The sequence below is a fragment of the Dipteris shenzhenensis genome, chromosome 19, assembly GCF_047967505.1.
Source record: "Dipteris shenzhenensis isolate YYH24624 ecotype China chromosome 19, Dip_SZ_1.0, whole genome shotgun sequence".
In the NCBI taxonomy this organism is placed as follows: domain Eukaryota; kingdom Viridiplantae; phylum Streptophyta; class Polypodiopsida; order Gleicheniales; family Dipteridaceae; genus Dipteris; species Dipteris shenzhenensis.
In genome coordinates, this window is record NC_141614.1 from 6,060,657 (window position 1) to 6,127,685 (window position 67,029).

The 67,029-nt window shown below is 42.3% G+C and overlaps 1 pseudogene; it reads left to right on the forward strand.

Annotated features, from left to right (window-relative positions):
- Nucleotides 1-41,865: 41,865 nt before the first annotated feature.
- Nucleotides 41,866-43,579, forward strand: LOC147889981 (AAA-ATPase At4g25835 pseudogene; annotated as a pseudogene).
- Nucleotides 43,580-67,029: the final 23,450 nt, after the last annotated feature.

The window sequence follows — 67,029 nt, forward strand, 5'->3', positions numbered from 1 at the left end:
TCTCCCTTGACTCCACCAATGAGTACCTAGCTATGGGCTGACCTGTAAAGAGCAAAAACCCCTCTAATCCACAAATCTGAAAATCCAAAGCGAAGAAGGGTTCCCTCTAGAAAACCCCAATCTACCGTGTCATATGCTTTTTCGAAGTCCAGGAGTAGAATTGCCAGTCTATGGCCCTCATGCATAGCCCACTCAGAGGCCTCCCAAAATGAGAATATGTTACAAAAAATGCTTCTGCCATGGACAAAGATTGTCTGCGTGTCATGTTTAAGATCTGGCAGGATGGGCTGCAATCGCAAGCTGATGGCTTTCACCAAGATCTTATACAAAGTGCCCAGTAAGGTGATCGGTCTCCACTGAGACACTAAATTTCTGCAACCTCCTTTTGGGATAAGATGAATGAGACCCTCCGAGAGTGAGTCTGGCATCTCACCCGAGTCCCAAACGCCCTGTAGGGCTGAGGTGATGTAATCCCTAATTTGATCCCAAAAAATTAAAAAAAAAGAGGGTGTAAGTCCATCTAACCCTGGACAACTACCCTTATGAAGGGCAGTAAGAGCAGTCCTGAACTCTATGTTGGTGAAGCGTGCATCAAGTGAGGCTCTCATACCTCAATCCGCCAACATAGGAATATGTTGCCAAACAACCTATCTGGCATCATCTCTGACCTGTGAATCAGGATCTGCAATCAGAAGGAAGGCATACTAATCTGAAGCAATCTGCATGACGGCATCTGGATGTGTCTGAAGTACCCCGTCTGAGCCAACAAGCTGGGAAACACTCTCTCTACTATGTCTAGGGCCAAGAGTAGAGAAGAACTACTTGTTGACTCTACCTCCTATCTGCGTCCAAAAAGACTCTCTGGCGTGAAAGGCATACTCTACTCTCTGATCTAAAAGTGTCTGCTGATGAGCCCTTGCTGTAACAAGGTGCTCCTAAATCCAAGCATCTGTAGGCCATTTTTCCTCCTCTCTGGAGAGCTGCCAGCTACTGGTGAATGGCAATCTCTCACCTGCGAATCTCATCTCTCCTAATAGCAGCAATAGAATGATAAAAGCTACTAATATCAGTGAGGGCTATAGCCACATCTGACGGGGACAACTGCCCACCCTACAGGTGAGAAACCCAAATCCGTAGCACTGTCTCTGTGAGGCCCTCCTTTGCATAGAAGGCATCTAAAATCATGATACTAGCAGAGCGGCCTCTCGCTTGAGGCTCTGAAACCACCAAAACAACCGGAAAATGACCTGAAGTGGACACCGCAGCACTGATGCATATTGTCCCACCTCTGTCCAGTGCCCAATCATCCACATAAAATCTATCAATCCGTGCATGGATAGGCATCCATGCTCTCTTGTTCGACCAAGAAAACAAAAGAGACTGTGGCTGAGTGTGAAAAGCATCATCATACCAAACATCTCTGCCACTAAATTGAAAAAGGAAGGCATCCCATGCTGCTCTTTCAAGGGAGTGAATGCCACCTTCCCTACCCCCTCTTTTGTCTGAAGGCATCTCAACCATGTTAAAATCGCCCCCAATAATCCAAGAGTCTGCAAAATGGGACCAAGAGAGCAACTCCTTCCAAAGGAGGACACGATCCCCTCTCAAGTTTGGTGCATAAAGATTAAGAAAGCCAACCTTACGGCCACCAATCAGCAAAATAACCCACTGTGCTCTAGAGGGGACTATGACACCATGTCCAATGACCAAGGGGAGCATCGAAGAAGAAATAGAAATGCAAATGCCTCCCCTGATGCCCAAGGTAGGTGACCATAAAGTATGGCCATAAAGAAGCTTACCTGACTTGGCACAATTTCTACCATCCAGCTTATGCTCTTGGAGCATAAGGATATCAATGGGGCCACTTGAAACACCTGGATGGAGTTGGTTACAAATCAGCTGCCTACGGCGGTGATGAAGTATACCACTAAGGCCTTGAACATTCCAACTAATGATCCTCATCGACGGGAGGAGGAGGCCGGGTGAAATGCCCTACCCGACCTGGTGGTGGAGAAAATCCTCTCCTATGAAAGAGTCCTCCTGTCAAGCAGAGGGAAATCAACTGGTGAAAGAAACCCCACTCCAACAGAGGGGGAAGCCCTGTCCAAAGGAATCCCAATAACCGGCTCCCCCAAGGTAGAGGGTACAAACTCCTCTATCTCAAACTTTGTCAAATCTGCCAGTACTGCAAAGGAGTTCCTATAAGAGGGAACTGGCATAGGAGTGTGAAGAATCCCTGCACTCGAGGGAGTAGGCGAAATAACCCCCTTACCTCTAACAAGAGGTGAAGTGTGACTAACCGAGGGAGGAGGCTGCTCATGGAGACTGAGAGGCTGATCAAGAACATTAGTGATAGGCCCTGAAGAAATGGGTTGCCCCTCCTAATGAGCAAGTGAAGGGATTGGGGCAACCACATCTATGCCTAAAACAATTACAGGAATATCTCCTACCTGTAATTGAGAATGGTCCAAGGTGCCTCGTAGAGGTGGCAGAGTGTAAGCAACCCTCACAAGCATCCAACGGGGGATGATAGAAGCAGGACGTGCTGATCGTTCTTTGCGCACTGAAGAAGAGGGGCTAGGTCTAGGGGCTGGTCCCGAAGGTCCTAGGCGAGAAGGGGGGGCTCTGGTAGCGCATGTAGAAGAAGTAGGACGAGAAGCCAGAATAAACCATTTGGGCCTTTTCTTCTTTCTTGGGCAATCTCTGGCCAATTGCCCAAGGGTCCTGCAAATCCTACACTGATCCTGCCTCCCAGCAACCTCAACTCTCTGTCGAAAAAAGGAACCATCTGGTCATTGAAGCATAATGTGATGGGTAGGGGGATCGGGGGGTAGAGGAGCAAGGGGTAAGGAAGGAGGGGCAGCGGCGGGGTGGGAAGAGGTAGGGAAAGGACAGCGGGTGGGGTGGGTAGGGGAAGCGGGGTAGGGGGAGTAGGGGTAAGGAGGGAGGGGCAGCGGGGGGGTAGGGAGAGGCGAGGAAAGGCAATGGGGATAGGGAGGGAGAGGTAGCGGGGGGTAGGCAGGGAGGATAGGGGAGGGAGGGGTAGTGGGGGGTAAGCAGGGAGGATAGGAGAGGGAAGGAGGGAGAGGAGCAAGGAGAGGGCAGCAGGAGAGGGAGGGAGGGGAGCATGAGAGGGCAGCGGGAAAGGGAGGGAAGGGAGCGGGAGAGGGCAACGGGTGAGGAAGCAGCAGCTCGGGAGGAGGGGCTGGCAGGGAGAGGAGGAGGGAGGGGAAGGGAAGGGAGGGGAGGGAGGGGAGAGGGGTGCAGGACGGAGGGCAGCAGGGAGCAGCAAGACGGGGAGCTCAGCAGCTCAGCGAGATTTGAACACTTTTGAGGCTCTGTCTACTCCAAAAAGCGCTGCAGGAGAAGGAAAGAGGGGGAGACAGGAAGGAAAGAAGGAGATGGGAAGAGGAGGGGGTACAGGAGAGGACTGAGGCGGGGGAATAGGGAGCGGGGGAGAGGAGAGGGGGGTAGATGAGAGGGCTGAGGTAGAGGGTAGGGAGCAGGGGAGAGGAGAGGACTGAGGCGGGGGGTAGGGAGCAGGGTAGAAGAGAGGGGGGTAGAGGAGAGCGGGGTAGAGGAGAGGGAGGTACAGGCAGGGGGTAGGGAGTGGGATAGAGGAGAGGGGGGTAGAGACATGGGGGTAGAGGCAAGGGGTAGGGAGCAGATAGAGGAGAGTGGGGTAGAGGATGGGGTAGAGGGAGGGCTGAGGCAGAGGGAAGGGAGCAGGGTAGAGGGCGAGGTAAAGGGCAGGGTAGAGGATGAGGTAGGGAGCAGGGTAGAGGGCGGGGGTAGGGAGCGGCCGAGAGGCAGGGAAGGGGAGCAAGCTGAGAGGGGAGGGGGTGGGCTGAGAGAGAGAGGAGAGAAGGGGCAGTTGGCTGAGAGGGGAGGGGGCGGGCTGAGAGGAAGAGGAGGAGGAGGGAGCGAGGGGCTAAGAGAGAGGGGGCAGCAAGGGAGCGGGGAGGAGCAGCAACTCCACAAAAAATTCCTTGTCACAACTATTCACCGAAACTCACATTTTCCTTTTAAGGACTCTAGGATATCCTTTTGGAATTGAGTAAAACTCAATTCATTAACAGTTGGCATTCAGCTTAGAGAGTCTGCTATCACATTGAACTTCCCCTTCCGATATGTCAATTGGATATCAAACTCTTACATTATTTCAGCCCATCTATCTTTTCTTCCTTTAAGCTCTGGCTGATTGCAAATCCACTTAATGCTTTCTTGATAAAAAATGATCTCAAATTTGGCACCATACAAATTGTGCCTCCATTTCTTCAAAGCATAGAATATAGCATACAATTCCTTCTCATATGTCAAGTAATTCCGTTAGGCACGGTCTAGCTTTTTGCTTTCAAAAGCCACTGATCAATCCTTTTATAGAAGTACCACCCTAACAACAAAATCACTGGCATCTATTTCAACCACAAATGGTTCATTGGGATCCACTATCTTTAAGACATGAGCACATGCTATAGCCACTTTTAATTTTCTTTTGAGGTTCATCCCATATGAAGGTACTTCCCTTCTCCTTGAGCTGGTCCATCATCGAAACAGCAATCTTAGCATAATCTTGAATTAATCTTCTACAAAATCTAGACAAACATAAGAATGTCTGCAATTCTTGTAGGTTTGTAGGATGTGGCCATTCCAACCAAATGGTCCTTACCTTCTTGGGATCCATATGAATCTCTTCTTGGGATATAATATGTCCCAAGTACTTTACTTCTTTTGCAAAGAATTCACATTTGGATTCTTTTGCAAAAAGAGAATTATCTTTAAGCAATTGAAACATTTTCCTCAAATGTTCTAGATGCTTTTTTCTCATTTTACTATAGATGAGGATATCATCTAGGAATACTACATCAAATTTTCCTAAATATGGCTTCAAGACACTGTTCATAATTATCATAAAAGTTGCTGGAGCATTTGTTAAACCAAATGGCATAACTTTGAACTGAGAATGCCCATACATAGTACGAAATGATGTCTCAAGGACATTTTCTTCTCTAATTCGCACTTGCTGAAATCTTGATTTTAAGTCAATTTTAGTAAAATATTTTGCCCCTTGTACAGAGCTCATCAACGCGAGGCATAGGATACTTTCTTTTAATTGTGATTTTATTTAAGGCTCTGTAACCTATGCATAAATCCCTAGTGCCATCTTTTTTCTTAACCCTATGAATAAATGCCTAGTGCCATCTTTTTTCTTTACCAATAAAAGTGAAGACTTTCAACCTCATGTTCTTACATTTGACTAAGTCTATAGGATGGTTTACAAATAGGTGTAGCTCTAGGAATTATGTACATTTTATGATCTACAACTTGCTCGGGAGGTAAACCATCAGGCAAGTCGCTTGGAAAAACATCTTTAAATTCAATCATTAAATCCTTAAACGAAGATTCATACTTTTTAATCACATCTATAGAAAAATTATTCTTTTCAAATGTAGCAGAAATAAAATCACCAATAAAGGAAAGTTCACTAGGAAATGGAGTCAATTTTAGTCTAGTGTGTCCTATGGATGCCACGTGTCATATTGGGAGATATCCCATATACACTTTGGTATTCTAGTATCTAGTGTCTAGATTCTATGAGGGAGTAGTGTTATGTGTCACATCATAGGAGTCAACATCAAGCTTTCTCAATGTAAGTCTTTCATTAATTTAGTACTTTCATTTATCCTTTCAGTTCTTTCCATTTCCATTATCTGCAATCTTTGCTTTCCTCTTCCTACCCTACCTCCTCTCCCTACTCCTCTATGCTACAATAGATATACCTCACAATGTTGTTGTTGTAGAAGTCATTCCAATTCCGTCGAACAAATGAGGGGAGAGTTGGGTACATCATGTTCTCCCTGAATCTAGAAAAGACTATCATCTTTTTCAAACATAATGGAGTTATTTAAATAACTCCACTGCAAACTATGCCCAAGTCTATACAACCACTCTCGACCAAGCACAACATTTGTTCGATCGAGATGCATAATTTAAAAATCCAACCCATCCTGATAACCTTGGATATCCACCTCTACACCATGAATCATGGTGTTCCAAATCTTTTTATCATTGCCCTTTGCTAGAGAGACCCGATATTTATGGGCACTTAGACTCTTTGGCAATTTAATGTCTTAACTAACGAATAGTTTAAGGAATTATGTGTTGCGCTATCATCAACCATCACTCTTACTCTTTGCCTCTTAATTTTTCCATGCATCCTCATTAAATCATGAGGACCAAAGGTGGGCTGCCACATTGCCAACAATAGACAACACATGTGGGTGTTGTTTTCATGATAAACCTCTACTCAGTGTACTTTTCCATACCATTAAGCAGCAACACCTACACTACGTGTATTTATTTTTGTGGAGGTTTATTTGGGGATTTAGCACTCGCTTGCTTATTCTTAGGGCAGTTCCAAGCAGCATAGTTTTGGAAACATTTGAAGCAAAGATTCTCCTGCTTGGCCCTTTCATAATCTCTTTCTTTAACAGAGGATATTTTTATTTGTGAGGCTTCTTAGGTGATGCCTGAGAAGCCTCCTGAAGTGCCCCTTCCTTTCAAATTGGGAACTTTGTTTGTACTCTTTGGATTTCCCTGTCATGTCATTGTATATTTGGGCATATTTAATTGCTTCTTTGAAGGTCTTGGGAGAATTTCTTCTCACCTCACCCTTATAGGTGTCTTTCATACCTCTCACAAAACCCCTTATCTTTTGGAATTCTTCGATTCCTTTCAACTTAAGGACTGCCTCCCTATAGTTCACTATGTACTAGACTAAAGTGTTCTTACCCATGTTACAATTATACCAATCCTCCCACACTCTTTTTAGCTCATTTTCAAGTAAAAGTTCTTCTAAGAAGGCTTGTTCAAATTCAGCCCAATACATAGGGATCCTATCATTTTCTTGAGGCCATGTATAAGCCTTATTTCCAAGGCTTTCACAACTTGATGGTGCTCTTGAGTCTATAGAAGTCTTGCCATTTTTACAAGAACATATTTATCATGTCCTTGTTGCCTTGTTTCTCTTTCCCATTGAAAATTGGTAGTTTCAAGTCCTTAAGAACGTTAGAGGTTTCTTTAAGTCAAGAGGTGGCTCTCTAAACTTGATTTGGAGGAGTTGGTTATTGCGCCATAGGAGTTACGGATTGAGAATCAGATAACTTAGATATGGCTTCAGTTAGGGTTCTTAATGTATCATTTATCGTCCCTAACAACTTTTCTATGTTTTGTGTTCGAGTTTATAGTTTGATGAATTCTGAATATGGAATTTCATAATCATCGTAATCGACATACTCCATTTCCATACTATCCTCTTGAATTTCATTATGCGCTTCCTCATGTATTTCCTCTTTAACTATCGCTTTTGCTTTTCTAGCCCTTTCTTCTCTCTCCCTAATCATCTCCTCTTTTTTTGGACCCGTCATTTTAAAAATATGAATTTTCCTAAAAATATAAAGCAAAAAGTTTTATCGAAAGAAAGATATGATGGCCACTACCCTAATATTTGTTTGAGGCTTTGGATTCATCTTTGAAGTCAACATGCTTTTTCTTTAATTCTCAATCTCGCCTTTTGATTTCTTCTTTCTCTTTTCTCGATCTCAAACTTCCCAACACCATCTTTAATCCTCTTCTTTAAATTTGGCGAGGTAAGGATTTTGAAAAGGTGAGGGCTTTAAGTCTTGGAGAGAGGAATGGAGGAAAAGAAAAAGAGGCTTTAGAATCTTTGCAAAGAGAGGGGACTATAGGGGGTTTATTAAAAACTTGATGATGTGGCATTTTCACAAAGGTCATAGCCTTTGGTGACATGGCCTATCTTCTTCTCTGTGCAGATTGACGTCGTCGACTTCCAAATCAAGTCATGGGGCTTGATCGGTCGGCTCTTTCCCTGCAAATCATAACATCATTGGCTTCCTCTACAGATACGGTTCTTAGCTCCTTACTTCCTTTATACAGATCACCGGTCATCAAGGTTGCATCATCAAAATGGTTTCTTCAACATCGCGTGATTGGCTCATTAAAGAGCTATCAGAGAGACTATCTAGGGCCTTTAAATTGGGTTGTGGCTTCAGATAGAGGCGTCTTTCTTGGTAGCCTGTTGTAAGAAATCCCGTGATGACATCGCCCAGCTCTTCCTTAACTGCTAGTTATAGATGAAGATCGCAGCAACGTAAGGCGGATTTCTTTTTTTTTTTTTTCCCCCCCCCCAAGAAAGAGACTTCTATTAAGTAAGAGAAAAAACCCACGAGAGCAAGCTCAAAGCGGAATACATCATGAAATCATGAGGAGAAATAAAAAACCCCCTCAAAGTGAGGTGGAAAACAACCAAGGCTGAGGCTGAAAGTGCCACCTCAACCCTGTAGTAGTCTCAGAGAAGAAAGGAGAATCCTTCCATTCCCTGAAGAAAGAAGCCCTCCTAGATGAGGCTGCACGGGAGTCTCCCTGCATACCCGTACGGCCATACGGCCATCAAAGTATGTACGGTGTCTGTCCAAATACTAGCCAATGTGTGCGAGGGATGAACCTGAGTACCCTCCAAAGCCTCTGTGCATCTGGCTCTCCAGATATACCAGGATGCTATGCTCGCTAGAGTCTCCCAAGAAGTATCCACAGAGGCATGTATAGCTGTAAAAGGAAAGTGTGGTACCACATCCAATGAACAGGACTCAATCCGATGACATCGTACCAAAATGGCTCGAGAGGAGTCAAATCTCTCATAGAATACCTGAGGCCCTGTAAGAGAAAGCCAAGCCACTGAGCCCCACGTCATAAAAAATCCTGGCTACCCCCATCCAAATCATCCTCGCCTGTCTGCAATCCCATTAGAATTTCATGTGATGACGATCAAGTGATGACGATCAACTAGGGCCAAGAGCAGCAATTGCATTCACAACTCCTTTGCCAATGTCGAATAGAGACGCAAGAGGTAAAACAAAAGTAGCAAAGCTAGAGAAACAATGACTACGAGGTGGTGCATTATTATTTTTACTCTGAATTGCTTGCAGTTCGGCTACTGCCACTACTGCACTGATTCAATGCAATACTCCTTTTCGTTGCTTTTTCTTTTCCTCAAATTATATTGCTCTAGTTACTGCAACTGCAATGCACTTCTCAATTTGGTCTCTCCCTTCATGATTCATATAATTTCTAAGATTGGAATCCGTCATTCAAGTCACCTTTCGGCTCATATGCATCGATAAATTATTACGCAGCCAAGTCGTCGGGCCTTTTCTGGCATCAAATGATGAGTGGGAGGATAACCTATTGTACTGCTGTGCATACAATTCTTTGCTGGTAAGGACAGCTCTAATACAAATGAAACAACACTTCCACAAGATAATTCTCTAATAATAGAGGGCTTTTCTGCTATAATCTCCTAGCCACGAGCTCCTCAAGATAATTTCCAAACCTATGTGTGTGTGTGTGTGTGACACATCTCGTCCCAAAGATATCCCCATCTGTGTGTGAGGGAGAGATTTTTTCTCTCTTGCACCTAGGGGTCTCTCTAGAACTCTCTCCCTAGCCCAGTGCTTGCCAATTGGCCTCCCCTCGTGGTGCCATGTGTCCTCTAATGGACTCCTTCCATTAAGCCCCCTCTCAGGCTATCCTTTGCACCTCCTTGAAAATGCCTAGGCCTAGGGTGACCCTAGACCCAAGCCCTTGAGGCCCCTATCTATACAGGCACTGTCGAGCCATTCGGTTTCCCGCCTTGCCATAACTAAGCTATAGGCTCCCGTGACTATGGTTGACATAGCATAGACTCACCTTGTATTTCTCATGGGACTAAAGACAAGCAAGGATATCTGGAAAGGGATTTTAAGTTTATTGAGAACAAGGAAACAAAACAGGACCAAAAAAGCCTTCCCATCTACAGCAAGAGCCCCCTGTGGTCACCAATCAGCAGCAACCTGGTAAGGGGAAGGAGAAAGGGAAGGAGAAGATCAGCCAGCCTCCCCCTCATCCTTCACCCCACCCCCCCTCCCCTCCCCCCTCCTCCTCAGTCTCCCTACCCACCCCCCCTCCAGGATCCCCCCCAGCACCGTTGGTTTCAGCCCCCCTCTCTCCCTCGAGCATGATCCCGAGGGAACCCCCCCCTTCGCCTGTGCCACCTGCGGCCCCAAAGCCAGTACAAACCTCCCCCGGGCCTATCCCTCAGGGCCCAGCAGAGGGGAGAGGCCCTTCCCCACAGATGGCCAGCACCACTCCAGCTTGTTTGCAAGAAGCCAGCACCCCTCTCTCTGGTTCAAACTCCTCATCCTTGTCCCCACACCCAAGGGCTGCTCCTAGAGCTCTACCTTTGGAGTTTTACCGAGCAGGACCATGGGAGTATTTGGATGCAGTGGGTATTGGCTCCTTCCCTGCATGCCTAGACATCAGCATCTTCTTCCTCCGAAAGGGGGCGGAGGGTAAGGTGTCCGTCCTTGCCCCCCACGATGGTCCTAGCTATTCCTTCACTATCACCAGTGATGGGAATGAGCAATGGACGAATGAAAATGTTTGGGAGATGACAGTCCCAGGAGCAAGTGTAGGACTAGATCGGTAGCAGAGCAGCGGAGCTTCTTCAGCAGCAGTGGAAGGAGGGTGACGTTCATCTGAGATGGTGCCACAGCGCCAAACGATTCCGCCTTTTGGTCATTATTCAACCGCCTCTGGAGTGGGTCTACGCGGAAGGGCTCCACCCGTGGAGGACCTAAGAGGTAGCGGGCTTCTATAGTATTTCCCTGGCAGAGGCGTCGAGTTGGTTAGAGAGAGCTTACCACCATGGGATGAAGGGCCTCTCCCCTCTATTGAAGGTTTTAGAGGATGGGTCCGATGATCCGGCCTCTCCTTTGAAACCCTCACAGAAGCGCCTTCGTTTGCACATTGGACATCCTCCGACTGCCTCGACATCGACTACAAGCAGACAGCTGTTTGTGGCCCATCTCCCCTCTTCATGAGTATACGCATTATCGCTTGGAACGTCAACGGGTTCCACTCATCAGGAACCCGTGGCCCTAGGAAGATGGTGCTCAGACAGGAGCTCCAACCAGCCTTGGTGGGAAGGGTAGATGTGCTCCTATTGCAGGAACACAAGCTTTCGGCTTCTCAAACCAGTAATTGTGGGAAGGTCCTCACAGGACGCTCCCACACCTATTGGGAACCTTTGGTTGGCGAGCAGGGGAGGAGCGGGGGTGTTTGTACCTCCATCGACGCTTCTCTAGTTCAGCATGTGTGTGGCTTTGGCACCCTGATGAGCGCTTTGGGTGGGCTTGAATATTGAGGGATCCCGCATCAGCATCCTCAATATCTATGCCCCGAGATGGAGAGCCACTTTTTGGAGCTCTTTGACAGACTTATTGCCAGAGATGGATTCTTGGATTGTAGGAGGGGACTTCAATAACCTTAAGACCTTAGAGGATCAGCAGGGACGGGGCCCAGAGTTCCTCAGTATAGCTTAGGCAGAGCAGGCAGATTGGGACTCCTTCTTGTTCGCTGTGGGAGGTCAGGACAACTAGAGGGAGCCTTCCTTTTGCAGATGGATAGGGAGTCTGAATTTCTATTGGGGTTACAGGAGGGAGGCTAACTTCTAGAGTGGTTGGACCGTTTCTATGTCAGCGATTGGGTGCTAGGCAGAGGTGGAGAGTCAGGAGTGGTTCCAGGGACGACCCTCTCTGACCATGCCTCAGTCATCCTAGTCTTGGACTTAGCCTCTCACTCCTCACCTCCACGCTCATGCCGGATCCCAGACTCCATCTACCCCAGAGCAGCGGTTCGCAGCAGGATAGTTGACCTGTGGGAGCAGGATTGGGACCCCATGGGGGATATGGCAGCACAAGTAGCTCAGGCTCTTGCCGAGTCTAGTCTCATCTGTCAGCAGGATCGCCAACGATTCAAGTCAGGCAGCAGTGGTGGGTGAAGAAGAGGGGTCTTAGACGAGATCTCACCTCGATACAGCGGATGCAACAGTCTTCTCTAGGCTCTGAGGAGCTCAGACGACAGGAGGTTAGAGCCCGAGCCATGCTAGAGGAGATCACCCAGTGACGCTCAGAGTTCTCGTTTCATGCTTCCAAGTCCTTTTGGGCTAGGAAAGGCAACAGGATGTGTAGAGAGTTTTTAAGGACTCATGGCCAGAGGTCAGCAGGGGAACAGCTCCGATCTCTTAGAGCGCAGGATGGTAGTGTCAGGACAGATCCAGATGAGGTCCGAGACTTGGCGACAGATTTCTACAGATCCCTGTTCCAGCAGGAGCCCCCAGACCCTCATGCCCGCCATTGCAGGGAGGAGGTGTGAAGATATACACCGTTGCTCGTGCAGCCTAGCATGAGTGATTCCCTTCTCACCCCTTTCACCGTGGCAGAGATGCACTATGCAGTGAGCGCTATTGATGGGCAGAAATGCCCAGGTGAGGATGGGCTCTCTAGAGCTTTCTTCACCACCTTCTAGGAGCAGGTCCACCAGCCCTTGCTCCAGCATATCTTCTCCAACGGACAGATGCCAGAGAGCCTTGCGACAGGCTTGATTTGCCTCATCCCCAAAGGGGGGGACCGTCAGGAGATCAGACAGTGGTGCCCTATCACCCTCCTTCCGACTGCCTACAAAATCCTTGCCAAGATGATCAGTAGCCGCATCCGCCCCCTGCTACATGACTTGATCCATGACACCCAGACTGATTTTGTCCAAGATTGCAGCATTTTGGACAACATTTTCACATTCTCAGAGGCAACGGAGTGGGCCCATTACAGTGGCCAGCACCTTGCCATACTCCTTCTTGACTTTGAGAAGGCATACGACAGGGTAGATTGGTCCTTCTTGGAAGGTACACTCTCTCGGTTTGGTTTCCCAGATGAGTGGATCAGAGGTATTGCTAGCCTCTACAGGTCGGCCTCCAACCGAGTTATCATCAGCGGCAGGATGGGGGAGAGATTCACCCTCGAGCGCTCGGTGCGTCAGGGGTGCCCGCTTGCACCCTACCTCTTCCTATTTTTTGCGGAGGCCATGACTCAATTCCTACGAGCCCGTACCACTGGTCTTCGAGGGATGCGCCTCCCTATTTGAGATGATGCAGAACTTCTGGACTCCGAGTATGCAGATGACACAGCCCTATATGTGCAGGATGATATCGAGTCACTGGAGCGAGTGAGACTGTCCTTAGAGGTTTTTTGCCTAGCCGCTGGGGCGAAAATCAACTGACATGAGTCAGTTGGTTTTCTTACGAATCCGGGAGCTAGCTCACAATGGGGTATTTTCCTGGGGTTTCACTCGGGGTTTCACTGGATCCCTAGAGGACAGACAACATGTTACCTGGGATTCCACGTAGGCATGGATATCACGCCGGCTCAACAGTTCTTACTGGTCCTAGTCTCCATATGACGGAAGCTAGCCTTCTGGAGCACGGCTCAGCTATCCTTGGCAGGCAGGGCCCTTGTGGTCAACTAGGTCCTTCTTGCCACCGCTTGGTACGTGGCCTCTTGCTGGTGTTTCTCGAGATTGTGTGTAGCCCAACTGAGGAGACTGGTGCGGAACTTCCTTTGATTTGGCTCAGATGGTTCCAGCATCACCAGAGCCCGGGTCGCCTGGCAGACGGTCACTCTCCCCCAGACAGAGGGCGGCCTTGGCATCATAGATCCAGAACTGCAGAGTCAGGCAGAGTCAGGCTGTAGAGTCAGGCATTACTTGGCAAGTTAGTCATCCGTGGTCTGACCCCAGGAGGGCAGACGTGGAAGCTCTTGCTTCAGCATGGTCTCAGCGCATGTACCCCCCAGAGAGGGGGTGATTGGCAGCTATCTATCCAGTGGATCTTCACTTCTGCCCCACTGACTCAGCCTCGTTCCTCCTTCCTTCGTAGCCTTGTCCCGGTCTGGAGGAAGTTGTGACACAACCTCGCCCAGGTTCCCCCTAGGTGCCGAGAGGAGATAGACAGACAGCCCCTAATCTGGAGCAGCCAAGTGATAGATGATACAGGTCGCCAGCTTGGAGAAAGATCCCATATCCCTTGGGCGCTCTGGGCGCATGGGCCCGCGTGCTCGCTTCAGGTTTGGAGGGAAGTCTACAGCCAGCTGAGCCCAAGCGAGCTGGCAGCAACAGTGGGTACGGCACGTGGGATCCAGGCTCGGCAAGCGGAGATCGATGCTGCCATTCCTGCAGGTTGGAGGATTCCCATGATCACCAGACAGCTCCTCCCGGGAGATGAGAGGTGGCTAGGGCAGTTCACACCTCGTGGCATCCCTTTGGTGGTGGCAGGCCTTTTCTCAGACTCCTCGATTCACTTCTTCTCCATTGCCGATGATAGCCGTCTCTAGAGCAGAGAGGCTGTGATCGACCCCCAGCTTCCTTGGCAGCGCCTTCGCATCATAGGGCTACAAGGGAAAACATGGCATTTAGACCCCCTGATTATGCAGGACCAGGACTGGAGACTCTGGATCTGGGAGGGCCATTCCTTGACAGAGGTGGAGTGGGACCCAGGGGAGTGGCACTGGCCACCATTGGAGACCTCAGAGAACCCTACCCCCTTCTTCTCTTACAGTGTGCATACTGGTAGGCGTGCTCTTGGGGCTCTCTAGTGAGGGCTACCCACACAGGCACATAGTTGGTATGCCCAAGGGTTATCTCTGGTCTTTCTTCGCACATTCTGCAAGACTCTTTTGGCAAGCTGGCGGCCGAGGAAGATCTCTTACTTTCTTTGGATGGTGGCCCATAAGGGGCTACCAGTTGGCAGCTGGCTGAGGCAGATGGGGTAGGAGGGGCACTGCCAGATGTGTTTTCAGGAGGAGTCATCCCTGAAGTATTGCCTTTGGAGCTGCTCGCATGCTCAGACAGTTTGGAAGGGAGTCATGGGGATCTTAGCGAGGGCTACACCCGAGCTAGGACCGGTCACTTGGGGAGCCGTTTGCTGGTGCAGCACCGAGATGGGACATCACTTGGCTTATGAGTTCTCTAGGCACGATCCAATTTTCTTCATCACGCAGGCCACCTGGGCATACATGGACAGCTTCCCTTGGCATCTGATAGAGACAGATGCAGGAGCGATGGCTCGGCACCCAGTTTGGGAGATCATAGGGAGTATTGCACGCTGGCATATCTGGACTTCCAAATGCGTGTAGACCTTAGGAGATTAGGCTTCTTCTGCTACCCAGACCCTAGCAGACATTTGGAGCACGATCATTCACATGCTCAAGGGTCAGTGGGATCAGATTCAGGGGGATCCCCAGGCAGGGAAGGAGAAGAGACGGTGCTTCCTTCGTGACTGGGACCATTGAGAGCTGTTCTTCCAGCACTCTGCTCAGAGTCTGCAGTGGCATTACTCTCCCCCACTGTAGTTGTTTGTCCACACTCCGATGATTATGCCTTGAGAGGCTTGTAATTAGTATTTTGTTACCTCGGGCTGTATCCATTTTGCGATTGTAGCCCGCTGGCCTTTAGGCCCTCTTGTACTCTTGTTTTCAAGCAATATAACTAGCACTACTTTTTGCGCAAAAAAAAAAGAGGACCCCAAAATACACCAAGCTGTAGGAATAATAAAAATAGATCTCTTAGGAGTAAGAGATCTCCTCCAAGTAGCTAATGCACATGTGTGCATGTCCCTACGAGTCGATGAAGATGTCAATGAAGCACTAGGCATGGATGCCCCAAAATATGTGTTGGTGAAGTCCATGGGGTCGCTACATGGAGCAATCACATGATGACTCTCGAAATGCCGGAAGGAGAGTCACTAATGTCGAAGTAGAAGCCTCAAATACCATGACTAATCGGGAAGTCAATCAATGCGAAGTATCTCAAGCACCAATCGAATAAGCAATGTTGAAGAAGTCACTTGTTGATGTAGAGTGGTCTACATCAAGCTCAAGGTAATGCACTAATCAGAGAGATCATTGTAGTGGAGTGTGTCGGAGTAGTATCAAAGAACTCATATCTAGCTCAGGAAGTCTTCACAAAGGAGCGGCCGATGGTGAGGCATGGGTAGGAGGAGAGGAGCTCAAGGTGGAGAGGTAAAGGAAGAAGAGGGAGTGCTTGAGGAAGGAGAGGAGGAGAGGAGGAGAACTAGAGTGAAAGGAGCTAGCCTCTCCATAGGTCTGAGATGGTGGGCTTCAAGGCCTTCTCATTCCTTGAGGAAAGCTAGCTCTGATACCATATGAAGAGACCTAGTAGCTAGCTAGGAATGGAATGGAAATATGGAAAGCATAATGAAAGGCAAAATGGAAAGGAAAATAAAAGAACAAGTGCTAGGCAATGATAACCAAAATACTCACATGATATAAAGCTTGATGTTGACTGATGTAATAGACAATAGACAAGTACACCACTATATAGTATGCCACTAGACTCTAGAAAGTCACAATGTCTATGGGATATCTCCCAATATGACACGTGGCATGTTTAGGACTCACTAGACTATAAAACCACACGTAGATCACCTAGAACACTCATTTTTAACTCACATTGGCTTCATATTCCAACAGCTACTAGCTACTGGTGAGCAATCTTGGAAAGCTGAAAGGAAAGCAAAGAGTGGACACAAACTCAGAATACTTGCATTACTTGCTTGTAGAATGAAGAAGAGTGAGGTCCTTAAGTAGGCACCTCATATATGCTCACTGACATCACTGATGACTTCAGAGCTCCACAATCATCTCCTCAATATGCTCCTAGATTCTCTCAATCATCCTATCTGGCTCTTCACCACCTAACTGTGCTTGTGGGCACCTAACTGTGCCTCTAGCACTCACACATAGAAACATAAGGTGTGCCTGAGGCATACACCTTGAGATATCCCAACAAACCCCTCCTCAAGGGAATGCCTCAGGCTATGTCAAGGATACATCTAGTCTCATAGTTTCTCATGCCATCTCATGGTGGTCAAGGATAAATCTATGGCTAGGTTCTCATGCTAGCAAGGGTTCCCATGGGTGTAAGGTAAACAAAAAGGGATACAAAAAGACCTTTCAATGGTTATCTCCCCTGCATGTACATGCACACAATGTCTGCAGGAGGTACCATGGAGCACAACATACACATGGCCTACATCATAAGGTGACCAGAGGTGTTTACAAAACACACAAAACACAATAATTTATTTCATTCATTTTGGAGGACTATCCAGGCTGAGTACCTTGACATAAAAAGAGAGATCTGGAGCATACATAGAGATGATTTAAAATGCATAATCTTCAAAGGATGCCTCATCTTGTGGAGGCTCATCAACTGAAAGTAGATTTGCATTTTCTGTCTTTGAAGTTGCTTCCTTTTTGGCAACCATTGTTTTGGCAATCTTCAACAAGGAAGTCAGATTGGCATTTTCATCCTTTGTAGCATAACAAGACATTGTTTTATGTTTTGGCTTTTCACATATTTTGCATAAGCAAGCCATGAGAGGGTCTAACCCAGGTATTGGGCAGTGTCTTCTCTCTTACAGGGCTTAGAATAACAACTGAAATGCTTCAAAATGTAAGCATTTAATGTAGCAAAGTCTTGTGACCAAATTTCAATCAATGATGCTTCTTCTTACATGCTTCATAGAAGAGGCTAAAATGAATACTTTCCAATCAAAACCAGGTCTTTCAATTCAAAAACAAACTGAAGCCACACTTGTACTGAAGTTATTGAAAGTTTCAAAAAACCAGAAATGCTAGAGTAGCATTTTATGTAGCATCATCTTCAAAAACTTGTCCAAAACTGTCAAAACCAAAAGGCTGAACTTGGAGGGCTTGTAGCTCACTCTTCAAAGCAATGAAAAGAGGGCTTTCTGAAGCAAAAGAAAGCTCATATACTAGAGAGGGTCCAGCACAGAGGTTGGACGAAACGGTGTGCACTTTTGCCCGAGAGAGTTGCTACAGGCTGAACCTGAGTTTTGACAATTTCTCCCTCGTTACTGAACCAAATGACCTGAAAAATGGCTCAAAATCTTTGTCTTGAGGTCGCCCATCTACTCCTAAAAGGGCTCAGGCAATGGCAGAGCAGGCAGGGAGTATTGAGTAATAGAAGAAATTCGCTGTTTGGAGAATGGCAGCCAACAGAGACGTTTTTTCTTCAATTGCTTGCAGGTGGAAGTTCACCCATTCTAGAGGAGTTTCCAGCTCAGAGGGTTTGGGCAATGGTCGTTTGTAGGCAGAGAATCAAGCTCTCTAAGATTTTGGGAAGGAGGAAGATGGGGAAGAAGAAGATGAAGAAGATGATGATGATGTGGCAGAAATGGGCTCAAGGGGGATCAAAGGGCTCTGATACCATGTTGGAAGGCTGAAAGGAAAGCAAAGAGTGGACACAAACTCAGAATACTTGCATTACTTGCTTGTAGAATGAAGAAGAGTGAGGTCCTTAAGTAGGCACCTCATATATGCTCACTGACATCACTGATGACTTCAGAGCTCCACAATCATCTCCTCAATCTGCTCCTAGATTCTCTCAATCATCCTATGTGGCTCTTCACCACCTAACTGTGCTTGTGGGCACCTAACTGTGCCTCTAGCACTCACACATAGAAACATAAGGTGTGCCTGAGGCATACACCTTGAGATATCCCAACAAGCAATCAATGGAGGTCCATGACGGAAAGCTTCATTTCATCGATTTCTTTATTCTATTGGTTGGATAAAATTGAATCCTGTATGATGTAACATTTGGGGCTTTCCTAAAATCTATGCGAATTCCTCTCTGAATTGCACATTCATTTGGGGATTTTCCTACATCAAGCAAGATTGACCCAAATCAAGGTCTTCTACTCTGATATTGGTGCCTCTCCACTCGACGTTTTGAGAGTCATGGGCTTATTGCCCTACGCAGATGCTCCCATGGATTTCACCGACATATCCTTCGAGGGCATTCTTGCCAAGGACTTCATCAACACCTTCATCGACATGCAGAAATGTGCACACTTGTGTGCAATAGCTGCACGGGAAACATCTTCCAACTTAGAAGATTTATTTATCTTACGTAAGCTTGATGTGCTTGGGTACTTTGCCCTGGCTAGTCCCCCAAAAATGTTTGTAATAATGAGTCGTGTGTCATTGAGTCAATAAAGGTTCACAGCCTTGGATTGTCCTCCTAAAATGTTGTAATATTTCCTGTTTTTTTGTGTCTGACTCCCCACCATTCTGTTATGGAGTCAGGAGGGGGATGTACCATGGGAGCCATGTATTGGCTTTGATAGGATCTCATTTTGCTCCAGTTGTCTAGACCTCTGAGTTGTTCATGCATCCATGCATGATGAGCCTCTGAGCCATGTTTGATGAGCCTCTGAGCCATGCTCACTTGCCTCTGAGATTGTGTGGGAACCATGTCTAGTTCTAACTTGGAGGTTAGTAGTCCGTCATGTCATGTTCTGTTCTTGGTTCCATTCCAGTAGTCTCTCAGCTTGCCTTCACGGGGGGATGTTAGAACATGAAGTCAAAGTGAGTGTTTCTAGTGCGTTTTATTCAGTTCTAGAGTAATACTAGACTACTTTATATCCTAGTGTTCCACATGTCACTATGGGACTTATCCCATATACATATGACACCTAGAGTGTGTGTGGCTATTCTATAAAGGCATTGTACTTGTCTAGTCTTGTTACATCAGTCAACATCAAGCTTTATCTACATGTGAGTATTTTGGTTATCATTGCCATGCACTTGTACTTTCTTTCCATTTTCATTATGCTTTCCATCTTTCCATTCCATCCCTAGTGTTAGAGTGATGCTCCCCTCTCCACATGTCCTTTCAATGAAGTGATTCACAATGACATTGTTTTCATGTACTCCCATAGGTTGCATATCCATCTAGATGAATTTGTGCAACCATAGTACTTTAGGTACTGTAGGGTACACCAGAGACATTTCCAGGGTACTTTCAGCCATATCTTTGAGGGAGGTACTTGGGTACTATATATACCAAGTACTTGTATTGTTTCATTGAACATTTCTATTGGAGCTTTCTTGTGTGTGCACTCTTGCTCACTTTTGTTCACAACCTGTCTCCACTTTGTTCCTACACTGGTGCTAGTTATTGAATGATAGAAATTACTAATAGTAAACAGGGTGCCTAATATAAAGAAAGGAGAAGAAACTCCCTTTGCATATGATAAACCTAAATGTGTAAAGTTTCCTCTGTGAGATGCTTCTCTACATAAAAGTCATTTGGAATCCTGATATTTGCAGAGCATCCTCTCAAGTGAGGCTCAAAAACCATCAAAACCGCTGGAAAATTATATGAGGTGGAGACCCTCGGAGAAATGCATACTAATTCGTCTCTATCTAATGCCCAATCATCAACATAAAATCTGTCAATACGTGCATGAATGGGCATCGGTGGTCTCTTGTTTGACCATGAATATAAAAATGACTGTGGTTGAGTCATCTAACCAAGAACTGAAAAAAAAGGCATTCCAGGTTGCTCTCTCAAGAGAGTGAATGCCAACTTCTCTACCCCCCTTCTTATCTAAAGGCAACTCCACCATGTTGAAGTCACCTCCAATGACCAATGAATTTGCAATGGGGTCCCAAGAGAGAAATTCCTTTCACAAATGAACACGATCTCCTCTATTTTTGGGAGCATAAAGGTCACGGAATCCACATTGCATCCACGAAATCAAAAGAATGATCCACTTTGTTGGAGAGGGTATGATGATACCATGTCCAACCACGAGGATGTATAGAATCTGAAATTGAGATACAAGTACCTTCCCTAGCACCCAAAGCAAGAGACCAAAAAGTACGACCCAAAAGAAATTTATCTGATTTTATTTTTTTTGGGAAAAAAAAGGAACCTTCTATTAATGCTTGAAAGATTTCATACAAAACAAAAGCCTTGAAGGTGCTGAGTATGGAAAAAACTAGAAAAGTTCTGAAAGAAGAAGAACCGGATTGTTCCAGAGAAGCCTAGCTCATTGCCTAAGGGATCTCTGGTACAAGGGCTAACAGCCATGTGGGGAGACTATACAACTAGCGAATCCCTCGCGGAGTGAATATGTAGAAGACTCTTGTAGGCCAATGCTCCCAGATGGAGCGAAGGGTGTAGATGATATCCTACCAGATGGAGACCAAAGTAGCCAAGGGTAGAACCAGATGCTCACCCATCATCAGACTACAATGAACAACCCAAATGTTCCATGCCATGATATCGGCTATTACCTCCCACATGCTGTCCTCTAAAGGAGAATGAGGATCCATGCTATCAGGAGGGACCGCCTCATGGAGCTCTATCCTCTGAATGCTCTGACCCTATATCCGGTAAGATGGAGAGGACTAAAAAATCTGAAACGTGTGTCCTCCCCTAGTCAACCAAGCCCCCATCCCCCAAGTGTAGTCCCTCTAACGACCTAGTTCGAGAAAATTGACCCAACCATCTACTGTCCACCCACACGCGAAATCCCTCATATGAGGACTCAGGAATGGCTACGTCAATCTCCCTCATCCGCTGCCCTGTCTCTCGCTAATGCGCTAAGGCACCAAGCCTCGCCTCTACCTCCTGTCTGCTCCATCTGCCAAAGGAGCCGGCCGGTCCACTGTCCCATTGTGCACAACCAATGTGAGTCCGCTGCCCAAGCATACGCCCATCCTAATCCCTGGTCTCCGAGTGCCAAACGAGGGACTAACGCTCGAACTCCTCTCTGTAGCGGCAGAGCTGAGCACGAATGAGGCCCCCTAATAATCTGTGCCAGACCCCATGGAGGCTCCTCATTAAGGGGGAACCCTTCCCCGCACTACCCCCCAGTGCGTGGGGTGTTCATGAGAAGCCCTCGTTGTAAGAGGAGATTCCAAGGCTCTGCACCTGGGGTGAGGCCGCACACAATCAACTTGCCTAAGAGGGCTCTACTCTGCATGTCCGGGTTGATGATACCCTATTTATTTTCCTTTTCTTCAGTTAAACATATATAACACTTAGTTAACTCTTTCTTTTAAAAAATTTTCATTTTTTCTTGTTTATTTTCCCTTTAAAGAATGTTTTTTCTGATGGATTCCTCTCAATTTTTTTGGGTAGACTTACTCATTTTCTAAAGTGTTTCATTTACTTGTTGACTAACTTTTATGTTTGTCTTTTATTTTTAAATTTTCTTTATTCATAGACTTAGGCAAGAATTGATAAGCTGTCCACCATTTTTTCCTTAAATCATGGGAGTAGAGTACCCCCCTTCATCCTCTCCTTTAATGGTGTTTACAAAACATTGAGATATTTTTATTTCTCACAAACGTGTGAACTACCCCACTTTTTGTTAATTTAATTTTGGAATGTTTAAAGTTTTCCTCAAAAAAAAGGGGGTGGATCATCCCTTGATTCGATTCATTGGTTTTCCCTTATGGGTATGGGATCCATTCGATTTAATTTTTTTTGCTCTTAGAATCTGTCTGTTGGTCTATGTCTCTTTGGTATAAGCGATAACAAGTTGGGGAACACAGGCATTACCTGTCTTCCACATGATGCCAATTTTGTTTTAACAAATGGTTTTCAGTGGATGGTGACAGGTAAGTGGACCTGACCTCAGAGCCTGGACTACCTGATGGATTTGACGTGTTATACTAATTCTTTGCTTAAGTTTGCAAGCTCAATATAAAGAAAAATTATATTGCTAATCCTCTTCCTTTCCTTGCCAATTTTTTGGATTTCAATATTGTCAAAGGTCACTTCAATTTAGTTTTCCTATTTTTTTCAATTCATTGCTTTTTATAATTATCCAAATGATTGAATTAATTATATGGTTCATTTATTGATGGGATTATTAAATCTAAACACACACATTGATCTCCCAACTAGCCTTTGGTTAGGCTAGTACCATACAATTAATTCAAAATCATAGGATAATTTTCACTTTTTTCACTTATCATAGAGATCCCAATTTTTTTTGGCATTCACTATTAGGTGGGGAGTAAGTTCCACATGGTGGGCTTACTCCCACCATGTGGTCTTACCTCTGGATTGTGGGTGGGCCACACAGACACACACACACACACACACACACACACACACATATTATTTTTGCTTAATAATTTCTCTCTCTCTCTCTCTCTCTCTCTCTCTCTCTCACACACACACACACACACACACACGTCTTGGACACATTGATTACTTTTTGGCTCTCTTTCATGCATGTATGCACGCATGCATGCATGTGTGCGCGTGCGCACACACACACACACACACACAATTTTAGCTTATTGAAATGTTAGCGTTGTTCCTTCTTATCTCCTTTCTAGGTTGTTCTTCCTTGTTCTAGTGCTCAACACTCTGTAGCATCTTCGACTAGTCTTGTGTCATAGTTTCATGCATCAAGCAGTGTAGTGCAGCTAAGAGTTGTGTCATAGGTCTACGCATCACCACTTCACGCTCCTCACATCAGTGCCCTTAGGCCTTCGGTAACACCTCCGAAAATGAGCAGACCTCCCCCTCAGACAGTTTATGGCGATCACGGTGGGACACTGCTGGTGTTGAGTAGCAAGAGTGAAGTGGCATTTGAGAGTCCTCGACGGAAGAGTTCTTATGCCGAGTAGTTTTGATACCCTTGAAGGAGCTAGTGAGAGAACTAGGAGCTACTTGAGGAGAGTGGAGAGAAGACTTCCTGTAGACCAGACTTGATACAAAAAGCATTATGTGAGATGAAAGTTGGCGAAGTCCTCAGGGCGAGCACAAAGTGAACCCATTGGAGCACTGGCCAGAGCAAGCAACTTCATCAAAACTCTCATCGATCTAGACCAACACGATCCCTCGTGGTCAGATCAGGACTTTGGAGAAGAGGAAGTACAAAGCAGAGAGCAGGTGAAGGAGGAAAGTACGAAGGACGAAAGCTCCTGAGGAGCTCTTCAGGGTCAACACAACGTCTCTTCTTCTCTTGCAACGATGTCTTCATCAACAGCCACTTTAACGGGAGTAGTGCCCACTTCAACACCGGACTTGACATCCAGTGGTCAAGCTACTATTCATCTATTATGCATAACCCCACTCCATTGCATCTAATATTTCTACATCCATGACGCCTGTGGGCTCTCATTTTGCTCCGGTCATGTCCCTACCCTCTATGTTGCCATTACCATTATCTATGTCCTTTCCTACCACTTATCCATCATACACGGCTGCGACCCCATCCTTCTCTTTCCCAATTTTCCTTGCATCCTCTTTGACCCCCATGTTTCCTATGTCCTTACCATCTACTTTTGCAATAGTAGCACCTGCAACATATGCAGTACCATCTATTTCCTCTCTATGGCTACATCAATAGTGAGTTCACCACCAGTGTGGTCCTCTGCATGGGGTATGGCCTCATCAACCTCTCCACATATGTCTCCATGGTACCCACAATTAGTACTATTCCATCGGGAGGCCCTTCCTCTAGGGTGGGGATGGTGGCTCTTAATCCTGCAGAAAAAGCTGACTTCTTGAGTTACTCAACAAGGTCCATGTGAAGACTCAGAAGTTCAAAGGTCACCTTCATGAGGATGCGGAAGCTCATGTGAGGAAATTTCTCACGGCATGCAAAGCTAAAGGTGTTAAGAAACTAAATGAGACCGCCACTAAGCCTAGGGCTACATGAGATTAGTGTAACAATCATGGAGGATTGAACCATACAAGAAAATCCATAATGGAGAAACAACAACGTAGGCAACACTCAACCAATCTATTCCAATGCTTGATAAACAATACAATGATAGACCTCTTATATAGAGAGTCTCAAGGCATAAGCCTACTGTGTGGCATCCTCTGATCCACATCCAACTTGTGGTGACCAATGTCCCACATCCATTCATGTAGTCCACATCTTCTTGTGTGGCTACCATAATTCCCACAAACATACCCCTCTAAGGTACCAACACAATATCCCATCAATTGGACATTGCACATTTCAACACCCCTCCTCAATGTACAATCATATGTGATCATCTCACCTCTCACCCCCAATGATTTGGCATTGCCAAACTCACTCTCTCAACACTCCCCCTCAATGACAAATTGGAGTGTTCAACAAATGTGTGTGCATGTGTCTAGCAACCTAGACACCTTATCATCCACTTTACACACCATGCTGTGTGGGCGGGACACCCAAGTGCTTTTTAGACACCCCATGTGTCAGGGAGAAGGAACCAACCCAAGTAGTGCATCATCAATGTACACTACTCCTGCACACCACAATCAAATATCTTTTTGAGCACCCGTGGGCTCGGGCAGAGGACCCTCATAAACATGGGTGAGAGAAAATTACATCCATTTTATGCCAACGCAAGGGCAGGGCACCCACAATAATCTCGGTCATGATACAACATATCCATGATTTGCCATACCAGCCAATGCTGCACCATTTTTTCAAGGCGTAAGGATTTTTCATGGCATATAAGAGAGAGAGATAAGGAGTAAATCTATGACCACAAAAAATAAGCAGCTAAGGTGGCCTCACAAAGTAGGGTTTCCACCCTAAAACATGTGGAAAAATGCGACTATCATCTTCTTCAGCAAGTCAGTGAACCGTTGTGTGGGAGCTCATATGTACTCATCTCTACTCTTGTGTAGCTATTCAAGCCACGATTAGCAGCCTGCTCTGGTTCTTCTCCTAGTCGATGTAGTTGCTTCATGCTGTAGATCTTGCTTCAAGGTTTTCGAGTTCTCTTTCGTTTGTTGCTTTCGATCATCTTCAATCTTTCCTTCATCTTCCTCCTCCTCCTCTTTCTCCTCTTCTTTCTCGTCGTCAAACACTTCTTTCGTGAGAAAGGATTTTTGGAGCTTGGGGAATATCTTGACACTGCCAAGACTCTGAAGCGATACGAAATGCAGGTGTTGTTCTTCTTGCGCTTCCTGTCCTCAATTGACAATAAGAAACTGAAGCGTAATGCTTATGAGAGTATCCCACACGACTTGTCCCGGAGATGCAGTTTCCGAATGCCGTTTTTGTTACGATAAAGCACGGTAGATTCAGAACAGTCTGTTCTGAAATTGACAGATCAAATTTCTCCTCAAGCTTGTCTCTTTCATTCTCCAAGAGATCTCTCTGCGCTTTCCACTTCAAGTCCATAAATATATCATTCCACCTGCGATGCTCATTGTGAAAAGTATCTTCGAAATCTTCTGACGCCTTGCGATCTTGCTTTGCTTTCTCTTCAGCTAAGCAAAGCATCTCCCGAAGGGCTGCAAGCATGCTTTCGCCAGACTCATCAAACAGCTCCTGTCGTCTTGTTCTCACAACAGCCAGTACCTTGCCAGTGCTTTTCAAGCTTAAGCTTGTTCTGGGAACGCTCCTCTGCTGTTACAGTGTCGACGTCTGGGCATCTCCCAAACTGTTGATCTTCCACGACATCTTCTTCTCTTCGGCAGCATCTTCCATAGCAATAGCTTGCTTCTTTTCTGCAGCAACAAGTCTTTGGCTTTCTTGAGAAGTAACTGAGCAGCCACAACATCACAACAACCATCCTCTTGAGCAGCAACTTGAACTCTTTCTCGGGCAGCAGCTTGATTCTCTGTTCTTGCACAAGGTCTCACATAATCTTTCCGAAATCAAATGATAAAGAGTGTTGCCATTATTTTTCTCTATGCAAAAGACATGAAAGAAAACACACTAATCTACCTAAGCTTGTGGACTACCCGCTCTGATACCATGTTAAGAAACTAAATGAGACCGCCACTAAGCCTAGGGCTACATGAGATTAGTGTAACAATCATGGAGGATTGAACCATACAAGAAAATCCATAATGGAGAAACAACAACGTAGGCAACACTCAACCAATCTATTCCAATGCTTGATAAACAATACAATGATAGACCTCTTATATAGAGAGTCTCAAGGCATAAGCCTATTGTGTGGCATCCTCTGATCCACATCCAACTTGTGGTGACCAATGTCCCACATCCATTCATGTAGTCCACATCTTCTTGTGTGGCTACCATAATTCCCACAAACATACCCCTCTAGGGTACCAACACAATATCCCATCAATTGGACATTGCACATTTCAACAAAAGGTGTGGAGAATGAGCATGCCTTCCTACACATCTTTTCGTCATCATCGAAGGATGCAGTTGATGTATGGTATAGTCAATTTTCCCCTGACCATTTTCAAACTTAGACATCTCTAAGGGAGGAATTCCTACGGACTTTCAAATTGGAGAAGTTCGAAAATATGATTGTCGAGGAGTTGCCCAGTGACACTATGAAGCCTGGGGAAAGCATCTCTGAGATGTACACAAGGATGAGGGTCTTGGCTGCCAAGATGTCTGTACTACCTAATGATGCTGTCATGAAAGGGTGGTTTTTGAAAGCATTGCCTCCCACCATTGCTATAAGGTTGGTTGAAAAACTCCCTGAACATGCCTCACTACAAGATTTCTTCCACAACTGATTGACTCAAACAAGGTATTGTAGTCAAATCTTGATGTTGTCTTGCATATAGCTTTGAAATTTATGCCTCCCTACTCTTAGCAGATCCTGACACAGTGGTGAGAGATGTTGCTAGACATGATATATGACGATGTATTCCCATGTTAGTGAAACTAGATATGAGTCTACTTGATGCACCCTTCACCAATAAGGACTTTAGAACTGTACTTTTGCCCAACATAAGGGCAAGTGTTAAGGTTCAGATCGTACCCATGGAAATAGTATCTGACAATGCGAGTCCATTCTTAAATAAAGCAGTGGAGTTACTCATGGATCGCATGGGTATTGATCATCGCACTTCTAGCATCTATTATCCAGCATCCATGGGTCAAACGGAGCGGACCAATGGCCTTCTTTGTAAAACCATGGGAAAAATGGCTACAGGGAACAGGAGCCAGTGGGATCAGAAGGTCACAGAAGCCGTGTGGGCTTACAACATCACTCATAAAATGTCTACAGGTCACACTCCTTTTGAGTTGGTGTATGGTCCTGAGGCAGTGTTACCACTAGAGATAGAGATTCCGGCCTTGAGATTGGCACAAGAACAGAGGATGACAGAAGATGAACATGTAGAGGCCAGATTGGTACAACTTGAGAAGTTAGATGAAACCCAACGCCTTGCACTACATCAAACAGAGATCCAAAAGAATCGACAAAAGGCCCGCTTGGATGCTAAGATTCGCAAGGGATGAGAAAGACACTTTGCTGAGGGGGATGTTGTGCTATGCTTTGATAACAGATTGGACCACCAAACAGATAAGAAGTTCCTTCCATTGTGGACCGGTCCATACAAAGTCATCAAGGAATCTCTGAAGGAAACTATCCACAGACCCTTTCGAGGTCATGTTATCTCAGCTTGAGCATAACATTCCTTCCCTCTTCAGGTATCAGCATCCTCGATGATAAAATATGGGAATGCTCTCTGCATCTTGTACATGGACTCCCAGGTAGCCTTAAACCATTACTTAGTGAATCACATTGCAACATAGTGACAGCAAAGAAAATGTTGTAGATATCTTTACTAAACTACTTGTGAAAGAGTTTTTTGAGAAACACCAACAAACTCTTGGTTTGACACAGAGGAAGGATATTCCCATTAAAGAGGTATGGTGAAATATAATGTTCAATCCTTATTCCATTCCCCATAATCATCATCTTCACAGAAGGCCTACTTCATGATGTGGATCTTGAGAAAAGATATCGAGAATTCATCTCAACATCATATGTTATCATATGTGCATAGCACTAACACAAAGGGTGCTAAAAACAAGGCACAAGGGTTAAAAATCCAAACCCTAACCCCAAAGGGTTTGTGTATTGATTCTTTTTAACTAATATAGTGTATAGTTAGTCATTCATGGTGTGCTCTCTTTCCTGATCTCCACTCTTCTTGTCTCCCTCTTCATATTTGTTCAATTACCTTAGCTTTGTAGGGCATTTGAGACTCTGGAGTTATGCAGATTCACTTATAGAGGGTCTCATTTTAGCTCAGTTGTAGAGACTAGAGGCCTTCTAGAGTTCCTCATTGGGAGAATTTGTCAAAGTTGTGCTTACATAAAAGCATGATTTCTAGTTGAATAACTTAATAAACTTAGAATTTTAGAACTTTAATAAATTCCACACAAAAATACCTCAACTTTAAATGCATTCACACCACCTAACAAGACTCGGCAACTTTCATGGATGAGGAGGAGTTTGTCCCCTCCACCTTAGGGGTCCCGGTCATTGGGATTCCTTTTGATAGGGCCTCCCCCTCAGTAGGTGTGGGGATCCTTTCACCTGTTGAGTTTCCTGCCCTCAGTAGGAGTGTTTCAGCCACTGGTCTCCTCTACTAGGTTGAGTAAGCCTTTCCACCCAGCATCCTCCTATCGATGAGGATAGTTAGCTGGAACATACAAGGCCTAGGCGGAGTTCCACACCATCGCCGTAGGTAGCTAATCAGCTTCATCCAGGTGTCACTGGAGGTGCTATTGATATCCTTGTTAGCTAGGAACACAAGTTGGATGCCAGTGATTCTCTAAATCTGGTAAACTTCTTTCAAGACATACCTTCTGGTCGCCTGCTATAGGCACAAGGGGAGGTGCTTGCATTTCGGTCTCTCCTGTTTTACCCTTGGTTGCTAGTCATGGTATTATCCCCCCCCCTTAGAGCTCAATGGATCATTATTTTGATTAGAGGGCATAAGATTGGTCTTCTCAATCTATATGCCCCCAACAGCAGAGGGGAGCAAGTCTCCTTTTGAAAAGAGTTACTATCTTAGGCCCCCATTGCAGATTCTTGGATCATTGGTGGCGATTTCAACATGGTTGAGTTGCCATCAGACAAAAAAGGAGGCAGATAGGATGGAATTCATTCTTTGGAGAGGGCAGCCTAGGATGTCTCTCTCTTTTAGTGCAGTGGCAAGGACACTTGGCTTGATGATGCCTTTCATGTTATGCCACAGTCACTCCTGTACTCTTGGTCGAACAGGAGAGTACACATGCCCATCCATGCACGTATTGACAGATTTTATGTAGATGATTGGGCACTTGACAGAGGCAGATTTGTATGCATTTCTACTAGGGTTACCATTTCAGATCATTTTCCAGTGGCGTTGTAGATTCTTGAGCCTCATCGGAGAGGACACTCTGCTAGTGTCAGGATTCCAGATGCCTTTTATATAGAGGAGAGCCTCACGGAGGATATTTTACAGATTTGGGTTTCTCACATATAGGGTGGAGCTGTCCGCCCATCTCAGGTAGTTGCAGCCTTATTCAGAATTAGTGACTATTATCATACAGTCGCTGATTCGAGGAGACGTGAGATTGGTATATGGCAGCAGTTAGCATCCCTTTAGAGGGAAGAGCAGAAGAGGCCCACTGATGCTTGGATTCAGGAGCGCTTTGCTTGCAGCAAGGGCTCATATACAGATATTGTTGGATCAGAGAGCAGAGTATGCCTTTCATGCACGGGAATCCTTTTGGATTCAGATGGGTGGCAGGGTCAACAAACACTTTTTCTCTACTCATGGACCCAGACATAGTAGAGATATTGTCTTGCAGCCTGTTGACTCAAATGGGGTGTTACAATTAGCAGATCCTGATGCCGTCATGCATGTAGCTTCATATTTTTTTGCATTCCTTTTTACTACAGATCCGGGCACACAGGCCAGAGATGATGCCAGAGAGGTTATTTGGCAGTGTATCCCTGTATTGGTGAAGGATGAGATGTATGTTTCTCTTGATGCACCTTTCACCAATGCAAAATTCAAGACTCCATTACTTGCCCTTCACAAGAGCGAGTGCCCAAGTTCAGATGGACTTAGCCCTTCTTTTTTTATTACTTTTTGGGAGCAGATTGGTGATCACATTACATCAGCCCTGCAGAGCATGTGGGACTATGGTGAGATGCCTGACTCACTTACAAATGGTCTCATTCATCTCATCCCAAAGGTGGGTAATAGGAATATAGTGTCACAATGGAGAGCCATCACTTTATTGGGCACTTTTTACAAGATTCTGGCGAAAGCCATCAGTATGCGGCTACAGGTTTTTCTTCCAGATTTGATTCATGACACACAAACAGGGTTTGTGCATGGCAGAAGTATTTTTTATAATATTTTCTCATTTTGGGAGGCCTCAAAATGGGCCATGCAGAGCCACCAGAGGATGGCCATTCTACTCTTGGACTTTGAAAAAGCTTACGATAAGTAGGCGGGTACTCTTTCTCGCTTTGGTTTTTCAGATGCTTGGATTAGAGGAGTATCCTCTCTTTACAGATCAGCCCATAGCTAGGTGCTTATTGGGGGGGTAAGAGGGGACAGATTTCAGATCAGTAGATCAGTCCGCCAGGGATGTCCTCTTGCCCCTTTTCTTTTTCTGTTTGTGGTGGAAGCTATGAGTATCCAGCTTAGATCTCAAGCTGATAAATAGGCCACCGACCACACGTTAGAACTGTGGCATAGAATAGAGCAACTAACCTAAGGTTTTTGTTTTGCCCAGAGCCATCCGGGATCTCATCTAGGGCTCCAAACGGGCTCTGCAACCCGAGAGTGGGCTACCCCAGGAAATGCTCTGAAGTCGTCCAAACCAAGACCTACTAGATAACTGAGCTACTCAAATGCCTTCTCCTCATATGGGGGGCTTACAAGTAGAGTTAGCTGGTTCCCGCATAGTTACACGAGAGTGGAGCATTGATATCTAACATAAGTGCTACAAAATATATAATGTCTTCACCAATGGGCTTATAATTATTTCTTTGCAAGAAAGGTTTAGGATGCATGAGAAGGTTATATTGTTATACTTTCTAAGAAAAAGGTGGTTGCCATGGGTTCAATAAACAATGAAGGTTCTCTACCTTGATTAGCCCCTGTAAAATGAATGTTTGACGTGTCAATAAAGGTTCTTAGCCTTGGATAGTCCTTCAAAAAATGATGTATTGATTTTATATTTGTCATGTGTGGCTCCAAGTCTCTCATTAGTCCCTAGAGCCAAGAGGGGGATGTACTCATGTAATGGCTTTGATAGGTCTATGTATTAGGCCTGGCATGTGAGTTCCAGGATGTTGGTGCATTGGTCACGTCTGAGTTGGTCATGCATCCATGCATGAAGAGCCTCTGAGCCTATACCATGCTCACTAGCCTCTGAGAATGGCCTCTGAGTTAGCATGGGAGCCATGTCTAGTTCTAGACCGTCATTGCAAAGTTCGATGACTGTCATTGACATGTTCTATTCTTGGTTCCATTCCAGTAGTCACTCACCTTTCCTCCATGGGGGGGGTGTTAGGATATGGAGTCAAGTTGAGTCAGTTTTGGCTTGTTCTAGTGAGTTCTAATGTTAGTTTTAGTTTACTATTGTGTCCTATGGATGCCACGTGTCACATTGGGAGTTATCCCATATGCATTGGTACTCATATGTGTGTGTGCTCTATATAAGAGCTGTACTTGTCACTTGTCACATCAATCAAGTATCAAACCTACAAGCTCTTTGGCCCACATGTGAGTGCTTTCATTTTGTTCATTGCTCTTGCTATTTCATTTCCATTTCATTATGTCTCTCTTTGAGTATCATTATCTCTCTCCCTAGCCTACCCTCTCTCTCTCTCTCCCTCTCCACCATGCACCTTCATCATGGGAAATGACCTGATTGACCACATAGAGATTCGATAGATGTTTGCAGGCTGTTCAGGAGGGGTGGTCATTGCCAGAGATTTTGATTCCTTTGAACAAGGTGCCAAGTAGGACGTATGTATATTTTAAGTTAAGGGTTGTTGCATAGGGAGTTTGTTTCACCTACACTGTGTAGAACATTGGGGCTGCTTCCACCTTATAATGCTAGTTCATTTTTCTCTTAGGATTGGAGTTTTTTGAGATTGTAGGGATTTCCCAAGTATGGGGAAAAGAGTATTAGCCTTGGGTGTGATATTACAGCTTTGTGGTTGAGGTTTTTAATCAATTGTGAATATTTGGATTATGCCGGTATAGAAAGGTAATTTGGAGTTGGTACATGCAATTTAAAATTTCAGTTTTGAGATAGTGTTTTTTTAATTTAAAAAACTTCAACCAATCCAAATAGGGTTAAATCTTGTAAAACCTAAAACTCTCTGGATAAAGGCAAAGCTATAGCAATTGGAGGTTGAAGAAGAGGCTTCAAGGGTGGATCTTATGGAATCGGGACTGCGGCCGACGTAGCAGGTGTCGCACCCAACAACCCACACACTCTCAGGTAGGATTGCTTTATTAGAGGATGCCTTACAACATATTCTGGCTCAACAACTACAAGCAAACTTAGGGCAATCCAAACTTAGAAAAATCATTCATAGTATGTCTACAAGATCATCCCTGGAGGATAAAGGAACATCTCTAATCGAGCTTGAACCAGTGTTCATACGGTCGAGCCTAGGAGGGCTAAGATACCTAATATTGCCAATTATAAGCCAAAAAAGTATTCTAGTGGTCGGATGACTGACCGCAACTATGATGTCATAGAAGCATGGTTACATAAATGGAAAGAGGCTTTTGCCATTTGTAAATCAAGAATGACATGAAAAAAATCCGTAAAAGCCACCCATATGTTTAATGAGGCAGCGAATAGATGGTGGATTAAATAGCAAAGGGATGGTGTAGCATCCACTACATGGGAGGGTTCAATAAATTTTTACCTCCTGACGAAGCATCCCGAGCTTGGGATTAGTATAGAAACCTTCATCAAATAAATTTGTCATTGGCTGCATATACTACTAAATTTAGAGAATGTGTAATGAATGTTTATGAACCTCTTCCTCAGTTGGTACAACCAAAGGACTTTATTTTCGGACTGAATGATAGAATCAAGATGGAAGTTTGGGCTAAGTACATGAACACTTTAGATGAAGCAATCACCATAGCTTTGAACTATGAGGATGCTAAAGGAAACAATCCAAGTGGGTTTGTGCAGGATGGGACTCAGTATGAGTACTCGAAAAAGAGTAGGTTTAAGAAGAAGTGGGTTAGTAAAGGGAGTGTCTTATAGCCTAGTGGCCAAGCCAAGCAAGCAAAGCCAGTAGAGACTCCTTCAAAGCCAAGTACCACCATAGGGATAAAAAGAAAAGTAACTCCAATGGCAGCCTGTACTTGGTAAAAATCTTCTTTGACCCCAGAACAAAAAGAGAAAGCGAGGAGAGAAGGATTGCCTTACCAATGGAAAGATTTTTGACGGAACAAGGATCATCGGATGGCTGAGATGGTGATCTCAAAGTGCAACATGGAGATGGAGGCAAGTCCCAGAGCCAAACACATGCAGATTTAGCTAGCAGGATTTTCTCAGAGGTTGATACCTATGTTATTGTGTGTGTTTGTTGTTGCTAAGTTAGTAAACAGTGCACCGGATAATATCCTATCTAATCCCAACGGGATGTACGTCTTTTAGCAATACGGAGTTAATTAAGATGAAAGGGCAAGTGGCCAATCATGATGTCATTGTGCTGTTTGACTCAGTGTCAACACACAAAGTAATTAGCTCAAAGCTTGTAAAGAGGTTGAGATAAAAGACAACTCCATCTGACTATGCATATATAGTAGATGGTAGATGGAAGTTGAACTAAAGTATGGGACCAAAGGCTTACCTAGTTAGAACTTCGGATTCAGGACTATGTGGAGAAGCTGGACCTTGAAATGACCAGACTTACTCAAGCAAACATAGCCCTGGGAAAGCCTTAGCATTCTAAGAAGAATCCAGCCATAGATTAGAAAAAGCACATTTATCAGTTCAAGATAAATGATGTGCTAAATGTCTTACAAGGGAAAAAGGATTTGCCTCAAGGATCGTTGGTTTTCATAATGGAAGTTCAAAAAGCTCAAGAAGAGTTTTTGTTTCTTTGTACAGCATCAGTAGAGTCAATTGATGGTCCATCAACTAGCACTGATGTTACCCAAGATGAGGAGATGGCCAAGTTGGCTGATCAAATTGCAAAGGAGTTCTCTTATTGTTTTAGGATGAGTTGCCTTATGGTTTACCTCTAGATCGGAATGTTCAGCATAAGATTAAACTTATCTCGGGGTTATAACCTTTAAATAGGCCTCCCTATAGGTTAAGTTTTACTAAAGGAAAAGAAAAGAAAAGGGATTCAAGTATGGCTGTGTCAGATGCATTAGCTCCATTGTTTTGGAAGTGCAAGATGACCAATGGAGGAGCTGCTTGGTGAGCTCCCCCCCTCTGCCCACGGTGGCCTGAAGGCTGCCCGCGGCGGCCTGCTTGCTTCGCCTACTGCCCGCTCTTCCTCCTTGCCTCACCCTCGCCCTCGTCCTCCTTGCCTCACCCTCACCCTCGTCCTCGCCCTGCCTCACCCCTCCTCCCTCTTTGCTCCGTCTTGCCTCCCTTGCTCCACCTCCACCTCCCTTGATGCCTTCTCCCCCGCCTCCCCTTACTGCCTTCTCCCCCACTCCACCTCCACCCCCCGCCCTGCCTTCTCCCCCGCTCCATCTTCGCACCCCGCCCGTTGCCTTTCCCGCTCGACTCCCCTTGCTGCTCCCCCGCCCTCGCTCCCCCCCCCTTCTGCCTCCTTGCCTTCCAATCCCCTCCTTGCCACCTCGCACCTCCTCCCACCCTTCAGCCCTCCCGCCAGAGTGCCCCCCCTGCCATTTTGCCTCCTCTTCTCCCACCTCTCCTGCCCTCCTTCCACTTCTTCATTCGTTCCTCCTTCTCCTCCCCTTGCTCCCTCCTCTGTCTCCTCCCCTCTACTTTCCCTGCTGCCCCCTCCTCTCTCTTCCATCTCTCTGCTTTGCTCTTTCCTTTTTCATTTGCTCGTGTGTCTGTCATGACATCTTCGATGTGAATGGTTACCGCACCAGCAGCACTGAATGTTTCATAACTGCTAATCTTTTTCATTTCTTTGTGGATTTTCTTTCTTAGGACTGCAATGAACCAAGTTGTGAGGTACTTATCATTGGGGCATGGGTCACATTTGGTAATTAAGCATTTCATCTTGCCCAGGTACTTTAACTATGTGCAGTTAGCCTAACCTAGCTGATTAATTAGCTAAACTAACCTTAGTCTAACATATCCTAACCTAACCTAACCAATCTGACTAGGATTAGTGGTTGGGTTAAGCTAGGGCTTGGTTAAACTAGGGTTAAAGGTTGGGTTAAGTTAGGGTTAGGGATTTTTTCTTTCTTTTTTTTTTTAAATTATTTAAATAAATTTGAAGGGGGGGGGAGGTGGAGGGGTGTTTATTTTTTGTGAGCTTTTTCATTTTTTTGCGAGCTTTTCTTGGCTGAGCTCAGGGGACTTGATTTTTTGGGTCATTTTTTAGAATATTATATAACAAAACTCTTGGGGGACTTCACATGATATAAGACTCACACATGTTGAGCAACACTTATAACACAACCCTCAATCCGTAATCACTTGAGAAGTAAGGTTAGTTAGCAAGGTTCTAGGACATGGATTTAGAGGAGTGTGAGAGCTCAAGACAAGAGGATTAGGATTTCAAATGACAGATTCTTGTGTGGTTGCATATTCAATGTATTCTAAACATGCATTAATTTTCAAAGCAATGTAGTGAGGACTGGAAGCATTTGACTCATTGGATGCATGCACATCTTCAAAGCAATGCAATGATAGGAGGGATGCATTTTTTCTTTAAAGTTAATCATTTCAAAACTACATTTAAAAAAAACCTTCAAATCATCGATCTTCAAACTAATGCAATGATTATAATCATGCCTTCAAAGCATCTTTTTGGTCATGCATAAAAAGCATCGCATATTTGAAGGCAAGCATTCCATGCAAGCACTACAACCAAGGCACACATGCCAATAATGTAATAGATCTTAATCTTGAAGACCTTTCATGTCTCTTTAATCACAAGTGTTGATGACAATATATGTAATCCTCAAACCATGTCACAAGAAAATCACAAAGATACTATTTGGGTCTCTTAAGGCCAATCAATGCCTTTATGTCAAGAAGGTGTCCTAGCCCCTCCTAGCTCTTTGGGCTCTCTAAACCATTTCACAAGACAATTATAAAGAGACTCTTTGAGGTCTCTATGGATAAGAAGCTAACCTTTATGCCAATCCTAGTTCTAGTTTTTAAAAACTTCCAACTATAAGTGTTCAATAGAAAAGTTAAACAAAAAATCTTTAATTATGTAGGCTTTTGACACTCTAACACAAGAAATGGATTTGTTCATATCACATCGATTGTTTTGACAACAAACATGACCATATTTGGAGTCATATTGACCAAGTTATGGCCAAAATGAGATTGGTTGTCCAAGCCCTCCCAAGCACGGCCAACGGTTGCAACATCAGAGTTATAAGGATCAAACCCAACAGAATTCCGGATAGCAGTGCTTCGACCATTTAGTGCAGCTGGCTGTCTCGTTTTTTAACTACTTCTTCAAATAGGCTTGTACGGTTCAATTCCACACTTTGTTTATTTGGGTTTGGTTATGTAAGAGTTATTGGGATCAAACCCAACATAATTTTGGATAGCAGTGCTTCAACCATTCAGTGCAGCAGCCCCTAACCGTGCTTGGGTGCTTGGACAACTTCTTTTATTTTGGCCATAACTTGGTCAATATGACTCCAAACATGGTCATGTTTTTAGTCAAAACAATCGGTGTGATATGAACAAAGACATTTATTGTGTTACACTGTCAAAATTCCACATATTTAAAAAGTGTCTTTGTTTCATAAGAGCTTGAACTTATCATGCTACACATGGACAAAATGTTTTGCCAAACATCATTGTATATCAATAGTTTGAACATATATACTTCGTAGTTATTAATAATTTCAACAAGAGAAGAATCAATGATACTAAAAGGGCATCTTATTTAGGGGAAGATTGTCCTTAATAGAGATTCCCTAGGGCTTGGCCAAGGGCTATGGCAACACAATCCCTAGTTGAGCTCTTGGGGCTCCATCACATAGTTTATTCTTGCTCATGGTGACAAAAACGTGATCCATAATTGGTGTGCATAATGGCTATAAGGTGATCAATGATCTTTGACATAATTTTTAATATAATTACAGTATATGTAAAGTTATTTTTTCAAAAGAAAGAGGGTTGATCAGAGACTTCAAAACCAAGTACAAAGACCCTCAGTCTATGCCTGATGTATGATTTGCTTTTCAATCTGTTCTCAGTTCCTTTTGCTCATCTTTATTAGTTGAAAATCTTGTATGTATATTTATTTGCCTTCATTTCTTTAGATAAATGGTTTCATTCATATATCTTAAAATTTTTCTATAAAACAAGTGCATTTACTCATACAAATGGTTTCATTTAAATAACTGGAAAGGGTCCTATAAAACCTATAAAAAAAGACCTAAAGTAAATTTACTTACATGTTCATTTCTAAATAGTTTCATTTATATATTATCTTAAAAAATTTCCATTAAACAAGACACATTGGAGGATTGCAAACTATAGGTCTTGTTTGAGTGCATTTGTTATGCATATAAAGTTGTCTCATAGAGGCAAAGAGTATGCACCAAATCATTATGTGTTTTGGGATTCATATCAAATGGAATAAAAGAGCAAGGTTCTTGTTAAAGGAAAACCAAGCTTATCCTTTAGTATCAAAGAAATGTATATTGATATTAATCCAAAGTTGCCAAAGAAAAAATTGTATAAGATGAGATTTTAATGAAGATTACAAGGACTCTCGAGGCAATGAGGTAATTCTTCCTTCAATGTAATTTGAGACCATTAATGGACAACACTCCACATACGCTTGCAATGTGCTATCTAGCGAAGCATATTTGGAGAGGCATTCAAGGTTGAAGACAATGATACAAAGACATTCAATATTGCAACAAGCTAATTAGCCTCAACTTTTTCCTTGAGCTACAAATCCTCCCCATAACCCCTCCTCCCCTAGCCCCCTCCCTCTCACTGAATCTCCTCCCCCCACTATTGTCCTCCATCCCCTCTTGTTGCTTACTTGCCCACACTCCCTTTCCATTCGTCTCCCTCTCCCTTTTGCTTGATCTTCCAACACATCCCTCCCTCCCTCCCTCCCCCTCTACTGCTCACCCCCATCCCTCCCTTCCCCATCTCTCCCTCCCAACTGCTATCCTACCTTTCCCCTACCTCCCCACGGCTATCATTGTCCCTCTTGCTCCCTCCCTATAGGTTGCCTCCCCACACCCCTTCCTCCTTGCTACTATTTCCTTCTCTCCACCCCTCCCCTCCCCTTTCTACCTCCCACCCTCCCTACCCCATGCTGCTACCTCCCTCCTCGCTACTTCCTCCAACCCTTCCTTTGCCCTTCTACCTCCCTCCTTTCCTCCCCATGCTATGATCGCTCCTCTCCCTCCCCATGCTACTCTCCCTCCCCATGCTATGATCGCTCCTCTCCCTCCCCATGCAATGATCTCTCCTCTCCCTCCCCATGCTACTATCACTCCTCTCTCTCCCCATCTACTACCCCTCCCCTAACTCCCCTTCACTCCCCTCTCTTGCTAACCATGTCCCTCCCCCCGTACTCTCTATTGTGTCCTCCCCCTCCTACTTTCTCCTAGTTTTTCTACCTAGTGTGATAGACAAATCCTAATCCTACTTGGATCATCCTTTGATCTTTGATTGGAGAATTGCTTTGCATTCAATCAATCCTCATGCCCTTTTATCATTCATGAAAACTTATACTTTTTCTGAAGATGATCTGTACAACTTTAGAAGTATGTGTATTTCAAGAGCTCCACCAAAAACCATGGGTCCCACCCCACCAAGATATAGGCTAGGGACTAGATGCTTGCAGCCTTGCCTTTAGATCTCACCCCTTGCTATCAAATGTTCATTTATTGGAGCAAGGTTTTTTATAGGTGCTTGTTGATTCTATTTGAGTCACAAATACATTACTCGAGGCACTTGGTTCTAGGAGGACTTTCCTCTCACCCTTTTCACTAGGATTCAAGCCAATGGAGGAGAATAGGTGTTTATCAGGTTTCTTACTTTGCCTCAAGTCTACCAATGACTCCTCCCCATGATTAGGGATTCCTTTGGTCTGGTCACAAATATACCCCCTCTTCCTACTTTACCCTCTTTCATAGAAGCTATTAGGTTTGATGGGTCCCTTAGAGTTAGGGTCATCATCACTCACCCTAACTTATTCAATGACCATATTATGATCCAGTGTCCAAATGGCTCTCTTTTTTAATGAATAGTCAAGGTTAAATAAAAAGAATACTAATGAGACCCCCTATGACACCCCAATGAAGTTGATTACAAGTTAGGTGCCTTTGGAAACTATGAGGAACACCACCAAGGCCCTAAACATTCTAGCTAATAATCCTCATTGATAGGAGGAAGTAGACTAGGAAACCTTAGTCGATCCGATGGCAAAAACACAAAACACTTGTGAAGTGGATATCTTGGAGTATCTTGGAGTAGTGAAGGGGAGGAGAGGGTCATGGTCAAGAGAATGGACCTCTTGGTTTACAAAAATTGGTGGGGTTATGCCATTTCTAACAACAATCCAATGAGGGGCAATAGGTGCCCGACATGCAAGTGGTGCCAAAGGAACACAAAGAAGGGGCTATACTAGAGGGATTCTTGGGCCTTTTTTTCCTCCTTGGAAAAACCTTAGCAAAGCACCCAAAGATCCTACAAATCTGACATTAGTCCTGCAAGCTCACGAATGTAAGTTAGATGATAAAGAATGTGCAAAGTCACGTTAAATTGCTTTTTGGTCACACTTTTTGGTCTCCTTCCTTGGGCACTAAGGGAGGGACATGAATTTTTAGTTTTAGATTTATTTCTATACGTTGTGGTTTGACATGGCATTATCACATCCTCTTGACCATAGTGGATTTTACTTCATATTGATAGATGTAAGATTGGCCTTGTCAACCTTCACACCATCAATAATAGAGGAAAATGTATCCTTTTGTGGAAGGAACTATTTCTTGGACCATAATTGTAGATTCATGGATTATTGGAGGTGACTCAAACATGGTGGAGTTGCCTTCAAGTAATAAAGGGGGAAGGGTAGGTAGTATCTACTCCTTTGAGTGAGCAATTTGGGATGCTTTTCTTTTTTGATTAGCGATAGAGGTTCTTGGATTGATGATGATTTTCACACTCTCCGCCTTGCTCCTAATTTTGTGATCAAATAGAAGATTTTAGATGCCCATCCATGCACAAATTGACATATTCTATGTTGATGATTGGCAATTAGTTAGAGTTGTCTTTGTTTGCATTTTCCCAAAGGTTTCAACCTCGGATCACTTTCCTATGTTTTTGATGGCTTTTGAGGCTCATTTGAGAACCCATTCTATTAGTATTAGAATTTTGGATGTTTTGTATGCAGAGGTGGCCCTTACAAAGGCAATGTTATAGGTTTGGGTTTGCCATATGCAAGGCAAGATGCCATTTCCTTCACATTTGGCAATAGACCTTTGGGGTATTAGCAATTTTTATCACATTATTGATAGTACCAAGAGGCTACAAAGGGGAGAGCAAAAATGAATTATAGATTCTTGGATTTAGGAGCACTTGATGTGGCAAGGGTTGCAAGTTCTTTTGGATCAAAAAGTGGACGATACCTTTCATGCATGAGAGTCATTTTGAAATGAGATGGAAGGAAGAGTCAACAAAAACGTATTCTCTACTCTTGGCCTGAGATAGGGTAGAGAAAGTATTTCTCTACTACTTGAATTTGACAAGGTTTGGTAGAACGTAATACTTTTGATTTCTAGCTTTTTTTTCTACGGATTCTGACATGATTGCCAGAGATGATGCTAGACATACACTGCCTCCATTTTTAGCCGCCCTTTTTTCTACAGATTCTAACATGATTGTTGCTAGAGATGATGCTAAACATAGAGTTTGGCAAGCTATTCTAGCATCATTGAAACCATATTTAAAAATTGTATTCGATGCAACATGTGTTGCTTCCATATGCATACCTGTCAAATCAAGCTAGGAGGATGTCCCAAGCAAAGTGGACACTCCTTTTTCCTTCTCAAAAAGAGGCATCGAGGTGGTAGAGAAAATATGCTCTTACATTGTGTCCATCCACTTGCCCTCCACTTTTTGACCAAACAAAAGAGGCTTGGAGGGGAAGCAAGCATGCATGCAAAAGATGCTTTCCGCACTAATTGAGGGAGCTTTCCCTTCTTCCGACAATGGATTTGGTGACCAAGCTGTGCTCCCTCATGGGTCTCTTTGCCTTCGTCCAAGCCCTCCTCCCTCCACCACTCAGACAGTGCCTCGATCAAGCTCTGCATTATCTCTGGGAACGCCTCTTCAAGACTGCCGACCCATTTTCTTACTTGGATGTCCCTGAGAAAATCCCTTCTGCCCATCACAATGTCTTCTACCGCCAACTTGGTGTCTACCTCGGATCCCTCATCACCCACCATGGCTCCGACCGCCTCACCGTTTGTCGCTCTGATGAGACCAGTAGCCTCTCGTTTCGCCTTCCTGTCAACCACACCTTAGAGGATAGCTTTCGTGGTTCCACAATGTGGTGGACTCACAGTTGCACGCAGGACGACAGGAACCGTGATGAACAGAGGAGCTTCTCGCTCCAAATTTCAAAGACCGATCGGCCCAGTCTGCTCTCCGATTACTTTGAGCACATCTCCACGTGCGCTGCAGAAATCGAACGCCTCGATTCGCAGCAGTACTTGTGTAGCAATAAGTATGGAGATTGGGAACAGGTGCCCTTCACTCATCCTTCTACATTTGACACGCTGGCACTGGAGGATGATTTAGCGGATCGCATCCAGTCGGACCTCACAGCATTCTCCAATGGAGAGCATTTCTATCACCGAATTGGCCGAGCTTGGAAGCGTGGCTATCTGCTCTATGGTCCACCTGGAACGGGTAAGTCCAGCATGATTGCTGCCATCGCCAACTTCTTACATTATAACATCTACGATCTGGAGCTCACAAAAGTATTGGACAACTTCGAACTCAAGACGCTTCTTATGCAAACCACCAGAAAGTCCATCATTGTAATCGAAGACATCGATTGCTCTGTTGATCTCTCAGACCGCAATGCCAAAGCAAAGGGCAATGTTGACGAGAGAAATGAAGCAAATGACCACAACGCTGAAAGCAACCCTGACAATCCAAGGAGCCAATTAACTCTATCTGGCTTGCTGAATTTCACAGACGGCCTTTGGTCGTGCTGTGGAGAGGAGAGAATCTTCATCTTTACCACCAACAATAAAGATAGATTGGACCCTGCGTTGCTGAGGTCCGGGAGGATGGACATGCACATTTTGCTCTCCTATTGCACCTTCCCAGCGTTCAAAAAGCTGGCAACCAATTACCTGGGCATTGAGGATCATAGACTGTATTCACAATTGAAAGAGGCAATGAAAGCAGGAGCGAAGATTTCTCCGGCTGCAATGGCTGAGCTCTTGATAAGCCACAGGAGTGACCCTGATACATGTATGAAGAAAGTGCTTGCTGCCGTTGATCGATCCAGAACTGAGGATGATACTCATGAGAGGAATGAGAAAGAGAACGGAGAAATGACTATCAAGGATGATAAAAGCCATGGACGAGGTCGCCAGCATAATCGTCTGGGAGGATTGAAATTTTCCTTGGTGGGCAGATTGAATAAAAAAACGACAAGGCTGTAGATCGTTTCCTGTCCTTCAACGAACGTCCATGTGACCTCTGGCCGCCTCATTCCCCTGGTTGGCAGGTATGTCGTCGTTCTTCTTTCTGCTGTTCTACAATCAACAGCAATGAGATAGTACCCATGTATGGCAGGTAAAAGCAAACCCCTCCACCTTTTAGCACTTCGTAATTTCTTGTACAGAAAATGCAATCAACTCTCATGTTTGTATCCATCAATACTACCTTCATAGTTTTAAATATTTTTCTTAATGATTCTTAAATAAGAATGGCAAGAGATTTGCCGGATAGTTTCCATTACTTTTTTGGAAATTAAAGGGCGCGATTTAAGATGGTTAACCAGGCTTCCATTTCTTGATGGAAAGTTAAATTAAGATCTCCGCCAAGAGAGGTAGAGAGAATATAGACTATATTGAGAATGTTGGTTTCATGCTAGAACTTTTGTTTTCTTACATGATCAAAAGTTCTCTCTTACCTCTTTAATTTTTACATAGTCGCCAAAGTTTTTTATTAGAAGGCTTGAATGAATTGTAGCATGCTAATACTCAATGTTCTAGCCATTCCAAAAACTTATGAGAAATTTTTAACGGGAGATATTTTTGTGTTTTTAGAGCTTGGATATCAATGTTTGACGATCTTACAACTTTAGTAGAATCTTGCTAGTTCCACCCTAGTGTACCAATTTTTGGTCATTTTCCCTCCTCTTTGATTGGCCTTTTTTAAATCCTTTCAAGTACAGCCAATGCCTTGAGTACATATCATCTTGGTGTCCTTGCTAACCCTGTCTTCACTCCCATTTGGTCAGCTTATCTAAGATCTTAATTAGATGGAAGCTAGTTGAGTCGAGGGGAGCTAGTGAGAGAACACCAAGCACAATGAATAATCACAAGGCACTTGGCATAATAGCCCAAGGTCTAGGAGATGAGGTTATAAATCACATTACAAGGATCAAAGATGAAAAACTAGCCTAAGAGGAACTCAACAAAATTTTTGGATGTGAATCAAATGTAAATGACAAATTCCTCCCCACATCACAAGATTAAGTATTCTATGTCAAAGGAGGAAAGAATGACTCATCACCACCACCAAGGTCTTACCATTGTGGGAAGCTTAGGCACACCAAAAATGAATGCACAAACAAAAGTTGAAATGCACATTTTGTGGAAAGATCATCCATGAAAATAAACACTACCCAAGAAAGTTCCAATCAAATTTAAAAGAATATTCTTCTGAAAGTTATTGTATTTTTTCACCCCTTTGTCTCTACCAAAAGTGTAGTTATCACCCTTTGAGGTCATATGATGCAATCAAGGTGAAGAGCCAAAATAGCTACAAGGCCAAGGTGGCCTAAACACGTAGGGAGAGAAAAGAAGAGTGAAGATTAAATTTGTAATCCACAACCGACCACCTTGCAATAGCCATGTTAGCACCAAGGGGTGCTATGAAGCACTAGAGTGGTAGTGAATGGTAGAAGAGTTGTATAGAGTAGGAAAATATATGATTGGAAGATGCAGATTACAACAATAAGATAGTGATATGTGTACTCGTGGAGATGATGTTGGTCTTACACTTGCCTATTCAAGAAGGCACCTCCTAATGGAATGCATCAATTACGTGCTAGTACTTCTTTGCCATGTTGATCTACTTTTAGCCCCCATAGCCTTTCTTCTCTTCTACAATGATATTGTGAACTATGATAACTATTTAAAAGTTTGTTTCTTCTTTAGATTTTGGAAGGTATAAGGGGGAGGGGAGAGAGAGAGAGAGAGAGAGATTATGTTTTTGAAATGCTTTCTTTTTTGTTTGTTTAAGGGGGATAATGTTTGAGGGAGGTTGGAGTTGGTGTCCTTCACCCCTCATGATGCATGTGGAGTGGTCCATGGAATACAAAACCAAAATCGAGAAAGGCCACATGCTATCGACACATGTATAAAGGGGGTTCCATCCAATAAGCATGTGTACCCTCATGAGAACCTTGAATATAATACCCCTTAAGCCCTCTAGAGTTATCCCCTCCCAAGGCTTGTTGGGGGACTCTAGAGCATTATGCATGGCTAGGGGGTAGGATCTAAGGATCCGCACTCGGTATGATTTTTTATGACATGGTATCCAATGTGCATCCTACATGGTATCAAAGTAGGATTTTTTGGTGGTCTGTCACATGCATAACATGTGGTGGTGGAAGTTGTTTGCTACCTTTTCATTAGTCTATAATGGCCATTTTAAACGAATCTATAACTTCCATTTTATAGACTAGTCTATAACTACCTTTTCATAGACTAATCAGTCTAAAGATGCCACTTTATAAATTAGCACTCTAGCTATATGATGTCATTATTGACTTCCAACTAGCTTATGAGAAATCAAGGACTAAGATTATCTTTGGCATTTGGATGTGTAAGATGAGACTACTTTGTGCTTGTGGTATGTGAGATGAGCCTACTTTGTGCTTATGGTAATTCTCTCATGCCCACCACCTACACTAGAATTCTTCGATGGACTGGTTCTTTGTCTCATAGGAGTATATGTTACTAAGTCTCAATCTACCAACCAAGTCTTGATTAACCTATGCATCCATAGCCCATGTACATATGCCCAGGTAAATGTGACTCAATGACCAATATATGGTTTTATTAATACACGAGATTATTCAAAATGTGCCTATGTAAATGTGAGCCAATGATAAACAAATGGTTCTATTGATACTTAAATCGCAAGAACCTAAGATAAAATTTATTCACTATATAATCATTACATATGGGAGAGCAAATTATGAGTACCTTAGAAAGAGGTATTTTTTACACCTTTTATTCATCATAGATGTACCCTTCAAAATCCTTGGTTCTTAAGATCTAAAGATAGCCACACTATAGGAAATGTTGTCCCAAGTAGACACAAATCCAAGACAAGGCAAGAAGCCCAAAGACAAGACCACATACAAGCACAAATATTGAAAACCAAGTAACTAAGAAGAAAATGATAAGCATAAAAACAAAAATAAATCAACCAACAAGGCCATTAAGTACAACGTGTGAATGATGTGACAACTCAAACTTAGAATGATAGGTTAAATTACAGTAATAATAAAACTAAATACTTGAACGAAAGAGAAATGAAAAGACTAAGCTATGATAAATTAGAGTAAGAATGGAACTAAAAACCTAGACAAAAGAGTAATGAAAGACCCTCAGCATGAAGGTAAATTTTGATATTGGGCTACCAACTCTACACATCCAATAACTAGGCATTAACAACAACAAACCCAAGAACCACTAAGATCACATGGACAGAATGATAAATCCTAAATGGAGAAATAGTTGATATCCTTGTGTATACCTTTATTATGGAAAACCTATGTGGATTGATGAATCCATACTTGGTTGAAACATCTACACCTAGTGTGCTTCGATAGAAGTAGGATGGGATTAGAATGTCTATCTTCCACTATATATATATTATGAGCCAAGTGACATCAATTGAACTAAACTTGGAAAAGGTTCAGGGAATATGGCATATCAAACCTTATAATGTAGGTTATAGTGAGGTTGACTACATCCTAGGGTCAATTGACTTTATTGCAAAGATCACCCACTACAAGTTCTCATTTCCTAATGCAAGTTTGACCTACCTTATCATATCCTATGCACACTAGACATATTTCTTCTATCACCCACTGTCTATGAGTTTAATCATACATTATATACAAAATACAATAGTTTGATTATGTTGATGAGGCAAACCTGGGGGACCAATGAGCTATTTCTAGCTTAGGTCTACATAGTGAGTTAACTTGAATCTAAGGGTAGGATGAAGCATTCCTTTCTAGCTATATAAGCATGAATCAAATTCTTTTTTTGGCATTAAAAAATATGATGAGGAAACTTAGACCCCATGTTTAGAATCCATTAAATTTAAACCTCTAGATCAATCAATTATATCAATTTGAATGAGTGTATAAGTCCATTTTGTAATGTAAGCTCGCTTACTGCTTAGCACATCTAAATTCCATGACCTTTAAGTTTCAAGTAGGCTGCCTAAGCTTAAAAAACACAATAAATAAGCATTTTTTATAAAGAGATGGAAACATAGAATATGTGGTAAATTTCTTGTGGCATCAACAATGCACCCATGACAACTATTGAGAATCATATAAATTACACCATTGACATAATGCATAGGGATAAACCCTAACCCTAGCCCTAGGGCATGAACACTTATATATATTTAGTTTCATGGCAATGGAACATAGTGTACAATTAGTCACCTTTGGTGCAATCGACATAGAGTACAATTAGTCATCTTTTGTGCGCTCAACTCTCTCTTCCCCTGTCCTCTAACATGCTATCAAATCACATGATAGCAACTCTTATAGAAACCATGGAATTTTGAGTGGTCTATATTCTATGGGAATGTTGTAAGTTTGCTTTTGATCCACTATTTGTGATCACCCTATAATTGCATGAAATACTGATTTTGGTTCAAATTTGACTAGAGAGAAATGAGGGGGATTAAACTCCAAACGAAAGTACTATAAAAAATGATTGAAAGTCAATATACAATAACATTATAAAGAAACCTAGTAGGATGCCAAAGGTTACAAGAAGCTAGTCAATTATGACACACATGAAGCAATCATAATACCCTCCTTTGAAGCATCTATATTAGCTCAAGAGAATTGGTTTTATGATGTTCAACTGTCACATGTATGCTACGACAAAAGATGTTATAGATGCATTAAAACAGTTCAACAATGACTATGTAGGTTTTTAAGGAGGCAAGTCCTCAGCATGAGGCCCTTCCATCCATATAAGCATAGTCTGTGTGTGTGTTTTGTGTGTGTGTGTGTGTGTGTGTGTGTAAGTCTGTATGTATGTATGCAGGTATGTATGTATGTATGCATGCATGTATGTATGTGTGTATGTATGCATGCATGCATGCATGCATGTATGTATGTATGTATGTACGTATGTACATACATACGTATGCATGTATGTATGTATGTATGTATGAATGTATGTTTGTATGCATGTATGTATGTATGTATAAATGCATGTATGTATGTATGTATGTGTGTGTATGTATGTATGTGTGTATGTATGTATATATGTATGTGTTTATATATAGATATGTATGTATGTATGTATATACATATTAGTTTCATCAACATACAAAATAGTGTACAATTAGTCATCCCTTATGCACTCCCCTCGCTCTTCCCTCAATCCTCTGACAAGAACAAATCCATCCATGCATAAGTAGTTGATTAGAATGTTGTACATGAATTGTGGAAGGCCATAAAGGTTAATGTAAAATGCCTATAATTCATAGAATTGATCTCCTTTTATCATTAGATATCCCGATTCAAATGACCCAATAAATTTACATTTTGACTCGAGAGAGTTGTATATGACAATTTTCTCTATTTTTGCATTATCTAAGAGGGATAGCCTTAAATCTTTAAGCAAATTAATCCTTCAATAATTTTCTTGCATGATTGAAAGTGTAACCATGAGGATTATTATGAGGTACTCACCCTTGAGGATTATTATGAGGCATTCCCTAAGTTCCATTAGGATCTAATCCCCCCTATAAATGTGAGGGGGCTATTTTTCAATTATAATGATCAAGGCCAATTGTTACCAATTATTGTAAACTCAAATCTTGAGAAGAGATTGAATTAAATGAGATAGTTTATCATTTGTACAGTGTAAAAAGCATCTATGTCAAACAATGATTATGGTTTGAGCTTGTAAAGCTACATGGTTCAAGGGCTTTATCATTTTTCTCTTTGCTACATGGCTATAAATGAACTATTTTATTATTTAATTTTAGTTATAAATGATGCTTAGTCTTATTAGAGGCCTAGAGAGCTGTGCACTAGCTTATTTTAGAAAATGCATGTATGAGTGAGTTTAGACATGGCACAATTTCTCCAAAAGGTTGTGAGAATGGTCCCTTCACTTATATCTTTATTCTTTTCCTCATCATGTTCATTTTAATGTATCCTTCTTATCACCATCAAGTCTTATCAAATTATTACTTTTTGGATACAATAAATGGAATAAATTATTACTTTTTTAATATAATAAAAGGATTTCAATGCTTCATAGATGGTAGGACTAATTGTGGACATCTTAAAAATATGATGTTGACTATTATCTTGACATTGGCTAGGAAATAAGATGCTTTGCAATACATGATATGTACATCTTTTCTTCAATGATAGAATTGCATCAAGGCCACCACACCTATGGAATAATCCTTTCTTGCACAATCGAGATAACATTGAAGGCATCTACACTTGCATAGTGGGGTAAGTGTTTCAAGCACTTCATTAAACCTTAACTCATTCAAATCATCAATACCCTCATTAACAAGTAACATATCCATCAATATGTCTCTTGGCAATGGCAATTTAATGCTCTAACAAGAAGAATATGAAACTATCTCAACACACATTGAGACTACGTCCTTACTTATTTGATTTTTAAAATTAAGATCCCCAGTTGGATCATGCATATGATTGTGGTATATTTCGTTCAAGCATGGACATGACACTTCCAATGCATTCCTTTCATAGGAGACATGGGGTTATCGATAGTAGATCATACAAAGCAAATCCATCATATCTCACTGGGAGCTCTTGTACCATTGGAAGTGACCTTGCACTTGAGAAGGCAACATGTGAAGAATTAGAGTGGTAGGCTTTGCAACATAGCAAGTATATTCACCTCTTGAGCATTATTCACAATTGATGTTCTCTTCCAGGTAGTCACTTTAAAATGTTAATATTGTTGACCACCCAATTTGAAGCCTTTATCTCCAACTTCTAAGTCCACAAATGCTTGTGTAATGGTGATGTCCGTAATACCAATGTCTTGTTGCTGGTAGATCTATAAAATGGTTCAATAAATCCATTGAGATAAATCTGAAATGAAATTCTCCACATGATGTAAAGGAAAGAATCCAATCTAATAAAAAATGTTCAATTAAAGGTATTTTTGGGTTGCATTCTATAGATGAGCTAGATAAAAGAGGAGTAGAGGTTATCCAACAATCAACCCAGTTTCCTAAACATAAGTCCACAAAACTAAGTCTTGAAATTAAGTTAGGTGCTGGTATCTAACATCATGATTAAATTACATTTTAATTATGTTGTTGCTTAGCAAGGTTGCATGAGAGTGGTAAGTTTTTAATCAATTGGTCCAACCTTCATGGGCCACTTTAAATCCTTCAATACTAGGATCATTGTTTGCACTAAAGACCTATATCAATCATGAAAAGTTGAAAATTTGAGAACCTGAGGTGAGATGTGGTGGGCATGATCTAAGACAAGCTTTCATACAGTGGCAGTGAGGTCCTTGCCTCTAAGTAGTTCCACCTCCTCTACTCCCTTGCCCCTCGCATCTCTTCCTCACCTCCATATAGCCCCCTTGTGCCTCTCTTCCCTCACCCCTCGGCTCTCTTCATCTACCCTTCCAATAGCCCTGGCCTCTCTTCCTCTCCACTTTCCCTCCCTTTATTTGTCCTCACTTCTCAGATCTGAGCCAAGATATAGCATACAACCTTAATCAAACATCCATTCATGAAAATTTTAGACAAATCTAGGTGGTAAACCCCAATTTCTAGGCCTACAAATCCCAACTTTTGGCCTCCAAAAACGTTCAAAAAATATATTCATGTTGACATAATAACATAGACCTCAAAACCCCTATTTCTTAACACTATTTCCTAATTTTGCTAAGTGTTTTAAACCACATATTAAAAGCAAGCAAAAGCGCTTCAAAAAATGGGTTTTCTCATAAAGCATCTAGCCTTGGGATCAAACATTCAATCATGGAAAATTTGTGGCCAAAGGAAGCTCTAAAAACCCCAATTTCTATGCTAGTAAACCCCAAATCCAAGCCTCCAAAATCATGATTCAAAAAGTTAAAAAAATTACACCCATGTTGGCATCACAACTCAAGCCTGAAAAATAGCATTTTTAGGCACTTTTGGTAAGCATTCTAAATAGCTAAGAAAACTCAGGCTCAAGTGCCTAAAAGTGGGGTTTTTGAGATGGCATCTAACAAAGGGGTAAAACATTTAATCATGTAAATTTCTAGCCAAATATAAGCCTATGAACCCAATTTTGTCAAATCGTGGCCTCTAAAAAAGCATGATTCAAAAAAGCTGAAAAAATTGCACCCATGTTGCCATCATAGCTCAAACCTAAGAAACATCAATTTTAGGTGCTTTTATTTGCTAAGTGTTTTAAAGTGCTTAGCAAAGCAAGGAAAAGTGCCTAAATATGGGGTTTCTTAGATAGCCTTTAACCTTGGAATCAAATATCCAACCATGTAGATTCCCAACAAATCTAGGCTTGCAAACCCCAAGTCCTAGCCTCCAAAATCATGATTTAAAAAATTAAAAATATTACACACATGTTGAAATCACAACTTAGACCTCAAAAACCCTGTATTTAGGCACTTTTTCTTGCCCTTTCTAAGCATTTCAAAATGCTTAGCAGAAGCAAGAAAAAGTGCCTAAAAATGAGATAGCATCCAACCTTGGTATCAAGCATCCAATCATATAAATTTCTAGACAAATCTAGGCATGCAAACCCCAATTTCAATGCTTGCAAACCCCAAATCATAGCCTCCAAAATCATGCTTCAAAAAATGAAAAAAATTACACTCATGTTGGCATCACAACTTAGACCTCAAATACCCTATTTTCAGGCACTTAGAAAAGCAAGAAAAAGTGCCTAAAAATGCAATCTCTCAGGTAGCATCTAGCCTTGGGATCAAGCATCCAATCATGAATATTTCTAGCTAAGCATAGGCCTATGAACCCTGATTTCTAGGCTTGGCCTCCAAAAGCATGATTCAAAACATTTTAAAAAGTTATACCCATATTGGCATCACAGTTCAAACCTTAAAAATGTTATTTTTAAGTAGTTTTGCCTACTTTTCCTAAGCATTTTAAATACTTCGTGCTTAAAAATGGGGTTTATTAGATAGCATCCAACCTAGGGATCAAACATCCAATCATGAAAATTTCTAACCAAAAATCTAAGCTTGCAAGCCCTCATTTCTAGGCCTATAAACCCCAAATCTTGTCCTCCGAATGGTTCAAAAAAGTTAAAAAGTTACATCCATGTGGCATTAAAGCAGAGACCTCATAAACCACATTTATAGGCTCTTGCTTGCTTTTTCCAAGAATTTTAAAATGCTTAGGAGTGAATGAGTGCGTGACAATGCTTGTAAATCCCAATTTTTAGGCTTGCAAACCCAAATCTTGACATCCAAAAGCATGAGTCAAAGAAAATTGAAAAAAATACACCCATTTCAATTTCTTTAATCATGAAAGAGACTTTTGTTATATAAAGATTTAGTTTCAAACTTAGCTTAAGAATAGCAACACAAAACCAAAGCAACTATTTTTAAAATTTCACATGCTTTCCTTTCCATGAAGGTTTCTTGCTTGGTGTTCAACATATTCAAACCACCAAATGCTTTGTCACTCTCTCATTCATTGTGATTGTTCCCCTCAAGGTTCATTGAACCTAGAACCATCACAATTCATAGACACTAAATTTAATGCATAAGGATGGTTTAGGGGACATCAAACCACTCCAAGAAGGCCAAAAAATGTACGACCTTGAAATATAACTTCCCTATGTATTCTTGTGAATTTGTGAGAGTCGCTCTTCATGCTACTCCTAACAAGTCTCCCTTGATATATGAATTGGTGTCAAAAGTTTGTATGCCCTAAGAAAATAAACATTTGAAAGGCTCGCCAAGATTTGAAAACTTTATGAAAAATATGAAAACAATAAAGTTTCACCTGGATTTACATTTTTTAATTCAAATTTCAAAAAATTTTATATAAAAGTATACCACATCCTATCAATCTTGTGAAACTAAAAGAATGAGCTCAATAAACTCAGCTCAATAAACTCTCGCCTAGATTTTGTATTAATACATAAGCATACCTTCGATAAAAACATCCATGGCTCAATCCCATCTTCTCTTGCACAACCATATAGAGAAGGGCCATCCTAGGGCATCATTACTTTTGCTTCTTGTCTCGTGTCAATTTATCATCATTCTTGGCCCTTTGTTTTGATTATGGATTTGAAAATGCAATGTAGCTTATGGTCCTTGCAGGTAATCAGGCTGAAACTATGTAGACTTGTTGCTCTCTTCTTGTGGTGCTTCTCTCACTAAGCATGGGCTTTAACATTGGCAAGTGTCTGTAAGAGATTACAAAGATATGTTGTTGTAGGCATAAAGTCAACCCTATGGTTGACTAGTAGTACTTGGGTACTATATATACCAAGTACTTGTATTGTTTCATTTGAACATTTCTATTGGAGCTTTCTTGTGTGTGCACTCTTGCTCACTTGTGTTCACAACCTGTCTCTACTTTGTTCCTACATTTGGTATCAGAGTGCTTCCGTCTCTAGAGCCCATTCCCGTGCTTGCTTCCAGACTCCCGCAAGCTTGGTTCTCCAATGTGCATTCCTGGTTCTCACATTTAGCTCTCTAGCTTTCGTTTGAGGTAGCTCCAATAGTCCAGTGACTGTTTTTTGACCTTTTGAGGTTCGATTTCAAAGTTTTTTGAAATTTCAGAGCTGCCCGCATATAAACAAATCTATCCTACACCATTTCAAGTGATTTCTTTTCTTTTTTTTGAATACAGTTGCGTGATAGTGTCGGGAGTCCGTACAACTTGTCGGAACCTGATTTTGAGTCTGTACGACTTGTTAGAAGGTGATTCAAGCAATTTTTGGCTATTTTTCAACATTTTTGCTCAGATCTGAAGTCTTTTCACCTCTAGCCTCTCCCGGTTGTGTTCTAATAGCTCTAGGCATCTCCATACTTCTACAGGCTCTTCCCTACACATGTGTTGTGTTCAAAGTACTCCCAACAGCTTCATTTAGCTCCAAGCAGCTCACTTTAGCTCCTTTGTCATCTCCAACTTGCCCACATAGTCAATGGGCTGTTTTGCAAGTGTTTCGGGCCAAGGTACACTTTCAATAAGTGTTTTTGAGCTTTGTATTTCACTTCGGGACTATTTTTGTAGCCCATGTTTTTGACTGCCACAAATGTGAAGAGGCACATTATGACAGCTATTAACTCGTGCATGGATGCAAAGGCAGCATAGGAAAGATTTGCAAACATGTATCATGTTAAGAATGAGGCAAGGGCCATTGCCTTGACAAATTAGCTCAAGGATCTCGAGATGCAGGAAGGCCAGACCATCACTGATCATATTGCTAGGATCACCGATCTACGTGATCAGCTCACAAGTATTGATGAGGAAATAGAAGACAAGAAGCTCATCTCTATTACTCTCAATAGCTTAGCGCCCTCATATGGCACATTCATCACTTCATTGACCATTGTTCTCAGGGCAGCCCCACTCGTTTAATGAGTTAGTTGGGCTTTTGTTGCAAGAAGAGGAGAGATGCTCAAATTTTGCCAAAGCCTCTTGTCAGGGTGAGCAAGTGCTTGCCATGGGTGGAAGGGCAAATTTCAAAAAAAGTTTAAGCCAAAATACAGCCATACAACTTAGCCCAAGGAGGGGAATGCAAGAAGTTCAAGCAAAAATTAGAAAAAGGGCAAATGCAATTATTGCAAGAAGCTAGGGCATTACATCGCAGAGTGTCAGAAAAGGATTGCCAATGAAAAGAAGAGGCAAAGGGACAGCTCTAGCAGTAATTTTGTTGCCCTTAGTGAGACTCGTGCTTCAGATGCACATGGTGAAGCTCATCTTGCCCAAGGTGATAGAGATTTCGTGTTTGCTACATTTAATGAGAAGATGGATGCCAGGGGGGATTTGAATGCTGAAAATCAATCAAGGGATGCTTCCCTTGTGGTAAGTGATACATGGTATATCGACAGTGGTGCTACTAAGCACATGACTCCTCGCCAGGAGTGATTTGAGAGCATCACACCTGTTCATGGCAGACAGGTTACACGTGCCAATGACGCTTCTCAAGACATCATCGGAGTTGGGCACATTCCTATTCAGCTTGATAATGGGAAAGTTAAGTATATCCGAGATGTTTGGTATGTTCCAGATTTGAGGCAAAATCTGATTTCCCTTTCAAACATTGCCCATGATCAACATATGTTGGTCAAATTTCAGGATAACCAATGTAGGATCAAGGATCCAAAAAAAGCGTATGAAGTTGTAGCAGGCTTATACAAGCTTGATGCTCAGCCTTATGATCAGAAGGTATTGGCTGTAGCAAACACTTCCCAGGCTGATTTATGGCATGCCAAGTTTGGACATGTCCATCATAGGGCATTGTCCTACTTGTACAACAATAATATGATTCAGGGAATGCCAAAATTACAGCAACCAGCAAATGAAGTGTGTGAGGGGTGTGCACTTGGCAAATTCCATCGCTTGCCATTTAGTAAACAAGGCAAGAATTGAGTCAAGGCAACCAGAGTGTTGCAGATAGTGCACAGTGATGTATGTGGCCCCATATGGGACTATTCCCATGCATAGAGGAGCAAGGTACTTTGTGACCTTTATAAATGACTTCTCCAAGTTCACATGGCTTTTTCTCATGAAGGAAAAATCTGAGGTGTTCTATTGGTTTCAGGAGTTCAAAGCTATGGCTGAGAACCAAACCAATTCTAGAATTGGAACACTCAACTCAGAGAGAGGGGGAGAGTACATGTCACATGCATTCCAGGGATTTTTGAAGCAAGATGGGATTAAACATCACTTGACATGCCCTTACACACCACAACAAAATCCACTCCCTGAGAGGAAGAATTGTACTCTCATGGAGATGACGAGATGCATGCTGAAATTCAAGAGTCTCAAAGGCTTTTTGGGGAGAAGCAGTTGAGACAGCCACTTATATTTAGAACAGATGCCCTACCAAAGCTTTGGTTAATGTGACTCCATTTAAGGCTTTGTATGGATTTAAGCCAAAGGTTAGTCATTTCAGAGTTTTTGGCTTAGTGGTATATGCTTTGGTTCCAGGTGCATATCGGACAAAGCTTGATGACAAGAGTGTCAAATGCATTTTCATGGGGTATAGCACTGAAAGCAGGGGATTTAGGCTTTATAATCCCACTACTAGGAAGGTAATAATTAGTAGAGATGTTCTCTTTGCTGAGAATGAGTGCATGCAGCCCGCTAGTGTAGACTTGCCACCATACGATGACACCCCTTTGGACATCATCCAGTTTAAGGATGATGAGATGGAGTCTCTTGATGCTTCCCCTTCTACTTCTCATAGTTCAGATGGCTTGCCACATGTTGAGGATGGCTCTCCCTCAAATGTTTCAGATTTGCAACCAATTAATGAGAATAGACCGCCTCATGTTTGGAGGCATTATCAACGTCGTGAGGCCACTAAAGATGTTGATGCAGCCCTGAGTGGTATAGTAGAGAAATCTATTCCACGTTGGGCAAGGTTGACCATTCAAGATGCTAAGGATCAGCCTCTTTTGGGGAAAACAACACTCATAAAAATAAAAAAAAGGTCAATTTTGCTTTGATGACCTCAGTGATGGAATCTGAAAATGAGCCTCAGAGCTTCAAGGATGCTCAGCATAATCCGGCATGGCAGAAAGCTATGGAAGCTGACATTAAATCCATTGAGAAGAATGCCACATTGGACTTGGTTGATGCGCCCATTGGGAAAAATGTGGTTGGCACGAAATGGATTTATAAGGTGAAATACCATTCAAATGGCACAGTTGAGAAATACAAAGCCTGTTTGGTTGCCAAGGGGTATGCACAAGAGGAGGGGATAGATTATGAGGAGACTTTTGTTCCAGTGGCCAAGATGACCACCATTCGTTCTATCATCTCTCTTACTATGTTTTATGGTTGGTCAATGTACCAGATGGATGTCAAGACTGCTTCCCTCAATGGAGATCTTCAAGAGAAGGTCTATGTACATCAGCCCCAAGGTTTTGAGGTGAAGGGACAAGAGCACAAGGTATGCAAGCTCAGGAAGGCTCTATATGGGCTGAAGCAAGCACCTCATGCGTGGTATCAGACAATACATCAGTTTTTGATGTCCTAGGGCTTCATCAACACTCATACAGAGCCAAATCTGTATGTTCTACAGCAAAAATCAAAATTGGTCATGTTGGTACTATATGTGGATGACATCATATCACTGGCAGTGATTTGCAGTAAATTACAGCAGTGTAGACCGCTTTATGTCACAACTTTGACATGACAGATTTGGGCCTATTGTATTATTGTCTTGGCATTGAATTTTGGTAGACCCATGATGGGATTTCTATGTCACAAACAAAGTATTCAAAGGAATTGTTGCAAATTTTTAAAATAAGGGACTGTAAGCCTATGGCTACTCCATTGGAAAAGGGACTCAAGCTAAGTAAGCATGATGCTGCTGAAAAGTTTGATGGCACTTTGTACAGGCAGTTGGTTGGAGTTTGATATATCTATGCTCTACACAGCCTGATATTGCCTATGCCACAGGGCATTTGAGCCAATTCATGCATTGTCACACATTGGAATGCAGCAAAGAGGGTAGATATGTCCATGGCACTCTCTCTCTTGGCCTGCATTATGCTTTAGATTGTGATCTAAAGCTGAGTGGTTTCACTGACTCAGATTGGTCAGGGGACATTTACGATGGATGGTCCACTACTGGCTATTGCTTCTCATTGGGTTTAGCCTGTATCTCATGGCTCAGTAAGAAGCAAGAGCGAGTCTCTCTTTCCTCCAGTGAAGCAGAGTACAAAGCTGCAAATTCAGCCACTACGGAGTTAATGTGGTTAAGGAAGCTTTTGCATGACTTGCATCATGCACAGGATGGTGAAGCAAACTTTATCTTTTGTGACAGCCAGAGTTGCATTGCCATAGCCAACAATCCTGTATTTCATGCTCGCATGAAACACATTGAAAATCATTATCATTATGTACGAGATTGTATTTCTAATGGCTTCATTGATCTCATCTATTGTCCATCTGAGGACAATGTGGTGGATATCTTCACCAAAGCTGTGTCAATAGATCTTTTCTTACGACATCGACATGGCTTGGGGATCAAAGACATTCTCACAATGTCAAGGGGGGTTGTGAAGTGATTCACGATGACATTGTTTTCATATACTCCCAAAAGTTGCATATCCATTTGGATGAATTTGTGCAACCATGTTACTTTAGGTACTATAGGGTACACCTGAGATGTTTCCAGGGTACTTTCAGCCATATCTTTGAGGGGGGATTTGTAAGAGATTACAAAGATATGGTGTTGTAGGCATAAAGTCAACCCTATGGTTGACCAGTAGTACTTGGGTACTATATATACCAAGTACTTGTATTGTTTCATTTGAACATTTCTATTGGAGCTTTCTTGTGTGTGCACTCTTGCTCACTTGTGTTCACAACCTATCTCCACTTTGTTCCTACAGTGTCCTCTCTTTCTGTCTTTGTTATTGAAACAAGCTCTTATTGTGACAATGAGGATCATCAAGTGTTATCATCTCTGATAGGAGCTATAAATATAGAATCACATGTTCAAGCACCTCCCTTCAATCTTAAGAACAGGAGGAAATCATCATACAATCCATTACGAGTGAATTTTAAGAACAATGGGAGGTTTATCCTTCCCCTATTCATGTATGTTAATCTTAATTTATTTTCATCAATGTTGTTGTTTCCTCTCTATAGATATTTAATTCATGTACCATTTTCCTGTCAAATAATTCCATAAGAAAAACCTAGTTCATTGGCACCTCTATTTTGTTTTGAAATTGTACAATGTATGTAGAGAACTATTTTTTTTCAATGCGATTTCATTGAGTTCAATGAAGATCATGTTTTACAAAATGACTTTGCGGTAATCTTAAGTAATGTGTGCTACATGTAAATTCCTACTATGGGTAAACTTCTACTATGAGTAGAATAGCAATAATTGGTACCATAATAAATACAATTGGCTATTAAAAAACGTATGAAGGGATGGATGAAGCTATCATTTAACAAACATGGATCCTAGACCATGAATTCACACATAACTAGGGCATATCCATAGGAAAATCTCATCCAATAACTCAAACCATATGGAAACATTCACGTGCCTCCCATTATAAGCATCTACTTGAGATGTACAACATGGTTTTTCCCTTGGGTAGACAAGAATCATAGTGCTAGAGCATTCTTGAAGCAAAAATCTAAGAACAATACCTATGATTTAAAAATCCAATAGATTTGGTCATGTCTTAGCAAAGTCCCAAGTGGACTTAGTGGCTCTGATCTCTTCATGGTGACATGTGGCTTGTGATGTCCTAGGTGGAGCCACAAATCATGCTAGCACCATGCCTTAATCTTACAAGTACATAGTTGGTGACTCTATATAATATTAATGAGTTGGCAATCTACCTACATGCATCTTCTAATGTTCCCATCATCCGAGTGAATTACAAGGAAGGGGACTCAATACAATAAGTTGTCAGCTATACCTTATTGAAAGATAAATTTTCTCCTCATGAAAATATAAGAAGAGCATACGATAGCCATTTACATATTTTGTCCTAAATCCAAAACACAAAATGGCTAGTAGAAATGCTCATTGGAATAATGACTACAAGTAAGACATGAATAACATATTGAAATTTTGAATTAAAGGATAATACGTTTAACTCAATCAAGAACATCATGCTATGGTTAGAGCCTCTACTTGATGATAGAGGTTTGCTTCAAGAATTTGCTTCGAGATGGGGATCTTCTTGGTCACTTTCTATAATTCACAAGATAGGGTGAAGCTCTTTAGACTTGGCCTTATACTTGTGAGTTGCATCTTTGGCCCTTCCACTTTTGGCCTCCGATATGTTCACCATAGAGGAAAGGGACTGCAACTCATTTAGTTCTTCTAGATGAGCTACTTATTGTTCAATGAGCTCTTGCTTATGTTCCTCTTATTGACAAAGGAGGTATTTAGTAGGTTTGAGACATGTTAACAACTTTCTCCTTTGAAGCAGCCTTTCTTTTTTCCAGATTCGATCATTGCTTCTAAAGGCAAGCCTATTCTACCTAAATGTTGTCAATGTCATATTTTTAACTAGTCTTTCCCCTCTTTTCTTCTATCTTTCTTATTTCTAGACAACCTCCTGGCTAGCTAGTTGTCTTTTCGATTTGTCAGTGCACCAAGATGCAAAGATCTCACATCCAATTTTGCTTCTAAAGGCAAGCCTATTCCACCAATAATTTATACTATTTCTCCAAGTCACCCTTTTTTGTAGAAGTTGTCAATGTCACATCTTCACTTTATCTTGAGTCCCTTCAAAGCTGCTTTGATCCAAATCTATAGCATTGCCTCAGAGAGGTCCTTCTCTACATATACGGAATCTGAAAACTTTATACTGGCAGAGCGAGCAAACATATGTAGCTCAGAAACCAACAAGGCCACTAAATAGTGATTCGGCGTAAGGACTCCCAGGCAATACCAATAGTGCAACTTCTATACAATGCATAATCATCAACACAGAACTTGTCAGTACATGCAGGGGATAGGCATGTGACGTCTCCTTTTGATCAAGAAAAATACTATCGAGGAATGCATAGCATGAAAAGCATCATCCCTCCAAGAGTCTCTACTACTAAAACGAAATAAGAAGGCATCCAAAATGTCTTGAAAGAGAGTGTGTGAAGGATCATTCCCTTCCTCCTTTTTTATTTGAGGGTAACTCCACCATGTTTAAGACACCCCAAATAATCCAAGAATCTGCAATGGGGACCAAGAATAACAGTTTATTCCAAAACAATATATGTTTGTCTCCATTCTTAGGGGCATAAAGGTTGAGAAAACCAACCTTACATCCACCAATCACAAGTACAATCAGTTGTGTTTTAGAGGGTGCAACTAAAGGGAGAATAATCTAAGACAAATATAAGTTCCTCCCTTAGTGCCAAAAGCAAAAGATCAGAAAGGATGGCTTGACAACAATTTACTCGACTTTTTGCAACTTGCACCATCCTACTTTTGCTCTTGGATAAATAGAATGTCAACACAACCATAATAACACTTGGATGAAGCTGATTACAACACATTTGCCTTTAGCAGGGGTGATGAGGATCACCACCAAAGCCTAGAGGTTCCAACAAACAATCCTCGTCGATGGAAGGAAGAAGGTTGAAACAGCTTCCCTGACCTAGTGGTAGAAGCACATTCTCTTACAAGGAGAATCTAAAGGACTAGCCTGAAGCACCACATCTACAACTCCAAGAAAATAAAAAACCATTAAGAAGATACCTCTCCCTAGAAAATGAATATGTAATATCTATGAAGCTCTGAGGTCCAAGGGAAAGACATCAAGAATTACATCCCTAGCTTGAGCAGGTATCAAGAGGATACCTCTCCCTAGTAGACGAATATCGAAGAGAGGTCTCAGGGAAGGATATCACGCATTAGGTCCCTAGCCTAAGCCTTGGAAGGATCCATGAATGTGTGGAAAGGATAGTGGATCTCTCAAGTTCCAAATCTTTTTGAACAACCTGTAGCTTGTCTTTTGAGAAAATGTATATTCTCATGCCAAGTGGGATGGTAAGAGGATGGGCTAAATGGAAATATGTTTGGGGTGCATCTGCTACTCGCTAAAGTCACCAAGGAAGGGAAAGGAGAGAAGAAGGAGGATGAGTGGAAGTGAGAAACATGACTGAGTGGGAGAAAGTGAGTGAGAATGTTGGTGTTAGTGTGAGTGTATGCATGTGCGGGTGGAGGCGAACGTGGGAATGAAGTGCAAGGATCGGGGGAGGGCCAAGGAGTGGGGAAGCAAAGCGAGAGTGGAAACCAAGGATGCATTGGACGGAGAGCAATGCATTAAGCATGTAGAAACCGAGGAAACATTAAAGCGAGAGCAATGCATTGGTGGAAACCGAGGATGCATTAAAGCGAAGCGAGAGTGGAAACCAAGAGCAGCAAACAGGGAGCGGAGGTAGAGGGTGCAAAGGTACGAAAGCTTGGAAGGTGCCATGGCGAAGGAGGAGAGGGAGGAGGAAGGAGATGGCAATGGGGAAGGGAAGCATTCAATACAGGAGCTTCGAATTCCGCCATAGCCAAGCCGAGATGGAAAAAGGGTAGGTGGAAGGTTTTTATGAAGTGTGGAAAAAAGATGCATGCATGTACAAAAGAGAAAGGCAGGACGGTGCGGTGAAGGACCCAGATGGTAGAAAGCGAGCAGGAGTGGAAGGTATGGAGGTATAGGCAGGAGGATTGAAGCATGTTGTTGAGGCCGCTGAGGCGAAAGGATATAGTGCAATGGGCGCAAGCTCTGTGCCACTCTGCTTCCCCCCCGTGAGAGTTTCATAGCCCAAACAATTGCTTCTAGATGATGCACAAGAAGATGATTTTCTGGCCGCCTCTGGGGGCGACTTCGGCACAGTAGCAGAACATTAAGGAGATGATAAGCAAGAAAAATCAGTGGGCAATACATGGTGTTGGGCACTATGAGAGCGCTTACAAGTATCGGACCCTACCAGTCTCATGCAAATGGAAAGTGTAGATGCATCTAATGTTGCATCCTATAGATGGCAAGTCTAAGTATTGTTCTTCCAATAGCTCACTTTGTTAGGAAGCGCAACCATCCCAATGGCAGCAAGAAGTAACGTGAAACTTCTTGCTCATCCCAATTTCTGCCATTACAAAACTCACACAGCCATGCAAGCAGATTCATTCCAATCCCCTTATGTGTCATGGAGTGATGCTCAGCTGCTCGAAGTATGTGGATTAGAGATAGATGTAAGTGGATTTCCTCTCCATATGATCAAAGTAAGGCCACTGTTGTAGAGATGGTGATGAACACTTCCTCTCCCAACACACAATCACAACAATGATGAGCACATTCTCATTTGAGTGAGAACTAGCTCTTATGCCCCTAACCCACGTCCATAAGGGATTAGCTAGATAAGTTAGTCATTACCTAACATTTTAGTTATAACCCTGGTTAGCAAGCATAACGTTAGTCTTTATATTTCACTTTTTTTCTTTATATTTTGCTTTATATATATATATACACACACACACACACACACACACACAAATAAATAAATAATCACATGCAACTATGATCTCTTTCTCTTTTGGCATTATTGCAATTAAATTTGCATGTTCTTCATAGTATAATGAATGATGTGCTGATTGTAATGTGCATCCAGGAAAAACTTATTGAATAACACTAGCTCAATTGAATATTGTCAACACGATCGAACACACAATATTACCAGGTAAGCTTCTTTGAATAATAGTATGCATCATATGATCAAGTCTAAATTTTATCCACCATATGTCAGTATTTTTACATAAAAATTACATATTTATATGTATTTCCAAAAACAAATTAGATAAAAGATTTTTATATGATATGATTTTTGTTTAATTTTATTTGAATTATCACTAAATTTTTCATTTAACTCTAGGTTTTCAAGATGCTATTCAAAGTTTGAGAATTGTCTCAATTACAACGAGCTTTGATACCAACGGAAAAGATAACTATAGTGCGCTTCTTACTTGCGCATTCTCTTAGATTAATAAATTATGATGATGCAATTTGTAATTGTGTCAGCATATTTGTTATCATAAACTATTCCAAGTGTAAACAAATAACATATCACATACATAACTATACAAAACAATTTGATTTACACGTTGTTAATGATTCTTTCATACCAAATGGTTGGATGAAAATATCCAGTTATGTAGGAATGAGAGAAATTCAAATTTTATATGAAAAGTAAATATTAAATACTCTTTCAATATCAAAAAAAATCTTTTATCAATCAACTTTCTTGAAATGAAAAGGTATTACATATACATTTGTGTATCACATATGCGGCACACATGCTCACGTGTATGTATGCTATGAGAGAGCTCCCCTCATCAGTTGAATTGTGTTTGTTGAGTATAGAACAAAGACAACAAATTCAAAAAAGATATCAACATTTCCATGCTAGGAAAAGAGTCATGGCTAAAGCAAAGGTTCTTCAAACACAAAATACAACAGCAAGGAATGTATGTTCAAATACATATGTTGATCAAACTTATGTGCATGTTGAGGTTGATCACGCAGCGCATATAGAAATGCAAGATAATCAACATGGTCGTCAAGTTGGTATGAGTATTGATGTCAGAAACGTTCCACATAATGTTTTTTATCACAATAAAGGAGGCTCATTATCAATTCTACACGAACTACCTCATTTGGAAGGCATACATCCTTCAATGTGGCCTCTCATATATTCCAATGTCTCCATACATCTTTTGGGTTCTATGTCTTCTGAGTGTCACTTTTGCCATGCTTACATCTGAAAGTGTGAGAAAAAAGATAGAACTCATGGCCAAGATATTGGAAAACTTTGTTGTAAAGCAGGATGAATTTCTCTTCCTCCTTTACCTCCACCTAATGAGCCATTGAGTTCCCTTTTGACAGGGGAAAATAACATTAGCAAAAAATTCCGTAGCCTTATCCGTGCCTATAACAATGCCTTGGCTTTTGCATCATTGGGTGCAAATATTGATCATTCCTTTGTTGAAAATAGTGGAGTTTACACTTTCAAAGTTCATGGCTCTATGTATCATAGGATTGGATCCTTTCTACTAGATGCAACACACAATCATAGGCCTCAATTTGCTCAACTGTATGTATACGACTCTCAGCATGAGTTACAAAATCGTTTGGTCGCAATGAATGACTTGGATCCAACAATACTTGAATCTCTACAACATATGATGCACAAATTCAATCCCTTTGCATAAGGTTTAAAGTGTGTCAGGCAAATGCTCAATGAGAATCGAGGTGTCGAGTTGAAAATGACAATATGTGAGAGAAAGATACCATCAAAGCAGTACTCAACTCCCTCAACAATTGAGATTGTAGGAATCATGATTGGCCAAGGTGATGAACAAAACATTGGTTGTCGTGATATCTTACTATGTACTACACAAGGGAGTTACAAAACAATATCCAATTTGCATAGATCTTACATGCCTTTGCTATATGTTCTTCTATTTCCAACAGGCTATGATGGATGGCATTTGAGGATTCCCTATACAAATGTTCCGAATGATATTCCTGAATCATCATTGATTAATAGTCAATGCATCACTCAAAGAGAGTACTATGCATATCAATTACAGATCCGGCTTAACAAAACATTTGCTTGCTACGTGGAGGACGGTTACTTCAACAATACATGGTTGATGCGTATTGCAGTATAAGATAATTCGATTGCACTGGATTCGGAACAACCAAAAGGTTCTGCGTAGTGAACTTGGTAGACATGGTGGTGCATGATGATGCAAGAAATGATAACATTATGGGAAGAAGTGTTGGTAGTAGAATAGTATTACCTTCAAGTTTTACTGGGGGTCCACGACAAATGTACCAACTTTATCAAGATGCTATGGCCATTGTTCGTTCAAAAGGTAAACCAGATCTAAGTTTATTACCTTCACATGCAACCCCAGATGGAAAGAAGTAACCGATCACTTACTCACTGGACAAAGTGCAAATGACAGACTAGACTTAACATGTAGAGTTTTTCATCATAAGCACAAAAACATGATGAAAGAAATAATTCAAGGGAAACTTTTTGGTACAGTGATTGGATATGGTTCAGTGATAGAGTTTCAAAAGAGAGGATTGCCCCATTCTCATACATTGCTTATATTAGATGGCCCTCACAAACCCCAAACAGTGGAACAATATGATAGATTAGTTTCTGCAGAATTGCCAAATCATGAAATTTTTCCATCTTTACATCATATCATCTCTCAATGCAATATCCATGGGCCATGTGGGGCATTCAACCCAAAGGCCGTTTGCATGCAAGGGCAATGTACAAAGAAGTACCCACGTAAGTTTGCGAAAGAAACTACCGTGGATAGCAGCGGTTATCCTGTATACGTGAGACGAGATGATGGAAAGACTATAATTGTAACGAACAACAAAGTTGACAATAGATGGATTGTACCCTATAATCCGTACTTATCAGTTACATACAATGCTCCCATTAATGTTGAAATTTGTTCCACCATTTCAGCTGTCAAATATCTTTATAAGTACATATACAAAGGTCATGATCGAGCAACAATAAGATTCTCAGATGTACGTAACAATGGTATTGAACAACAGAGTAGGCTATTGATAGATTGAGATTTATTTAGATGCACGTTATGTGTTTGCCTCAAAGGCGTGTTGGATAATCTATGAATTTGATCTACATGATGAGAAGCCTGATGTACAAAGGTTGCAAGTGCATGTGGAAGATGGGCAAACAGTTGTGTTCAGAGATCATGACAATATTGTTGATATTGTACATGCAAAAAATTGAAAGAAAACAACTCTAACAGAATGGTTTCCAGAAGCAAATGACACATTATATTGTGATTTACCACTAAGATGGGTATGGAACCAAGGCAAAATATGGACCAAAAGAAAAAGAGGAAACACTATAGGCCGAATATATTTTGTAGCTCCATCTGCTGGAAGTTTTTATCTTCGTCTGCTACTCACAATTTGCAAAGGATGCAAGTCGTTTGGTGATCTACGCACGTACAACGGTACAATCTATCCTACATTCAAAGCCACTTGCATCGCTAAAGGTATATTGGAAGATGATTCAGAATGGATTTCTTGCTTAGAAGATGCTTCCCTTATACAAAGTCCATTCCAAAT